Raw genomic sequence first — 70808 nt, 5'->3', positions numbered from 1 at the left:
TGCAGAGTACAAAGGTATGGATATCAAGGGTGAAGGAGGGGTAGGATGAATTGGGAGACTGGGATTGACATATATACACTACTGATACTATTTATAAAATAGATTAACTAATGAGAACCTACTGTATAGCACAGGGTACTCTACTCAATGCTCTGTGGTGACCTAAATGGGAAGGAAATGCAAGAAAGAGAGGTACATATATATATAGCTGATTTACTTTGCTGTACTGTAGAAACTAATACAACATTGTAAAGCAACTATACTCTAATAAAAATTAAAAATAAAATAAAATTACCAGAAAGCTAAAAAAATAAAATAAAAAATAAATAAAAAGAAATAATAAAGAAACCCCCCCAAACCCCAAATAAACAAAAAAAAAAGTGCAGACTGCATTGTGGATTATAATGGCATTCTATTTTCCCCTTAGAATTCCATGGGCCCTGTATTCCCTGCATATGAGAAAATGCAAAATGTTCTTGGCACAAAGAAAGAGTCTCCTTCTGCTTCCTCTGATGTGACAAGTGACAGAGTTGGATAGTCAGAGCTATAGTCATCTCGGGAGGGCACCACCTATGGGGTGCAATAAACGAAAAGTCATACCTGAGGTACTGCTTTGCTTCAGGAATCCTTCATGGCCAGGTGTACTAATGTCTCTGAGCCAAGCTGGCCTCAGCCAAAGTAATTTTCTTCATTGAATATATTTATCATGGCACTTTTAAAAAGTGCCATCATAAATATATAGAAGTTAAAGTCAAATTTAAAAGTTTCTGTGAGAGCTAGTACATAAGATTGGAAGTCAGAGGTGAGGAGTTGGGGATCCAGTATTGCCGCTGACTGGCTCTGTGATGTGGGGCTGGCACTGCAGCCCCCCAGATGACTCTTAAGGTGTCAGTCAGCTCTGGTTCCATTGTACCTTGTTATCCAAGGAAGCACGCAACTACACCAGTGAGATAACACAGGAAAGAGTTCATCATGCTCTCTCCCCAACCAAGTGTTTACGTTTCTAATCTTCACTATCAGAAAATTATTTTTTACATGTGTCAGTTTTCTCATGTTATGAGTTAGGTCAGAGGCGGAAAATATTTTTTTTCTGCATCACCTAACACTTTCTAATATTGTAGTGGATTAAAAAATTAATTGGATGACTGGAATTTTTTAACTGAAAATGGGAAACCAAGGGCCAGATGATCAGCATAGCTCTACCATTATTGACAGATGATGTTACTGAAAGATGAGTTACTAGCATTCCATATTCTGAGGTTTACTGCAGTTTTTTTCTGTACTAGGAAGGTTACATCAAATTAATTTGGTGATTCTAGCATAATGGTTCTCCATTCTTTTTTTAAATTATTTTAATTTTTTAAATTGAGGTATAATTGATATAACACTATGTTAATTTCAAGTGTACAACATAATGACTCAATATTTGTATATAATGCAACATGATCACCACAATAAGTCTAGTTAACATCTACCAATATATATAGTTACACCTTTTTCCTTGTGATGAGCACTTTCAAGATCTGCTCTTAGCAACTTTCAAATATGCAATACAGTATTATTGACTATAGTCATCATGCTGTACATTACATGTTCCATCCACATGACTTATTTATTCTATATCTGGAAGTTTGTACCTTTTGATCTCCTTCACCCTTTTGCCCTCCCCTCACTTCCTGCCTCTGGGAACCACTAATCTGTTCTCTGTACCTGCAAGCTTCTTTTTTTTTCTTTTCTTTTTTCTTTTCTTCTTTCTTCCATTTCCCCTTCCTTCCTTCCTTCCACATAGTTACTAGCATTGCATATTCTGAGGTTTATTGCAGTTTTTAAAAGTGAGATCATACAATATTTGTCTTTCTCTGTGTGACTTATTCACTTAGCATAATGCCTTCAGGTTCCAACCATGTTGTCACAAATGGCAAGATTTTATTCTTTCTTATGGTTGAGTAATATTCCATTATATATATATATATATGAGCCACATATTCTTTATCCATTCACCCATTGATGAACAATTAGGTTGTTTATGTGTCTCCAGGCCTTAGCTATGGGTTTACTCCCTGTGTAGACCATTAACCTATGTACAAAGATCCCAAAGATTTGCTGCCTTGGAAAGCTAGGTTGCTAATCATGGGAGGTACGCTGAATGGATGGAAAGATGGCTTGGTGTAACCTATCACCAAAACTGGAAAAAGCACTATTCTACTTTATAATCATCTTGGAACTAGCATTCACATCCCAGAGTCATGAAAAATTCAAGTTAATCTGTCAGGCAGAAAGCAACAAATCAGGGTGAGAAAGTAAAGGGCAGTGAATTGAATTAAACATATTTAATGTAAGTATGGAAAAAGCTCCTATACTTCTGAAAGGGTTTTGAGATATCATTTAGATTTGAGAGTCACCAAATTAAAGGAGGCTCTCTAGCTCCCAAGCTATATTCATTAGTTCTATAAACATGCAAGTAGTTGCCATGTTTTTGGTGGATCTGTGCCATCAAGGCCAGATATGGATGAAGGAAGCTCCATCACCTGGAAAACAAAGCAGACTGCTACACAAGGCTCTTTTATATAAAACTGTTCACTTTTTACTCCTTTTATTAGGACCAAGCTGGATTTTAAACATTTATAAGGACTTCTCATTGCTTTTATTTCCCTTTTGGGGTTTTGTATTTTATAGAAGGTATGTGAAGATAACTTAATCCAAAAAGCTTGCATTTAATATGGGGAAAAACACATTTACATGGTATCCAGATCCTTTATCCAACTATATTTTGCAGACTCCTCCAGTTTTTTATTGGTAACTTTTTCTTTCCATGTTCCACAGTATTATTTATCTTTCTGGCATTTACAGAGCTCCCCTTCTATTTTCTCCCTCACTAATAAGTATCTTTCAACTTTTGGCTTCTTTTCAGTCAAAATCACCTCTACATAGCTTATCTTCTTTCTTCCATTCATTTGGATCACATTCCCCATAAACTTGCAAATAAACTTCTAATAAACCCTAATTTGGGATCTATTCCTGAAAAATAATTCAAGTTGGTATAAGTGTTTTAGATTCTCTTTTCTAGGAACCTTGAGAAATAAAGTTAAACGTCATTCCTTCAATTTTACATGTAAAGAATATAGTTTTAATGGCATTTGAGAAATATACCTATTTATAGGCTATGGATAATAAAAGATTTAGAAGGAATCTGACCAAAACGACATATAATATAAGCAGCAGAGGGGTCTTCAAGTAACACCGTCTTATCTAAAGCAAGTTCTTTGGTCTGACTCTAATGCCTATTGAGGAACTTTTCTTTATTTGGTTTCCTTTACACTTGGAGTAGAAGAAAAAGGAAAAAAGAAAACTGGAAATGTAAAACAACCCTTCAGTCTGCTTCCAAGAACATCTTGTGCAGCTCACAAGATAACATCTCCACCTAGTGTCATTTTAAGGATCCTACAGCAACTCCCTAAAAATTGATTAAACTTTTCAGACTAATATGTCTAACACAATTTTAGTTAGTTTAACCTTAAACATGTGTTATTTAGAATTAATTAATTGGAATTGGGGAGGCATCAGCATGAAAATTAAGAATGTAAGGAGTCTTTCTTCAGAGAAATAAAAAGAGCAGCCACAAATAGTAATCAATATGATAGAACAATTATCCCTGTAGTTCCTGAAGTGGAGAAATGACATGTTTTTTTTTTAAAAAAAAGCTAAGTAGGTGTATCCCATCAGTCTAGGTTTTCTGGTTGCTGTACTTTGAATGCGTGCAGCCTATATAAATGAGATTGGTATTCATTGACTGAAAGGCAGAGAGTTTAGGGAAGAGTATTTGTTGAGCTTCTAGTATGCACTGGGTATTATGCCACTTGTTTCTGGACACACTTTGAGACAGTATAACATAGTGGTTTTGCCTGCAGGTTTCAGAGACAAACTGGGGCTACTTATTTGCTATATGACCTTGAGTAAACTACTTAAGCTCTGTGTGTCCCAGTTTCCCCAACTGAAACGTGGGGCTACAGGGGGCTAGCATGTTTGCCAAAGTTACTGGGAAAAATAAATGAACTAATACGTGAAAATCCCTTAAAGTTGTTTCTGGCACATAAGTGCTCACTATTAACATCATCATTTAAACCTCATGAACCCCATTTTAAACTAGGGCTCAGAGAAGTTATTTCTCCAGGGTGTCATAATCACAAAATGGTAACATAGGGATTTGAGCCCAGATCTGTATGACTCCAAAGTTCTTGCTCATTCCTTACTGTTGAAGTATGTTAAAAAAAAAAATATATATATGCACACACGACTTGTTAACTAAGCAAATTTAAGACATTCATTAGTGCCTCGAATATACGGAGACAACAAATTGAAATCACAAATTAGTGTAGAAGAAAGCAACACGAGGTTGGGAATTAGGGGGGCCTGTGTTTACTGTGTTAACTCAGTGGATTATTCTGGACATCAAGTTCCTCCTTTGTTAAAGGAGAAGCTACATGATCTAGGTTCTTTCCAGTTCTAATACTCCATGAATCTATGGAATTGGTTCCTAAAGTCATCTTTATCTTTCGTTGTCTGCCATAGAAACCCAAGCTCTATTTTTAAAGGAGGCAAAATTCAGGGTTATGCGTGCAGTATGTGACACAACCGTATCCATGAAAGCTGGCTTTACACGAGTACAACCTGATTCTTCAGCTCCGCCACCGCCAAATCACTCTCCCAACTGATTATAGCTGTACAGTCCGACCTATTACTACTAAGTCTCCGATTCAGCCCAACCTCTTGCGCACTTAAACCACTCAATCTTTACAAGTCTAGTCTATTGCAAATCCTTCTTTTAGGCTTATATCTCCCCACCCCCACCCCCAAGTCCTTATTTAAAGAGGTCCATAGTTAGTATATATGACTGTCTTGGGTCAGACTAGCAGTTTAAGACTTGAAAACGCTGAGAAAAAGAACCTTTACAATGCACCCACATTCCCCCCCAAGTAAGAGAAGTAAAGAAGTTCAAATTACAGCCCTTGTTTTTAAACGCCTCAACAAAACACGCAGGACCCTTTTTTGGTATCAGTCTCTGCCCAACTGCGCAGACAACTGGCTCTTCTCGCTCCAATTGGCTAAAGCGTCTGTCACTCCAAAAGTTTTTTTCTCCCCTTCCAAGAGCCACCTTCAGATTTAAACCTTGGTCCCGCCCACTCCCCCCTCCCCGGGGCTGGTCACTGATTGGTCGAGGCGTCATTCCGCGTGGGCTGCCAAGGCCACCGAGCGCTGTGCCAGCTGGGAGACCAGGCTAGGCGCGAGGACGCCGCGAGCTCCTCCACGTGGGCTCCCCTCCCCCCTGCGGCGACCACCGCGCCGACCGACTGGCCCCGAAACGGTGGCGGCGGTTTGTGGTCGTTGGTCCCAGGGATTTAGGACGAACATTTGAAGATCCGAGGGGTGAGGAAGGGGTGGGGGCCGCAGGGACACTGGAGACCCTGCCTCCTGGCTGCAGAAAGCCCTGTCCGACTCCCTGCCCCGGCAATTGAGCAGCGGGGACCCAAGCCCGGCGGGAGGCGGTGTTTGCGAGTTGCCCCAGCCCCGTCGAGCAGCGGAAGGGCGGGTGCCCTCGGCGTGGCTTCCCGCCCCAGGGGCATCTTTTGAGCAGACTGGGCCCGCCGTCGCTGCTTGCGCCGCGTGGCCTCGCAGGCAGTCCGCCCCCCGCCCCGAGGTCCTGTTGGGGCCCCTCTGCGGCTCCTTCCGTCCGCGGCGCCCTGCCCTCTCTCCGCCTTATTTCCGCTCTCCCCCGCCGCCTTCCGGCCGCTTCCCATCCGCTTCTCTCCATGTTCTTCTCCTAACACTTTTCTTCTGTCGATCGCCGCAGGTCCAGGCCGCCTGCCAGACCTCCCGGCCGTGCAGCCGTTGTCGCACCCGCGTGTCCCCTCTGGAGGCTTTGGGACGACGCCCTGGGCGTCCCACTGCTGGGTGAGATTTGGCAATTACGTCGTTCTTTTCATGGAGTTGTAACGGGAATGAGCCTCGAACTTTCTTCTCAGCCTTGGACTCTCTTCTGTTCCTCCCCAAGGGCTCTCTAGTGTGTCGGGTGTTGACAGTGGCGGGCTGCGGGTGGAGAGGGTGATAGTGACCTCTCTCCCCCGCGACAAGCGGCGTGCAGCCATGGACTACTACACGCGTGAATACCCGCATAGTATCATCTTTGTTTCCTAACGCCACATGGTTTTAATTACTAATTAAATAAAAATATTTTTGGGGGGTACCGGAAAGACCGCTGAACCTGGAGTCAGGAGACGTGAGGTTACATCCTTGCATTGGTTTGAATTCTGAGATCCTTGTGAAGCTGCTTGGTTTATTTGGGCACCGTTGCTTCATATGTGAATTTAGTTTAGCTAATACTGACGTTTCTTTCAGCTGTCTCTTTACATTCTTGATGAATACTCTATAGCCTTTATCGTATATGGTGATTCTAATATAGGCCAATATCATGGAACGTCAGCAGGTGCTTTTAAAGACTTGCCTTCTTTTACACATCTGTACCACTTTGTGTTTGAGGATGATGCCATAGAACCAGGAAGCAGGATATGTTGCATGTATAAGTAGACTAACATATAAATAACATTCGCGTGTTGATAGAATTTTGCTTATTTAAATAATTAGAAGGTATTTTCCTTTCACGAATCACTGCAGTGTATAGTTGAGGAGTTCGACAAACTTCCATTTAGAGCTTTTCAGAATTAAAGTTCATCATGGGCTCTCATGATATATTCCTTTCCAGAGTACACATTAAAAATATTCTATTTTAAGAATAGCTTGATTGCAATTATGTGCCATTATAGGCATAAAGATTAGTATTAGTGCTGCAGTTATTAAATATTAGCAGTGCCATAATTAGCACTGCTTCAATTGCTAATTTTCACTTAAGAAGATGGAGTATTCAACTTGAACATAATTACCTAAGATTATAATACATATCAACACTTGAAATATAAAGTGAAATGTAAAGTGTATCTTTTATTGAAAAAGAAGATGTAGCATTACTAGATATATAATGAGGTAAAAATTATTAGTAACAAGAATATGCCCAATTTATGGACAGAAATTAAGCCTTATATTTTTAAGGGTGTCATTTTTGTTGTTAGGAAACTTAGACATGCTAGTTTAAGGAGGGCTTGGTGTAAAATCTGTCCAGATTTGCATATTAATGCTGGTTGTTGTTTCTCATTTTATTACCTGAGAGTTGGTGAAGCAAGAAAATGAGGGAAGAAAATATCTCTGTGTTCAAATTGTAACAGATTTCAGGTGACAGATTATAGAAAACCTTATGTAAGCAATAGTAATGCATAATTTTGTAGTAGTGTACAAGAATTTTGGTCCTTTTGTGGACAGCTTTATCCGAAGTTCAAAGAGCATATTACACTTTTGTATTCAAAGCACTATTTTAAAAATTTATTTTTAGTTACAATTATTTTTTAAAGTAGTTCAAGTTTTAAGTCTTTTCTGAATTTAAACCTGCCCTCCACAGTACTCCTAGAGGTTGTGAGACACCTAGTACTAAAACTTTTTATACTTTATGTATTTAACTTCTAGGAATAAAAATGTGCTCTCATTCTTTCATAAAAGTAATGGAATTGAACTGATCCATTTATACCCTTTTAATGTTAGACTTACACATCCATACATTTTTGACTAATCCTTCTCATTTTTCCAACCATGTTCCTGTAGTGCAGTCTGTCACTAAAATGAGTTGTTGCTAAAAAAACCTCCATTGACCTGCTAACCATGTACCACACTCAGTAACAACTGAACAAATGAGGAACTTAATGCCATGTAATTTAAAGGATGCCTTAAAGATCTAATGTGCTTTCTATAAATGTATTTTGATATTTTTAAAATTAATACTTTTTCACTATTGCATTCAGTTTTTAAAAATCCAAATAAAATTTATAAAATGTTCATTTTCACAACTTCATAAATTTTTACAGTAATTCAGAAGATGAAGTTTCCATTTAAGTAGTTTGAACACAACTGACAAGTTCCTTTAGATGAATGATTAATTTTCATTTATATTTTGCTAAAATTGTGCTTGTTATTTTTTCATTAATATATTTTCTATTTTGAAAGGGAGTAGGAATTTGAAATTTTATATTTTTGTTAACTTATTAAGATGTTTAATATTAATGAAGATATAGTTAGCATTTCAAGCTAAAGGCTTGATTCAAATTGCTGCTTGAATATCTATCCTGTGATTGGCTATACTATCTCGGACTTCTGCTTTACAGCTTAGTGGATTTTTTGTTTTTCTTTTTCTTCTACTTTTGAAACTGAGATGGAGAGGAATCTTTGAAAGTCCAAAGTTTAGGAAAAAATATTTATCTGTGAAAGCTAGAGTTTATAGAGTACAACAACTTTTAATCTACCCTTCCTACTTTTTTTTTTTTTTTCATAAACCATGTATGCCATTCTCATGCTCAGGACCCTCCTTCCTTTACTCAGATTCCTTGGGTCAGCAGGGTAGGAAGAAAGTTTGTAAAACACTTAGGGCTGTGAATACACAGCTGAAAGTGGCAGAGGACTAACTGAGCCTTGGAGGCTTCAGTTGGTATGTCAGCTTTGTCATAATGTATTGGACTGCTATGCTTCCTTGGAATTTTGGTAATTCTCAGATTGATTCTGGAACATTTTGGAATGAATATAAAGATATTGTATGTCTGTTTTAGATTTGATTTATAATTCTCTAGTTGAGGTTCCTGAATTCTGGCTCTTTTAGAAATGTATTTTGGTTAAATTAAGTATGGCCTTCGTGTTAGATATTTTTAAACTTTCTTAATTGTGACTTAGATATGTGTATATGTTACTTGTGTTTTGGAGACTTTAAGAACATACTCCTTTTTAAAGAGAGGGTAGGATTGGTGACTTTCCAGTGTATCTTATACTTCTGTAATTTCAAGTTTTTATATTTTGATTGAGATTTCTTGAAGTGTACTGAATATAACATACGTTTCTAGTATTTCTTTAGTGAAAAGAGTCTTTAATGTGGAGTCTGGCCTATTGGGGGCTTTAGATAATGTCTTCAAAAATATAACTTCAGTGACATGGATAAACCCAAAATATATGTCTATAAAGTAATTGGAGAGGTGGGGTGAGTTGCAGAAATCAGCCATTTAGAGCAGGCTATGCATTACAGTAAAAAAAAAAAAAAGTCCAAGACTTCTTTGGATAAAATGGAAGCAGAAGCCATATTTATCTATTATGTTTATAGGCAGTAAATTTCATGTGTAAGGTAGCATATTAAACTAGAGTCTTTTTTTCCCCATCCTTTTTCCTGCAGCCTGTTTTAAAAATAGAAATGTTACACTTTGCTTTTCTCTACATTGTATCAATGTGATGTCTTTAGTGTATTGGGCCAGTATGATGTCCTGTGGGATGTTTATTCCGTTAAGGTTCCTCTAGACTAAATGATAGAAGAGAGCCAGAGTTTATAAATCTCTGAGGGCTTGAGCCTCAGGTCTTTTCAGTTACTAGTTTTGTGACCTTAAGCAAATTTCCTTACCTTACTTACTCTTGATTTTCCAATGTATAAAATTGGAGGTGGTTTAGGATCCACTTGCAATTATAATATTTTTCTTACTGTAAGTCTTCAGTGATGGTATAATGGCAAAACCTAGAATAAAAACCATTTTAAACAGAGAAAGGTAGTTATATCATTGAAAATGCTTTTCATTTTAAAGGAATGATAGTAGAAAAAAATTGTGTTTAAAGACAAAAGGTTGGTTAATCTTTCTCTCATTAATGATTTTGATTGTCAAAGAGTAGCATCTCTTTTATAAGAATCTATTAATAATACATTGATTTATTTATTGGGATTTGATGTCACATTAATAAAATATATTCCTGAAGTATAAGGTACACAGTTAGCTGAATATACAGACTTAAGACTTTTCCCTTGATAAGACTTCTTTCCTACTTCTGGCATTTAGTAAATATATGAGGCCAGTAAATTAAAAGAATCTGAAAATTATATAAAGAGAAAGACGTTACTAGCCATGATGAAATGAACATGGAAGGAGGAATTAAGGAAAAGCTGAACAGCTTTTTACCTTTTATGGAGATGGGCCTTTACAATGTAGCTTTAGTATTTAAAACAAAAGTTCTTTAGGATATCACATATACCTGTTTTTCAAGTGTAAATACATGTTTAAAATGAATTATCAGTACGCAAATAATATTGATGGGTGGATATTCTGTTTTATTACAAGGATGACAGACTGTTGACTATTTAAGCCATTGTTGAATTCTGTTACTATTCACTGGTTAGACTGGGGCAGATTTAAGTTGTTTTTTTTTTTATTATATTTGGAAAGATAGCTCTTAATTAAGCTTGCACATATGTAAAAGTTGTGTCTTGGAAGAGGGGGATAAGTTAGGTCATTTCATGTATGGAGCACCAGTTGGATTAGAGAGGAGGGTGGGAAGAACTGGTTGGTTAAACCTAAGAAGATGAAATTCAGTATGACTCTAAAATCTAGTTACTTGATATAGGCTAGGACAGATTTGGGTCTTTTGGTTTTTGTTTGTTTTTTTGACAGTTTGCTTAATTTGAACTGTGAGTGTCATGCAGCTGTGTAAAACATGTAATCTTTCTCTGTACTGGTGGACTTTTCAGTCTTGGCCATCATGCTTTTAAAGGTAAAAGAGGATAGTGAGGGAACATGAAACTATACAAGAAGCAGTTAATACACCCATTTTCCAAATGGCTCTATAGAAAGCTAATAGAGTTACTAAGGAAAATTAGGGTATCATATTGAAATGTTTGGAAAACACTGAGTTAAACAAAGCCGAAAGGTTTGTTTAACTAAAACTTTTTGTGGGCTTAAATATACTGGTTTTCCTTGTGATGCTCTTAAGAGGAAGGTATAGTGATTCTCAGATGTTTTTAGGCATTGAACACAATTTTGAGGCCTGTTAATAGCTCCTGGAATAATCATTTTAGGGACATCAACTTAGAAGATGTTGGGTTAAAGAAACTGATAATGTTTAACCTGGAGAAGAGAAGAATCGTTTTTCAAATGCAGTTATATGAAAGAGACATGTTCAGTTTGGCCAGAAGAATAAAGTCAGAACCTATAGGTGAAAGTTACAAGGAAAGAGATAATGATCCATTAAAAGGAAGAACTTTCTTAAAGAGTTAGCCAAACTTACGTTGCTCTAGTGGATAGTGAGTTTGTTGTAAGAATTCAAGAATAAGATGGATGACTGCTCTGCAGCAGTATTATAAAGAAGATGTAAACATCAGGTGGGTGGTTGAATTAGATGATTTTTAAGGTCTCTGTTAAGTTTGAAATTATTTTATTAGGGGTTTTCCAAAAAGTTTTTGTTGATGGATTTTTTTTCCCTCTAAGTTTGTACAGTGTTGTGGTTTTTTTTTTTTTTTAATTGTGTTGTAGTTTTTCAAAGAAGGCATGAGTAATTGATTAGTTATTTTAACCTTTTTTTTTAAACTATTCTGAAAAAAGTCTGGATTCAGGTACTGGTATTGCAGTTTATAAGTTATATGATCTCCGGCAAATTATATCACTCTTTGGAGATCTCAGATTATTAAATAACTAAAACGAGGGTAATATAAAGTAGGGGTTTAGGAGTCCAGTATTTAGGCAGACGGGTCTCTGATTTGCATATCGACCCTACAAGTGCTATGACTTTTGTCTCTCTTAGTTTATTTATTTTTAAAATGGAAAAGAAAACTTACCTCACAGGGTAAGTACTAAATGAGATAATGTGTATAAAGTGCCTGTCGTCATGCAGAGTATATAATGTGGTAAATAAATGAATGCAGAAATAAGCATAAAATGGAATTTCAGAAATTAGTAAAGGTAAAAGTGTAAAGTGATTTGTCAAAGGTCTGTTGACTGAGAAGTAGAACCCAGGTCCATTACTTTTAGTTAAACCACAATGTCTCTCTCTCCCTGTCTCATTCATTGAGCATTAAACATATGCCAGGGAATGTACATTGTGGTAGAGATCTGGAAATAAAAGACTAGACCCTTCTAAAACTCTGTCGGGGGTTGGAGAGGAGGAGTGGTAGGGGTTGACAGCCCAGCACTCTGAGATGGTAGCAGTACAAAGGAATACAGTACCTAATTTAGCGTTGAGAAGGGAGGGTCGACAAGGGTTTTTTGGGACAATATTAAGAGTGAGAAAGGCAAAGAAAGTGAGGAAGGACTGTGGGAGCAGCCTATGCAAAGGCTGGTATATGAGAACATGGCATATTTGTGAAATTGCAACTAGATAAGTGTTGTTGTTGACATATAGTAAGAAATGAAGTTGGAGAGGGGTAGGTGGGCCAGGTTAGGAAAGGACCTTTATGACTTTTCTAAAAAAGAGTTTAGATTTTATCTTTACGACAGAGTGGGAAATCCCTGAAAGGGCTTTCTGCTTTTAATAAAAGTAGCATACTCTTGATATTCACAGAAAAGTGACAAATTAAGGTCCCTTAACTCCTCATTCCTACTTACCAATGATAACTACTGTTAAAGTTCCTTGTAAATTTTTCCAAAATTGTATGCCTTAATTTTTGTATTCACAAGCATCTGTGAGTGTATACATATATAACTTTAAACAAAACACACAGTTGATATATAGTAAAATGTATTGTTCTCCAACTTACTCTCATGTGATATTTCTTGAATATTTTTCCATATCAGCACACACAAATCTATAACATTCTTTAATAACTACATAACATTCCATTGTGTAGTTATACCATAATTTTTAAATCATTCCTCTATTGGTAGACAACTAGATAGTTTTTAGATTTTTTATTTTGCATACAGTGTTTCGGCGAACATGCTTGTGCATCTATCTTTATATACTTGTGCAACTATACCTGTAGGTTAATTTCTTAGTAATTGAATTACTGAGTATATGTACATTTTAGATTTTTTTTTTTTTTTTTTGCGGTACGCGGGCCTCTCACTGTTGTGGCCTCTCCCGTTGCGGAGCACAGGCTCCAGACGCGCAGGCTCAGTGGCCATGGCTCACGCTCTGCGGCATGTGGGATCTTCCCGGACTGGGGCTCGAACCAGTGTCCCCTGCATCGGCAGGCAGACTCTCAACCACTGCGCCACCAGGGAAGCCCTAGATTTTAATAAATATTAACAAATTTTCCTCAAAAAAATCATTCCAATTTAATGCACACCTGCCCAAAGTGTATGAAGTTATATTAAGGATTTTTCTGAATTTTCTGTTAGATTCTTCATCCAACAAATAATTACTGAGTACCTACTGTATACCAAGCACTGTGGGTAACAGGGAAAGTGTTCAAGGCAGGTGGGATCTCTGCTGTTATGCAGCCCAGAGTTTAAACCACAGAAAGTCTGCAGGTATTTTGTTTGGTCTCTACAGTTTTTATTATTGTTTTTTTAATTGAATTAATTTCCAGTTTTTTTTAAAACCCTGCAACATTTTGTTTTCAAGGAACTATGAATCTCTTGTAGAGATAATGCTCTCTGAAATGCAGGTTTAAAACATAGAAGGCACCTAACTGGATGATGGTGATGATATTGCTCTTTCCTGGATTGTAAGTCCTTTTAAGGCAGGGTCTATGCGTGAACTCTCTTTGTACTAAATTTTGGAAGGAACGTTAAAAGCCACATGGTCCAGCAATGCACCCTTTGTTTGAATTTCTCCAGCATGTCCAACCTGTATTTGAATACTTCAGTTTGGTGGGAAGATACCTTCTGTTCAGCACTTTCCAACTTTGTGCAGTTCTCTCTGCTTAGTAGAACAATACAATAGCCAGGTGTTCCTTTTAAAATGAAAGATCATATTACCCTTGTGCTCAAAATCTCCAGTGGCTCCTCATTTACTCAGAATAAACCGTGAAGTCCTTCGGCACCTGACTTACAAGGTCTGTGTGATGTGGCAGTTTGTTACCTCGCTGACTTCATCTCCCACTGTTCTCCTCTTGGCTTTACCATACTGGTCCCCTTGCTGTACCTTATATGTGCCATGCATACTTCTACTCTTGGGCCTCTGTCCTCATTTTTCCATTTGTGTTGAATGTTCTTCCCAAATAACTGCAATGGCTAGGTTCCTCAGTGTTATAGGGAGGCCTATGCTGCTTATCTGTTTAAAATTACACCCTGTCTTCTACAAACCTCTTCCCCACCCATGTGCCCTATCTCTGTTCTTTTTCCCCCTACTGTTATCTTTTAACATATATTATTTACATATTACTTGTATTATCATTTGTTTTCCTTACTGGAGTATAAGCTATACAAGGGAGGAATTTTGGTCTTTTACTTACTGATGTATCCCAGACATAAGGAGTAGTGCCTGGCACACAGTTGGTTCTTAATAAACATTTCTTGAGTAAATGAATGAATTAGAGTTTGCAGTCCCTGGTCAGCAGTTTGTTTTTTTATTGTTCTATTAATTTATTATACAACAGTATTATTTTATTAGAAATTACTATTAATTATATATTCTATTATATTAATTAGATAGTAAATACATTTATAGTGCTTATATGCAAAATACTATTTTAAGCACTTTATGCTTAATCCTGACAATAACTCAGTGAAGTCGAAACTGTTACTATCTACCTTTTAAAGACAAACTGAGGCCAAACTTGCCCAAAGTCATAGCTAGTAAAGGGAGGAACCAGGGTTCACATTTAAGCAGTCGTTTGGGTACCTGAATTTGCTCTCAATTATGACACCATGCTGCTCTTATTTGAAGGAAATTAGCCTTTTATTATGTTGTGTTGCAGATCATTTTTCCCTGTTTGTAATTTTCCATCTTAGTTTTGTGGTATTTTTTGCCTTCAAAATAGTTAATACTTAGGTAGTAAAAATAATCTAGTAATATTTTTCTTTGAGGCTTTTTGTTTAATTTTTAGCAGGGCCTTCTTGACTATAAGATTTTAAAAATAAATTTACCCATTTTTTCCCTTAGTTCTGATTTGTAAGAGAAGCTTAAAGTAGTCATATACATATTTTATATCATCTTGACAGCATTGTGGAGATTTTGTTTGTAAGAGACAAGGCTAAAACCTGGAACAATGGTTAGGAACCTAGCATAGTTGGCCCTCCGTATCCGCGGTTCCACAGCTGCAGAGTCAACCAATCTTTGATCGAAAACATTTGAAAAAAGAAATTCCAGAAAGTTCCCCAAACTTGAATTTGCCAGGAATGCTGGCAACTATTTATATATCATTTGCATTGTGTTTACAACTGTTCATATACCATTTACATTTTATTAGGTGTTCTAGTAATCTAGAGATGATTTAAAGTATGTGGGAAGAGGTGCATAGGTTATAGGCAACTACTATGCTATTTTATGAGACTTGAGCGTACGTGGGTTTTGGTATCTGTGGGAATCCCCTATGGATACTGAGTAATGAGGAAGGACTATGCTAATTCAAGTAAGAAATAATTGAGAACAGGCTGTGGGGATAGACAGGAAAAGATTGATTTCAAGAAATATTTAGGTGGACACAGAGCACCAAGCTGATCTCCCTGTGCTATGCATCTGCTTCCCACTAGCTAGCTATTTTACATTTGGTAGTGTGTATATGCTTGTAATCTCTATGGCAGTTGCCTCTCAATGAGAACCAGTTCTTTCTGGTACATTTACCAAATGCATTTCATTTTTGAAAAGTAGAAATTAATTATGTGCTCCATGAGCTGAAGGAAGGGAGGTCAATTTATTTCGAAATGGTAGAATTTACATGGAAAAATTCAGCCAAAAGAAGTAAGAAATAGGTATTGTAGGGTTACATTCAAGGTCTACAGTTCTACACAGTGTTCATTTCTTTATTTTTACAGCATTCTTTTTTTTCAGGTTTTAAAAATTTTATGTTGCACATAATAGAGTTATTTCAAAGTTATTGAGAACTGTTAGATGTGGTGATAAAAAATAAAAATTCTTTCCTTCAAAAGAAAAGAAAAAAAGTATTTAGAAGGGAAAATATGCAGGTCTTTGTGACTGATAGCTGTGAGTCAAAGGAAGGACTTCAGGGTTTAGTCCCAAGTTTCTGGTTGTGACAGTTTGGAGAAGGAGTAATACATACTCCTTGTGGTGCCATTTATTGGTTGGATGGATGAATTGATGGAAGTCAGGTAAAACAGGAAGGAACACATTTGGAAGATAAAATGACATTCAGTTCTGGATCTGTTGAATTCAGGATGCCAAATGAAAATCTCATTCTCAGTGCTCGTTAGGCAAACTCAGTAGGCAGTTTGATAAGTGACTTTAATAGTGGTTTAATAAAGTAGTAGTTTATTAAGTTACTTTAATAGTAGTTTAATAAAGAACACTGGGCTGCTAAATTTAAGGCAATGAGGTAGATGGCAGGTAGAAGCTGTATGGGTGCATGAGCTACTCTCCTGCCGTGTTCAGAATTACATCATTGGATGCAATAGGATTGCTTGGAAAGAAATTTAAAGACTGTAAAAAGATTGGGTGTGATGTGTATGATATGGATGTGTTTGTAGCTGTATTCCTCATCACTCAGAAAAACTCAGATATTTTAAAACAAGGAAGGACTTTTGGAGGTCACCTAATTTTAGCTCTATCAGTTTATAATTTCTGAATACTTTGTTACTACTTCTGCTTGCTTTTTTCTCCTCTCCCTTTCAGTTACTTCTGTTTTCCCGCTTTTGTTTTTGTTGTTGCCTTTCTCTTTTTCACTTTTGACTTCCTTTCTTTGTAGCTTAGGCCTTAAAAAGGTACTGCTTAATTGATCAGAGACATTAAAAGAGTTTTCCAGCTTCCACTGTAGGGAAGAACTTTGGGGGCAGGGCTACAGTGATAACCAAATGTAGCAGCCACAACTATCCTTGGTTTTTTGCTACTCAAAGAAATGCTTCATAGATTCCTCCTGGCGCTCCATGTCATAAACACTGCTTTTAAACTTTGCTTTAGGAACTGCAACCATGAATGAAGAAAATACAGATGGAACAAATGGATGCAGTAAAGTCCGAACTGGTACTCAGAATGAAGCAGCATTACTTGCTTTGATGGAAAAGACTGGATACAACATGGTTCAAGAAAATGGGCAAAGGAAGTTTGGTGGTCCACCTCCAGGTGTGAATTTGTTTATGTTCAAAAAATTGAATCTTTAATGTAGTCATTTACATCAGGTATATCTCCACAAGAATCCCAAACAGTAGCTCTTTCCTTGTAACCGCTTTAAGACGTCAGCAATCGTTTTTACGGTTGGGAGGGAAAAGAGGTAGCTTATATGGTTATGCATGTCTTTCCCTTAATTTTTTAACTCTCCTCTTGGTTTAAGAAGCAGTTGAGAAAGAAGTCAGGATTAGGTCAGTCGGGAAAGGGCACTCTAGCTATGAAAGGGGAGATCATTTGGGGAGGAATTTGAGAGTAGTGAGTAGAGGAGTGCTGTTTATACTAGATGCAAACAGGTTATTGGATATAATGTTTTGCCTTTCTACCAGTAGCCAGTACAGTTTCCTTGCTCAAACCCTCCAATTAACTTTCTATCAGACTTAAAAGAAAATCTTGGCCTCTGACTGCATTGATGGCTACCATTTTACTCCTCCCTCAAGTATGCATTTCCTATACAGACCTGCATGCTCTGGTTGTTCTAATATAACTAATATAAAAAGCACTTGCTTTTCTTTTTTCTGATATATCCTCAAGGCTCATTCCCTCATTTCATTCAGGCTTTATTTTTCTCCATAGCACTTATGACTCATTGTCTCCTTTCTCTATTGAATATAAGCTTCATGAGGGAAGGGGGCTTCTAGTTTGTTCACTGTTGTATCCCCGACACCTGTAATAGTGCATAGCATATAGAAGGCTCACAGTAAATTTGTGGCATGAATTACTGAATAGTGAACATAAATATCTTATTAGAATTTATTTGTCTGTTTATTTTTGTCTTTCAGGTTGGGAAGGTCCACCTCCACCTAGAGGCTGTGAAGTTTTTGTAGGAAAAATACCTCGTGATATGTATGAAGATGAGTTAGTTCCTGTATTTGAAAGAGCTGGGAAGATATATGAATTTCGACTTATGATGGAATTTAGTGGTGAAAATCGAGGTTATGCTTTTGTGATGTATACTACAAAAGAAGAAGCCCAGTTAGCCATCAGAATTCTTAATAATTATGAGATTCGACCAGGGAAGTTTATTGGTGTGTGTGTAAGCTTGGATAATTGCAGATTATTTATTGGAGCTATTCCAAAGGAAAAGAAGAAGGAAGAAATCTTGGATGAAATGAAGAAAGTTACAGAAGGAGTTGTAGATGTCATTGTTTACCCAAGCGCAACTGATAAGACCAAAAATCGCGGTTTTGCATTTGTTGAATATGAATCTCATAGAGCTGCTGCTATGGCTAGGAGAAAACTAATTCCAGGTAAACTTATCCTTTTTCAAAGGTTATTTTTCTGTGTTAACCTTACTATACATATGGACAGACGACAGTACCTCATAGGTCAATTTATGAAAATATGTAGTGCCCTTAAAGAGGAATGGAGATTGTTTAAGGAAGTAAAATAAATCAAGTGATTCCAAAAGACATGAAGCTGATCTTATGAGTCATTATTTATAATAATTTACTGATTTACTAAATGTATACATTTTAATTTAGCTGTTCATTGTTGTTTGATAAAAATACAAAGGACAGTACCTAATTCTTCTAATAAAGGTCCATCTTTGAAGTGTTTTTGTTCTTTTGACTCTTAAAATTAATTTCACCATAAGTTCTGGCTAGGTTTGCCTTAGTAAAAACTATTTTGTGAGTAGGAAACTAATGCTGACCAAATATATCGACATGTATTTGAGTTTCTGCTTCTTTGGAGAAACAGTTTTACTTAATTTTGACTTTTGTTTTAATTGTCTTCAAATTAATTTATTCTTTTTTTACAGGAACCTTCCAACTGTGGGGCCATACCATTCAGGTAGATTGGGCTGACCCAGAGAAGGAGGTTGATGAGGAAACCATGCAGAGAGTTAAAGTTCTCTATGTACGAAATTTAATGATCTCAACTGCAGAGGAAACAATTAAAGTAGAATTCAGTAAATTCAAACCTGGTGCAGTTGAACGGGTAAAGAAACTTAGAGATTATGCTTTTGTTCACTTTTTCAACCGAGAAGATGCAGTGGCTGCTATGTCTGTTATGAATGGAAAATGCATTGATGGAGCACGTATTGAGGTAACACTGGCAAAACCTGTAATTAAAGAAAACACTGGAAGACAGCATCTTAATGGTCAGATTAGCCCCAATTCGGAAAACCTGATTGTGTTTGCTAACAAAGAAGAGAGCTACCCCAAAACTCTAGGCAAGCCACCAACTCTTCCAGCTCGTCTCAATGGCCAGCATAGCCCAGGCCCCCCTGAAATTGAAAGATGCACTTACCCACTTTTTCCTGGAACAAAGCTTACTCCAATTAGTATGTATTCTTTAAAATCCAGTCATTTCAATTCTGCAGTAATGCATTTGGATTATTACTGCAACAAAAATAATTGGGCACCACCAGAATATTATTTATATTCAACAACAAGTCAAGATGGGAAAGTACTCTTGATATATAAAATCGTTATTCCTGCTATTGCAAATGGATCCCAGAGTTACTTCATGCCAGACAAACTCTGTACTACTCTGGAAGATGCAAAGGAACTGGCAGCCCAGTTTACATTACTTCATTTGGGTAAGTTTAAAAATACTTTAAACGATATTGTAGAATATGAAATTAGGAAGTATTATAGATTATTTATAAATTCATTTCTTTTGAACTCAACATTAGTGGTGAGTATTTAACATAAATATTACCTCAATTTTTTGAATTCATGGTAAATTTTGTTGAGACTTTTCTTTTGTATAAACTTCCTATATTTAGCTATTTAAACATTACTTACTTGGGGGGGATCATTTAGTTTTGATTTACTTTAGAGTTCATGATCCTGTTTCACCAATTTACTGTTTTTGTAATGACTAATCCTCATTTGAAATGATTTCTATATAAGTTACAAGATTTGTTACTTAAACCAATTTATAAGAGTGTTACTGCATCTTTGGTGAAGTCTACACAATAATCTTTTTTTGAGGGCAGGGATAGGGAGTTGGTAAAATCAGAGGCATTTCAGATGGGTCATGTGTAGACACAACCTTATGCTCACCAATCTGGAAATCTGTCATTATTACTCATGAAAGACAAAAAGCATCATTAAGGGATGTTTATGACCATTCTCTTTAATTTCATGCTTTAAAAAAAGTAAGTTTCTCTAAAGCATTTGAGGGATAATTAAGACAAGCTTTGGGCCATATGCTAACTAAATATTTGGCATTGTGAAGGAGGAGATGTAATATCACTCTGGTATTTTCCTACTGCCTGTTTGTTACTGTGTTAACCTCTACCCTCCCCCCTCCCCCTACACCAGTTTGTCTCATTTTTTAATGCAGCTGTAGATTTCAGTTGGTTATTACTTCATGCTCAAAATAATATTTATTAGAAGAGTATTGGCTTATTGAAAAGTCCAATAGAAAGAAAAGGTCTCCTACTAAGGATTATAATTGTTCTTGATTATAATTGTCAAAGCCATAGCTTAAATTGATATATAGTTGCAGAATCATGCTACTGAAGCTTATATCTATTTAAAATTGATATTCTCAAATTTGGTAAGAAAAGGAAATTGAAAAGGAAAAACATTGTCAAAAGGGAGAGTAATTTTTATACACTGTATAGACTTGCTTATCCATCATGGCCACTCCCATGGTATTATGATGAATATTTTTAGGAGATTCTGATTAGGAGGTGGAGTCAGAATTTTAGACCTGAAGGGAGGGTTCCCTACAAGAAACTTATCAGCAGTATCCTCAATTATTAGTTCGGAATTTGGGAACTTTACAATCATCTAAGTTAATAAAGTCTTAGGTATGATTTCTATTAATTTACAAAATAGAAATACTTCCATTTTTCTTTTAATAAAAACTGAGTTAAAGATAAAATTAGGTGGATAGCAAATGATTAACGTTAGAGTTCTTAGAGCAAATTGGATTAAATTATTCTTTTGGAGTGGAATATTAGGCATTTAGTTGCTGAGCAAGATACTTGCGTCTGTTTTAACATGGTAATGCTGAAACGTTTTATTTCTATATCCACTCATTTCCCTTACAAAGTTAACTTAAATTTCAAGATTCTTAAAACTGTTTTTAGTTTGTCAGATTTTCTATTTAAACATGGTTTACCCATCTGCTTTTTTTTGGCGGTACGCGGGCCTCTCACTGTTGTGGCCTCTCCCGCTGCGGAGCAGAGGCTCCGGACACGCAGGCTCTGCGGCATGTGGGATCCTCCCAGACCGGGGCACGAACCCATGTCGCCTGCATCGACAGGCGGACTCTCAACCACTGCGCCACCAGGGAAGCCCCTACCCATCTGCTTTTAATTCGATTTTTAAGATGTTTTTCACTTGAGTCGTAGGGCCATAGTTAACTTCCTATTCACCTGTAGTTCCCAAAGAAAACCCCTGTTCAGTTATAGCATTTCCAACTTGATTATGTTCATTAGGGATACAGTTAGCTTCAAGAATTGAAATTCTTAGAGGGCACAGACAGTTTGCTTTAGTCATTCTATTTCATATTTTATAAACTTTATATCAAAATTGCTTATAATAAAAAATTGAACAATTTGTGTTTTATATATTTTTTCAGTTTTAGTTCATCATCAGAGGCAAAAGCTAAGATCCAAATATAAGCCAAAAATTTCAATTAAATACTAGGGCTTGTAAACACAAGGCTCGAGGCCTTGTCTACAGACAGTACCACAAAAATCCTTATTGTGATTGACTAGAAATATGAGTGAAGCTTGAGTTAAGAGGCAACTAAGCAGGAAAAGAGAGAATTCAAGGAAGTGGAAGAATCAGAGATCAGGGGTCTAGGAATCTTTGATAAGAAAGCAAATATCAGATCTTCAGAGGTCGTTAAAGTAGGGGCAGGAGCTATAGACAGCCAGGAAGTTACATATTGCCACAGGGCAGGTTAAGAATAGATTGAATATTGTTGGCAGTGTTCGGGCTTACTTTTTCCTTCTGTTAATATTGGATCCTCTGGGCTTTAAAGAGCTGATGCCTTTTTATGTGCAGTTTCCTTTAGATAAAGGTTGTAGGCTTTTGCTGGATAGCTCAGGGTTGAGATCATTTGGTGGTAGTGATGTGTTTTTAGAGGGGAAGGGATACTCTGTTACTGATATATCCTGCATGTTTCAAGCATTGGATTGTTTTGAGATCTTGAGAGGTTACTACTGGTTCCTAGAGTCCCTTAAATGCACTTCCATTAGATCATCCTTTGCCTCTGTTTTCTTGAAGAATTTGAATCTAATTTTCTAGATAGTGAATTTAACTGCTATTTTAAGATGTTTTCTTTGGGTGTAGTATTTTTTTTTTTAATTTGCTTTGACACTCTTCTATTACCCTTTCAGTTTTGATGCTATTTCGAGCATTACTATCAAATCTTACCTTAATGATCTTTTGCTATTATATGTGATATAAACAGTCATTTACATTTTTATTTCAGAGGTCTTTAAGAATGTGCTTTTACTATCCACATTGTTTTGGCATTACCACGCCCATTTTTCAAGTCTGAAAAATAAAAGAGAAAAAAATTAGACTTTATTTAGTTAAATGACGATCATTGGTGTTGAGGAAAATAGAAGTTTTTTCCAAGGGAGAGCAGGCATCTATATAAGTATTAAAGCCACAGTACTTCTGGTGACCATTTAGTGCTCTTACCTAGAATCCCAAATGTTCTCATTGCATAGTACCTTAAAATAAATTTTTTAAATATTTTGGGTTTTTTTTTTTGGTTCCATTTATAGCGAGCTTTATTTTAAGCAAAATATTTTAAGAAAAGCTGAAAACTGGGGTTAATGCCAAAATTAACCCCACACACACACCTTTTTTTACTTCAAAGATAGAGACTGTCTCCATCTCCAAAATGTCAGAGAATAACCTCCCTAACCTCACTGGGAACTCAGCACCCAACCAGCAGGGTAAGAAATTATCTATCACCTGGTTATATTAGGAAGCTGTAATAAATAGGATACTTACTGGGTTTAATGGGTAGAGTACAGACTTGGGGGCTAGGTGATAGGTTCTATACTAAATATTTGATGTATGGAAACATCTTAGGTCATTCAGTATCACATCTTTTTAAATAAGCCTTTTCTATCTCATAATTTTGTATCTGTTTAATAATGGATCAGACTATCGGTGTGAATAATCCTGCTTTTGCTAAAACTTTGCCTCTGTTTTGAATCTGGGCCTTCTAATATTGCCAACTGCTTTCCCCTGGAGGATTCTTCACCATCTAGGAGATCAAAATCAAGGAGATAAAGGAAAGTCTTAGTTTTGAAGAAGAAAGTCTTGGAAAATATTTAGTGGAAGGAGTGAGGTAGCCTCAGTGTGTGTTCATAATTCATTTTATTGAATAATTTATTAACAAATAACTGTAGGCAAGGCATTTCTTGTCTCATTTCTGTGTTTGTGTAATCCTGATGCAAGTGGTAGTTTTTTACTTGAATGACCAGCTAAAACTTTTAAAACAGAGGTGAAGAACCTCTGTCACAAACGAGCTTGTGCCATTGATTTAATTTCATCTGACTTTTGTACTGTTGTTTTGGCCATGACTGATAAAATTTAATTAAAGCACGAATCTGTTTTGAATGCCTCTCATGTGTTAATTGTACTTTCCTAAGTAATGTGGAGCTAAAGATAAAGAAAACATTGTTTTGGCTCCTAAGGAGTCACAGTCTGCTGAAGAAGGCAGAGACACAAACTCTAAGCATAGGTTATTTGGGGAGTACAGAGGAAGGGGACGCCTCCCACCTGATCTTGGTTGTAAATCTTGAGGAGAGTTTATGGGCAGAAAGGGGTACAATATGAGCAAACACCTATTAGAAAAACAGCGTGATGGTGACTTAATGGCACACATTTCTGTATAGCATTTTCTTTGGTGATTTCAGTGAGATTTTAAGAATTAGAAATTGAGAAGATGTGGACTTTTAGTTAACTGAAATTTTATCAGTCCTGCTTTTTGAGACTTTGAAGATTTTTTTTTTTTTTAGTACAACTGTGTTGACTGTGCTTGCTTCTTCTCTAAGTAATTTTTTTCTTAGATGAATCCATTCTGATTTGTGTGGACCATTTTATATGTGAATATTCATCTTTTTTATATCTTCTGTACTTTCTTCAGTATTCATTTTGTGTCTGACTTGTATATTGCTTCTCATATTTTGACTTAGTAATAACAAACATCATCAGAAACTTTAATTTTTTTCTCATCATTGAGTGCTAAAATATTTAATATATATATTAACTAAGCATGATAGCCATTGTGTTTGCTGTCTCTTTAATATCATTTAAAGATTAGGGGATTAGGTTTTGATTTCTGTTATCACTTGTAAGTTGGTTGAAAGTTATTGAAATAGAAGACACAGCAGGATGAAGGTATACTATTCTGAGAAGCTTTAATCTGAAAAATAACTGGTGCTTTTTTCTTATGAGCTATCATTATTTACAGATTGATGGGCAGAAATGAAAAAATAAAATTTTGATTTAAAAAATTTGCCAATAAATTGCTTTGAAACAAAGAGAAACCTTCTCTAGTTTTTTTTAAATTTAAGAAATAATTTTAGAAGACACTTAAGCTAAGTATAATGTAATGGTTATATTATAGTGAAATTTTATTATAAATAATTAGAAGAAAAATAATAATACTTTTAGAAAGTTATTCTTTTCTTTCCAGTTTTAATTATAGATCTAACTTTTATACTATTTCACACTTACATTTTAAAGAACAAAAATAATTTGCTGAATTTGCTTTAAAATTCACCTAGTTATGTAGGATGAACACCAGCATTTTATACACTGATTTGTTTTCATATGACCAAGTGGTGAGATGAAAATTCCATTAACTCAACTATGTTTCTTTGACCCTCTGAGAGGGCCCAGTGTTCATGAAAATGTGTTTCTATTCCTCTTGAAACTTACAGTTTTTTTTCCTGAAAGATCATCATCTGGTATTACTCATAATTCTTATCTTACTAACACTTGTATTAACAGACCATAATTGTTACGGAGTTGCTGCTGTGAGAGGAGAAGCTTAACAGAGTAATGAGTAGTCAAGTAAAAGTAAAAGAAGCTGTAGTCTCAGCTGCCAACAAATTGTGACCTTGAAATGGGCAATGAATCATTTACTCTGTGGACCTCAGTGCCTTCATCTCTAAAGTATCAGGGTTTTACTTGGTGACCTCTAAGGATATTTTTATCCCCCAAATTATGGTTTTGTTTAAAATATGACAAAAATTCTATGAAGTACCAAAAATAATACTTGAGTTTTTTGTGTGTGTGTACTGAGATAGATATTTGAATTAAAAATAGTTTAAAAACAAGAGCTACTTTTGTAGGAATTAACTCTTCTCAGTTTAATATTCCTTTCTTCATATATAATAATTCAAAGCTTATATTTGTCCACTTCATAGCAGAACAACTAGATAAAAAAAATGAGTCAGTTACCTGTTTCATTTTCATGATGACAAGTAATTACTTTTTATTTCTTTCCCTGAATTTGTCAATTAATTATAATCAAAACCAAGATTTTATAAACAACCTAATTACTTAACAGTTTGGAAATTAGTTTTCTTTTTGTAACAGAAAATCTAGGAAAATAATGATGTATATTAAAACATATCATGTGACCAGTATTTGTTCCATAGTTATGTTATTAACTGATGAATGTGATCATGTGATTTCATTTACTTTATACATTTATTTAGTCATGCTTGATCCTCTGTCCTACAGTTTCTTAGTATCTTTGGTTAATACATTCCTAAAATATTTGTTCTAATACACTAGCTTTAATAGTAGCTACAGCTGTTTAATTTATAAATGTAATGTATGATATTTTTATTTAATATTTTAAAAAATCATGGTTTGTAAACTTTCGCCTATTGTATCAAAGGCCACACAATAAATTTTGCATGTGCATTCTTAGATGTCAGCAGCAATTCATAATTTTGCCACATGATGTCCCCTAAAATATTTTTCAGTGTGGCTTTAAAAGGAATTTCAATGTTGTATTGATTTTTCTCTCCTCTAAGGCTTACTTATTTTGGAGGGGTTTAGAATAGTGAAAATCTATGTAGAAGTTGCACTATCATGCCTTTATTTCTGCTTCCTGTTTAATATTTAGTAGACAGTAATTGCTTGTGCTATAGAATGAATGGACTAGTGAATGGAGATGGAAAATGTTTTGGAAAAACGGTTTTACTGTGATGAATTTATTCAAGTGATCATCTGTGCTTTTAACCATTTTAAGATTATTCAATGTGAGTTGCTTCCAGGCCTTTTGGTTAAGATTAAATTAATCTTAACTATTGTTAATCTTAAGTATGGTTAAGTATCTACTTTTATTAGTTAATTCAGATATATTATCTATCCTAGAGCAATTCATCCTCTATCCTAGAAGGATACATCCTCTATCTAAGATCTGATAGTGCGTTACCTCTAAGAGGAGTGCACGTCCCTCTGGAGATTCAAAACAAAAGCAAACAAAATTTAAAAAAAAACTCTAAATAGAATCTCTAAATTGCCAAAATGTTAATAACAACTTGGATTTTCTTGCCCTTAAATTTGTAATATTTGCTTAAAGATCTATTAGTTACATGTGGGCCATTCCTTACAGCAAGTGACATTTGAGCTGTAAAAATGGCCTGTATATTGATTTTTATATATATATAATAATTAACATTTTAAGAAAATGATTTATTTGGCTAGCTGTATACCTTCCTGCATTGCTTTTACTAAATATAATCTTACATACCACCCTGATAATGATTTCTACTATAAATGTATTTATAATTTTATGTTAAAAAGCATATAGGAATGCAGTCATTAGAAAACATGTCTGTTGTAATTGTATTGCCTGATAATTTGATAAGTATATTCTGAACTCCCTCATTTCTTACATGTTTAAACAGTATAGCTTGATTTTTATACACAGATTAATCAAGAATAAATGTGAATAAATAAACATTGTAAACTAGGATGTACAACTCCAGCTTCTTTTATACAGTAGTTATGTTGACCTTCACTTTTTCTTTTGCATATTTGATTTCCTTTCATTATATTTTCTAAGGATGTTATTTCTAGAGATACTTCACGCTTTTTTTTGTAATCCTGTTTTATAGGTGGATTGTTGTAAGACTACAAGCCCATGAAATTAATTTTTTTCTTGTTACCTTTGTTTCAGCATACATGTTCCAGTCTGCTTGTTTACTGGCCAGATTAGGGGGTAAACAGATTTACAGCAGATGTGCCATATGTGTCTGTGGCTTTTTTTTCTTCTGCTGCTATGTCAAATTTTGGTCCAAAGGTGACCAAATATGTAGTTATAGATTTGTGAAAGTACAATTTCCCCCCACTATCCGAGTTAGAGCATTCCTGTGAAACGTTTTGTAGGCTGAAATGGCAATAAAGCGAAGAAGCAGTTACCTTAGGACACATCTTGCTAACAGATGGACAAAGTAAATCAAGGTAAAGCACAAATGCTCACAGACACAGTTCAAAGCTATGATGGCTTGATGCTGAGGCGCTGATGTAGTTGTGGGGGAAGGATCTTGGCCATGGCAGTCTGGATGTTCAGGCTGCACGCTGCCTTTATAACGAAATTGCTACAAAACAAACCCTGAACGCTAGTTTTGCGCTTTGCCTTTTTTCATAGAAGGGAAAATCCTCTTTGGATTTCTTTAAGTTAGCAAAAACAGATACTAATATATGGTGTAAAGTGAACTTTTGAAAAGTGGGGGATACCTGTATTGGATAATTTGGGGCACAGAATTTAAAAGGTTCCAAGTGAGCCATTATGATTCTTTGAAAAACAGGTTTAAAATTGTATTCTGCACTATAAAGTTATAATTTTTACCAAAAGCAAAATAATTCAAACAGAGAAATGTTTACTCATTTAAATGTCTCACTTGTGTGTATTAGGTGTCTACATATATTTCTTTGAGAGATCACAAATCAAGTTTCCTTGAGGGATTCCTAGGTGTAAAATTTAGATATATCAAGTGTAGGAATAATGAAGATATCAAATCATTGGAAAGTTAATTTCTTTTCTCTTAAGAACTAGAGGGAAAGAGGAGATACTGAGCAAAAATAGGATTACTTACCCTGTGAAAGCACTCTTTTGGCTTCTGAGGGGGATTTAATGAGATAGCTGTGTTTGTTTTTCCTTCTTTGTTTCTTTAAGACTATGATTTACTGACTTAAGATTTTTAAGTGCTTGTATTGAAATGCGTCTAGGATATCTGTGACTCTCTAGGATATCTGCTCTTTTTTACAATCATCTATTTCTCATTTATGCACCAGTGTCTTTTTTAAACCTCACTTTTCCTGATTTTTAAAAATATTTGCATTTTATTTACTTGCTTATTTATTTATTGTGGTTTATGCCACAAGCAGGGAGTGGCATGTTACTGAACATGACTTGGGAAGGAGGATGAACAGCCTTTTTCCATCAGTCGTCTTAGGCTTTGGCAAGTAGACTGATGTCAGCCAGTCTTTGATTTAAATTGGTAAATAAGGCAAATTTCATTGCCTTGAGATTTTATCTGAATTTTTAGGCAGTAATGATTATTTTCAGTTCTTTTAGTCTGATGTTCTATTTTTAAAGTTTTTATATGAGAAAATTTTCTATAGTCAACTAGCAAATATTTATGTTTACATATGAGGTATGAATAAATTGAAACTAAATAATTCAAATGTTGCCTCATTTATTTAATTATATTTATCCTGGGATGCTCTTTAAATATGTAGTTCATTAATTCAGGGAATTTACATACATTCTAAAGCCCTATTATAAAATCAAGGTTAGGAGAAAGATTGAAAGATGTTCAACTTCCCCTCAGCTCAGTTTCTTTTTGGGGAGAGATAGCATTGTCTCATATTGATGGGGCAGGCTGACCTAGGCAGAATATTAATCTTACCTTTCTCTTTTTTTTTTTTTTTTTTTACTTGTGATGGGCTATCCACTGTAGTCCCTGCTTCACTCCCTGAAAGATATGAGGTGGCTTATTAAAAATAAATAAAATACGAAAAGATTCAAATCTTACATTGAAGGAATTGAGGCAATGGGAAATTATGAGTAAGAAAATAAAGCCAAGCAAAACTAAACAATATATTGTTTAGGGATGAAGGAATATATGACAAAACTATAAAGGAAAGCAAGAGAATGGTTAACACTTGAAAATTAGGATCATGATTACTTTAAGGACTAAAAGGAGAAGTTGGAAAGGATATAAGAGAGACTTCTGAGGTATTGATAATCTTCTGTTTCTACACCTGAGTGGTGAGTGCATATTTTTAAAATTATGTTGACTGTACATCTATATTTTATACATTCCTCTGTTTGTATAACATACTTTTATAATTAAAAAAATAAGGTGACAAAGAATGAAAGTCAGCCGACCAACCAATAGTAAAAACCTGAATCATTTTGTCAAAACCACAGTGAGTCATTCTACTCTACAGACTGTCAGATTAACATACATACCCTGGAAACAATATGGGTTTGAATTGTGCTGGTCTACTTATATGTGGAGTTTTTTCAGTAGTAAATGCTACAGTACTACGAGATCCAAGGTTGGTTGAATCTGCAGATGCGGTGGGCTGACTATAAGTTATATGCGAATTTTCAACTGCTCAGAGGCTCAGCACCCAACCTCTGCATTGTTCAAGGGTCAACTGTAACTCAAGGCAAAATTGGAAAGTTATGTAGTATTCAGACCAAATAATTTTACTCTGCTCAGCCTATATCTGGAATGTTTTGTTTGCTTTTGGGCACCAGCATTTAATTAAACATTGGCAACTAAGGAAGACTTAGAAACTCTGTAATAAGAAGTTGGGACAGTGAACAACTGAAGTATGTAGATCTGTTTAGTCTGTAAATATTAATGCAGTATTTATGGGGGAATACGATTGCTGTCTTCAACAGCTTGAAGAGCTGTCACGTAGAAGAGAGACTTCAATATGAAGCTCCAGGGGTTGGAATTAAGTCTAATAGAGGAAATTTTCAAGGAGGTAGATTATGATTGAATATAATGCAGAACCATGTAAGCTTTTAAACTACTAAAAGCTCTGTACAAAAGGAAAAAAAACTTTACTTTTTTTAACATTTATTTTAAAATTTTAATTTTTTAATTGAAGTATAGTTGACTTACAATATTAGTTTCAGGTGTACAGCATAGTAATTTGATATTTTTATAGATTATACTCCATGCTAAACTGTTACAAAATGCTACTATATTCCCTGTACTATACATTACACTTTTCTAAACTTGTTTTACACCTAGTAGTTTGCGCCTCTTAAACCTGTTTACATTGTTAAGTAAATGTATGGAGGCAAAGCAAGATTCTTTACTAGACTATTTTAACCCAGAATTATCTACTTTAACACCACGTGGAGTGTATTAGCCTTGCTATTTTGATGCCCTCTGAAAAATTTGCCCTTTTTCACACTTCAATTTAAGAAAGTTTATTTTTAGAATCCTTATTCTTATCATGGTTTTGTTATTATTGTTTTGTTTTTATTCAGTTTTTGTTATTATTCAGTCCTGTAGGCTTAATTATTTTCATTTTCAGTTTATTAGCTGGCTGATGGTTAATCCTTGTTAATATATATGTTCATGCAACAAATATGTATTGAACACTGTGCTTTATATGAAGTCCTGAGGATCACTGTAGTGAATCAGACACAGTTGCTGCCTTCATAGAGTTTACATTGTATTGAAGGAGACAGTTATTCAGTTACAGTTCTGATAAAACACTCTAAAGAAGTATGGGGTGTTATGAGAAAATATAATTGCATGACCTGACCTAATCTGAGATGAGAGGGTCAGGAAATAGTACATTGCATTTTAGAAAGAATTACAGCAAAAGGAAGTTCAGTACTTTAAATTTAGCATAGCATACAGGCCACATTGAATAAAAGAGCATGGCATTCAGAGCCAGATTTCCTGGGTTCACATCCCAGCTTCATTACCTACTTGGAAAAGTTACTTTAACCTGTCAGTACTTCAGTTTCCTCATCTGAATGTTAACAGTATTTATCTCATAGGGTAATTATATATATTAAATGAGTTAAAATTGTAAAGGGCCTACAGCAGTACCTTTTATATTGAAATATGCTATATAAGTATCGAAGAATAATACTCAGAAAACAAATCCAAGACAACAGATTTTTCCAATTATTTATAATAATGAATTTTATTAGTAATAATAATAGTTAAGATTCTTTGAGCACTTACTGTATGTTAGGTACTGTGCTTAATGCCTTTACATGATACTGCATTATTCTGTCAATTCTTTGAGGTACTATAGATATTATTTTAATGTCTTCACTTTCTTTTTTCTAACAAATGAAGAAACCAAGGCTTCAGTAGATTGAATAATTTGCCCAGGATCCCCCAGTTGGCTAAGAGGCTGTGCTCTTAACTGCTATTCTTTGTTAACTTCACATGATCCCAGTGAAAAACTGACCTTGTCTAATGTTAAACTTTTGATAACAGGCTGTGAGCTCATGGAATATTATTGGTAAGTTATTCTTCTAAAACTTAAAATATAGTGTAATGGGCTTTTGTTTCATACTTTGTCTCCTTTTCAGAGACAATTTTATCTCCACTAGTCCAACAAACCCATATACCAGACCACTCCATGTAGTGTGGACCTAGGACATCTGTCTGAATCCTGGAAGAATCATTCTGAGCTACAAAGATCTTGTGAACATAGCTTGTTTACATTGTAGCTTTGAGATTTTTAAGTTTACTCTAGGATGAGCATTGCCAGCTGATGGTATATGTGTCAAGGTGGCAGAAGATATGTGTTTTTTTTCCTCCATTAGATGCTAGACAGAATTTCAAATAGGCAAAGTTTGTCTACGTCTATTTCATGGTCTCTTGTTGCTTGGTATTCTCATTTTGCTTTTTGATTATACTCCAAACGTCTCATTTTGTAATTCAGCAACATAATTTATCACTCCAGTTAGGTCTGATTATTCTTTTTCATCATTATTTCCTTGCTCAGGAACCTACAGTGGCTTGCCATTGTAATGTAATAAAGCCCTCTGAACTCCACATTCTACTGTTCAGGATGCTCTGTTGTTTGGCCCCATCTTACCTAACCATAGATAATACCTCTTGCTTTGATTATCTGAACTTGCCATGCTCATTGGTGTTTCCAAGCTTTTCCTAGTGCTGCTTACTCTGCTTGGAATATTATTCTACTTTTATCTACTTTATCTGTTATACAAAGCTTTTCTTGGACATTGTAACTGAGAATGATTTGTTCTTTATAATATTACTCAACAGTTTAGTAATTTTTATATTACTGTTTATTTACTGTTATAAAGTTTAGATCCATTAGGATTATAAAGCCAGGGGACTTTGTACATATATTTTTTTAAATTGTTGTTATTATGTCCTTCATTTATTATAGGTCAGTACTATCTCCTCCTCTAATACTCAGCACGTGGTGCTTTTCAAATAATTGAAAGTGATCTACATTCTGTAAGATTAAAAGATAAAATTCCGAGGAAAGATAAAGTTTGGCTGTGCTTTGAGCAGAAAGAAGAAAGGATTAAAAAAGAAATATCTGAGATATAGAGTTGGTAGGTGCAGACACACAGTCAGATTATGAATGGTGCTTAACAGGATGATATATATTTATGTTTCACTGAAGTAGAAATGAACAGTAAATAATTTTTAGAAGGCTGATAAAGTGTTTTAAAATAGTGAAACCTTTGAAATATAGACTGAGTCGTGGGTTATTTTATATTGAATATATAGATATGTATTGTGTGTGTCTGTATGTATGTATATGAATGAAATTTGGATATTGGAAGAACAGGAGAGTATGGTTGTAGTAGTTGATTTTAAATTATCTGAGAAAAACTTCATGTTTTTATCTCTGTCAACAAAATGTAGTATAGAATATAATGGATTGTATTACGTACAATATTATTATTTTAATGAACATTATGATAGCTTCTGTAATCTACAGTTCTATTTAGTGTCATTTGTTAGGACTTCACAAGTGGAAAATAATTGGCAATAGCTTATTGTGTATTATTTCTAAACTTAGTTTATATTAGCATTGCATTTCTTCATTCTTCTACACAGGTATAGACCTAGGTGATGGAGTTGTTTCAGTTTAGTTTCCTAAAGGCAGGAAAAGCCCTGAAAATTCAGGATGCTAATATAGCAGTCTTATTTGGGATATACTGGAATCCTGTGCATTTAGTCATTTTCTATTTTCAGAAGAAGAAATAGCAGTATGATACATCCGAGAGTCTGAAAAACATCTTTCCATCTTCATATCACTTACTATAAAATGTATATGGAAATCTTCTTCAAACTGAAACCAGTAAAATCTTCAAAGATACAGAATATACTTGTAACATTTAGTTTTAAGTGACTTTTAAAACTTTTCATCACATCTTTACAGAACAAGTCATAGTTCTACAGTGTCATGTCTTCATGAGTATAATGAAAATTAGAGTCCTAATTAGTGGAAATTATACATAGTTTATCATTCTTTTGGCTCTTATTCCTACATAGCAGAAGAGTAAAATAACATATCCAATGATTTCAGTTTTCAGAAAACAAGATCCTGTCTCTGACCTTTGAAGTTTAATGTATCCTATTCTTATTCTTGACTTTCAATATACCTTTTCTTTTCCTGGCCTCTTTCTGTATCTTGATTACTGAATAATCTCATTCAAAATAATTTATCGGAATATATGTCTTTTTTTTAAAGGAATAACACTAATAAATGGCAGATCAAACTGGACTGTAGCACCAGTAGTAACCTTGTGTTTGATATTAAACTGAGGTTCTGCTGATAGGTTTTCACCATCTCTTCTGTATATTTATTAACAGAAATGTAATTGTCCTATATCAGTAATTGAAATCCCAGCATTTTTTTCCTGTTGAACTTGATTTCATTCAACTTAAAGATTAACAGAAAACTAATTCTTAAAACTCCAGGTCCAGGTGGTAGTCTGTGAAGGCATTTTGGAAGGAAGACTTGTTCCATATTTAATAGTAATTCCATTTAGCATCTCTACTGAAAATCAATCACCATTACAGTTTTTTAAAGTTACTTTGAATCATTTTTCTTTTATATCTTATTCTGTATTGATAGTAACTTTATTAAGTGGTTTAATTTTTTATAATTATAAATGATCAACTTCTCATGTGTATGTTCTAATTCCTCTTTTTTATAACTTATTACATTACATACAAACAGAAAAGTGCACAATTCATAACTGAAAGCTTTGTGAATTGCCACAGAGGGACCACATCAGTGTAACCACTAGGTGAAGACATAAAATATCAATCAATACCCTAGAAGCCTCCTTTGTACCCCCACTCAGATATTACTCTCTCTGTTCCCAAGGAAACCAGTCTTCTGACTACTTCTGTTGTTGAAATTTGTACAAAATTTTGTAAACTTTTGTCTGGCTTATTTTGACATTATGTTTATGAGATTGGTCCATGTTGTTACATGTAGCAGTACTGTTCATTCACTCTCATCAATGTAAGGATTCAGTCGAAATCATAGAATTTATTTGCTGTTTCTGTTGTTAGAAATTTGAGTGCTTTCAGTTTGGGCTGTTTGAGATAATGATGCTGTGAAGATTCTTGTACATGGTGTTCTTGCATGTATTTCTGTTGAATACATAGGAGTGAAAGTGGTAGGTCATAGTTTTAAAGCTTGAGTAGATAATGCCAAACAGTTTTCCAAAGTGATTATACCAATTTACACTTTATTAGCAGCACATGGGTTTCAGTTGTTCCATACATATCCCTGTCAATACCTTGGGTATTATCAGTCTTTTAATATTGAATATTCTGGTTAGTATATATTGCTGTCTCGTTGAGATTATAACTTCTATATCACTATTTAGTAATATTAGTGAGCATCTTTTAATAGGGTTATAGGGCATTAAGATATCCTCTTGATGAAGTGTCTCTTGATTTAAGTCTCTTGTCCCTTTATTGTATTGGGTCATCTGTTTTTTTTCTTTATTACTTAAGATACAAGCCCTTTGTTGGAGATATACTTTAACAGATAACCTTCTTCCACTTGTGGCTTACCTTTTACTCTCTTCATGATACTCTTTGAAAAAAACAGAAGTTCTTAATTTTAGTGTGGTTCAATTTATCAGTCTTTAAAGTTAGTGCTGTTTGTACCCTGCTTAAGAAATCTTTGCTTACCTTGAAGTGATAAAATAGTCTCCTGTATTATCTTCTGGAAAATTTTTTTTTATCTTTCAAATTTAGTGAGGTTGTGAAGTATGTATTGTATGTATGTGTGTATACACACATACACATACTTATATACACATACATATATATATAAGTCTTACTATACATTCTGTATTCTCTTCCACTGATTGATTTTATTACAGTGTGTTAATTATGAAAATCTTAATATTTGGTAGAGAATATCTTCCCAACTTTTTTCTCCATAATTATCCTGACTCATCACAGCCCTTATATTTCCACATGAATTTTAGAATCAGATTGTAAATTTTTACTGAAAAAATCCTACTGGGAATTTGATTGGAATTGAATTGAACCTGTGGCTCAATTTGTGAAGAAATGACATTTTCATAGTATTGGGCCTCCTGATCCATGAAAATTATAGATCTGTCCATTTATTTAGACTTTCTTTAATTTCTCTAAACATAAATATTTGTTTAAGTATCTCCTACATTTTTATTAGATTTATTCCTAGGTATTTAATGTTTTGCAATGCCATTGTAAAAGGTGCCTTTTCTATTTCTGACTGTTCCTGTTTATATAAATACAATTTATTTTTTATGTATTGAATAAAACATTTGAGTATAATGGTTTGTTTTGGCTCTACATTATTTAAAATGTTTCTATATACACAGTCATGTCAATTGCAAATAATGAGAAATTTTGTCTTCCTTTCTATCCTTATACTTTTCTTTTTTCTCTTGCCTTATTGCACTGGCTAGAACCACTTGTCCAGTCTTGAATACAAATAATGATAGAAGGCATCCTTGTATACTTTCAATATTTCTCTATTAAGGTATGATGTTTGCTGTGGTTTTTATTATAGAAGCCCTTTATCACAGTAAGAATAGTCCCTTCAAGTCCCTTCCTAGTTTGTTAAGAGGTTTTATCACAAATGGGTGATGAATTTTTTCTGTATCTATTTAGATAATTATATCATTTTGTCTATTATTCTTTTAATGTGGTGAATTGCATTGATTGATGTTTGAATGTGACATCAGTCTTGCATTTCTGAAATAAACCCAGTTTGGTCATGGTACATTACCCTTTTTATGTATTGATGAATTTGATTTTTGATACTTTCTTTAGGATTTTGTATCTATGTTCATTCATAAGATTGGCCCATACTTTTCCTCATAAAAACATTAGGAAGTTTTTTTCTCTTTTACCATTCTGTGGGAGAGTTTGTTTAAGATTGGTGTTATTTTTTGGATATGTGGAATATCATTTAAGAAGCCATCTTAGTTTAGAGTTTTCAGCCTTTCTTTTATTACATTGTATGCATTTCCAGGCTACAAATTGACCTCTTAAGTGTGGTTATAGCTGCATCACATATGTTTAGATGTACTTTATTTTTATCATCATCTTTTTGAAAATATTTTGATTTCTTTTCACGAGTATAAATTTCTAAACATATGACGATTTTTGTAGTTATATTGTTTTTATTTTACTATGATTGGAAAGTATATTATGTATCATTTCAGTCCTTTGTCTTTTGTTTTTTAATGACCAATTAAAGTAAATATTTCATGCCTGCTTAAAAAGAATGTGTTTCCAGTTGTTAATTGCTGTGTATTAGTTTGCTAGGGTTGCTGTGACAAAGTACCACAATCTGGATGGCTTCAGCAACAGAAAATTATTCTCCCACAGTTCTGGAGGCTAGAAATCAGAAATCAAGGTGTTGTTGGGGCCGTGTTCCCTCTGAAGCTGGTAGGGGAGAATTTCCTTGCCACTTTTAGCTTCCAGTGTTTGCCAGTAGTCCTTTAGTTCATTGGCTTATAGGTGCATTACTCCAATCTCTGCCTGTGTTGGATATGGTTATCTTCTCCCTGTGTGTCCCTGTGTCTTTATGTGGCATTCTCCTCTCTGTGTTTCTCTATTCCTATAAGGTTATCAATCATAGTAGATTAAGGGTCCACCCTACTCCAGTATGACCTCATCTTAACTAATTACATTTGCAGTTACCCAATTTCCAAATAAGGTCACATTCTGAGGTACTATGGGTTAGGACTTCAATATATCTTTTTTGGGCACACAGTTCAACTCGTAATATAAATTAGGCCAAGTTTACTAATTATATGTAAATTTCTTTATCTTTCATGTTTTTTTGGCTGCTTTTTTTTTGGCCTGCTTATTCTATTACTATGAGAGGGTCATGAAAATCACCTACTATGACTACAAATTTATCTTTTCCTCCTTTTGGTTCTGTCAGTTTTTGCTTTTTATATTTTGAGGTTGTGTATTAGGTGCATAGAAATCTAGAATTGTTATATTTTTCTGGTGAAGTGTACCTTTTATTATTATACTGTGTCATTCTGTCTCTATCATGCATTCCTGCCTTAAAGAATACTTTTTCTGATATTAACATAGACTTACAAGCTTTCTTTTGATTAGGGTTGCATGTGTATTTTTTTCTATATTTTAACTTTTACTTTCCCTGAATCTTAGTCTTAAGATGAGCCCAATATATGGTTAGGTTTTGTTGTTGTTGCTGAAGTTTGTTTTTGTTGAAAGTCTGTGTTTTGAGTTTGCTCAGCTTGAACTGAATATACTTATTGAAATGCTTAGAATTAAGTCTGTTGTCTTGCCATTTGCTTTCTATTCCTTGTTCTGTGTCCCTATTCTACTTCCCTTTTCTCCTTTGTTGCCTTCTTTTGATGAATTATTTATTTGCCCTTTTCTCTCTTCTTCTTTTAGCTGTATTAGTCATAGAGTCTTTATTATCCTTTTAGTTATTACCCTGTAGACTCCAACATGTATTCTTAACTCACTGAAATCTAATATTAATTAGTGCTTTTATTCCATTCCAGACAGTGCAAGGACCTTAGTACACTCTTAACTTTTTAAATTTTCTCTTCCAGTTTTGTGTAGTGTCTTGATATTTCTGTATGTCTTTAACTTTTATGTTTTAACTCCCCACATACCTAATTATAATAGTGTTTAGTTAATATAGATTAGTATTCATTTACCATTTATATATCATTTCCTTTGCTCTTTATTTCCTCCTGTGTGTCAACTATGATTATTTCTTTGTTCTGCTCAAAGAACATTCATTTGTGTTTTCTTTGGTATGAATATACCTATGACAGGTTACCTCAGTTTTGTTTGCCTGAATATGTCTTTAATTCACCTGCCTTTTGAAAGGGTATTTTTACTAGATCAGCAGTTACTTTCCTTTAATTCTTTGAGGTTATTAATTCCACTCACTGTCTTCTGGCTTCCGTTGTTTCTGTTGAGAAGTCAGCTATAATTTGCTTATTACTCCTTTAGTGTAAACCTCCCCACCCCCCAGCTACTTATAACATTTTCTCTTGTGATTTTCACAAGTGTTACTGTGGTAGACTTACGTGTAGCTTTCTTAGTTTTTATCTTAATTGGCACTTTCACCACTTCTAAAATCTGTGGATCAGTGTTTTTCACTTGTTTTAGAAAGTTCTAAGTGATTCTGCTTTCATATATTGCTTTTGTCCCATTTTGTCTATCCTTTCTATATGGTACTCCAGTTATACATTTCTTAGACCATTTTACTGTATCCCATTTATCTGCTATGTTCTTTCTGTTCTTTTCCATTCTTTTGTATGTTTAGTTTGCATATTTTCTTCAGACCTATCTTTTGGTTCATGAATTCTTTTTTTCATCTGTGTCTAACATGATAAAACCATTATTTGAATTTATTTCTCAGTTCTAAAATTTCATTTGACATTTTTTTGTGATTTACACTTTCCCTCCAAAATTTTCAGGTTTGTCTTTTATTTCCTTGAGTATATTAGTCATAATTATTTTAATATCTAACTCTGAAAACTTTATCTACATTTCCTATAGATCTTTTACTGTTGACTTTTGTTTCTTGTGCTTTTAGGTCACATTGTATCTCTTTATTTGGTTGGTTCTTTTCAATTGAATTCCAGATATTGTATATGAAAAAATGTGGAGATAATTTGAAAGCGAACATGCTGTTAACTTTATTCAGAGAGGATTTATTTTTGCTTCAGAAAGGTGACCAAAGGACTGGCAATCCCAGATTGTCTTAATCCAGGCAGGGATTGAAAAGATTTGAATTTAGTCATCATTAAAGTTGGTCTACTTCTGGTTCAGTTTTATTCACGGTTCCAGACTTGCCTCATCAGTAGCTCCTCAGTTCCAGTTTTTGTCCTCTTATCCTCAGAAATTTGTCTGTCTCTTGCCATCTTCCCTTGCCTTTCAGATTCTTTAGAATTGGCCAACCCTCCTAGGCAAAACACACCTCCAGAAGACGTGCACACCTCTTTGGGTTTCTTGTCTAAGATCACAGTCCCACAATTCTTCAGTCTTGGCCATTCTCAGTGCTTTCATCTAGGTAGTTTTGCTTTTAATAATTGTCTAGGTGTTATAGTTCTCACTGGGGGGGGGTTGATTAAATTACCTATTTCATTATGTAAAACTCAGAAAATACGGTGACTGTTTTTTCTGCTGAGTTATCTTCAAGATGGGTATTTAAAAATCTGTAGTTTTATGTGGATCATCAAACATTTTTCATTTGTTCATACTCTAATGCAGTTTCTTAGCATAGCTTTGGATATACATTCCTATGAAGAGAGATCCACCAAAATGGATAGATGTCCAGAGTTGTACTATATATGGCTAAACTAGGCTTCTAAAGTTTAGCTGTTAATAACCCAGATATTTTTTATGGTTTGTATTATTTTGATCATTTATTTCTTTTTAAGATGGAAAGAAAGGATATTGATATTTTTCAAATTCACTTAGATTCTTTGGCTTTCTGCTTATCAAAAATTGGGCAATCTCAGTTGTTTTTAAAATCCTTTTCTTATTTTATTGGTAGAGTAGTACTTCTTGGAGAAACCAACTAATAAGGACTTAATTTGTATAGAAAGATATGTTTTTTCTGTTAATGTATTAACTCATAATTTTCATTCCAAAATCAAAATACTTTTCTCTTTGTTCATCTTTGCAGAACTTCAGAAATAACTATCACTTTTTTCTTTTCCTCTAAATTTATTTTCATATTTACTGATCAAATAGTTTTTACCTAAAGTTATCAAGGGTTCCATGCACTTCCAAGATAAGGGATAACATCAATCTAAAGACTCAATTCTTTTCTGTCTTCACTGCTTACAGACAGGGAACACAGTCTCTTCAGCCTGGACTTATGTAGAAGAATTCGGAGAAAATAAACAGGTAAGAAAAAGTCTCTTAGGAATATTAAGTGATATATTTAGTTTCCAGAAAGCCAGTTATAAATTATTATTCTTATGGTTTTAAGAAGAAATAGTTAAAGTTGTTCAATGAAACCTTGTGAAAGTTTTTAATTATTATAGTTTTGTTAATTATAGATGCATTAAGCAAAGTTTTAAAGAGTTAAAATGACTTCTATATTTCAGGTCTACTGAAAACTTTTAACATGCTAGTGTGTACATTGTGAACCACCAGGATGGCAAAGAGTATTAAGGTGGATGTAGTTGGAATGAGTGTATTATAAAGTAGATTACCCAGAATTTCTCAAACTTATTTGAAAATGGAACTCTAGTTTTTTCAAACTTACTAAACCAAAATTATTATTGATACAATTTAGAATAAAAGTTATGTTTATTAGGATTCACTGTTTAGTTTTTCCAACATGGTACTGAGAAGGATAAGTTTTAGTAGGAAGCTAAAGGTAGTTTATAATAAGTTTGAGTAAAGATTATTACTATCCAAACTCCTTTTTACATGTAGAGGCAAAAAGAATGTTGTAGTTCCCTGGGTAGTAATCCGCATGTTCTTGAGTAGGTTACAATCCTAGTTTGCTATAGCTTGGATCATAATTTTCCCTCTCATAGGCTGCTCTTTTATTCCTCTCTTTCCAAAATGGTATAGAAACTAGCATGGAAAGGAATTTGATGTTAATTCAATCTCTTAATACAAAGGTAGCAAACTGGAAGCTCTTGATATGATTTGTTTGGTCTCTTCAGTTTTTTGAAAGGAAAGCAGCTGGGTTTCATTTCAGTACAAATAGCTGGACAGCATTTGTTTTATATTTGTTTCTTTTTGAGTTCTTCTTTTGTTTGTTACATCTTGGACTCTGAAGGCATTTGAGTTTGTAATTGCTGTGTTTAATGTATTTTAAGAATTTTTCTGATTTGTTTTTAATGTTTTCCTATTATATAGTATCCCTATTAAAAGTTCTTCCCAAACTGATTTGCCAAGTTGTTGAGTGAAGTAACTGTTTCTATGGTCAAGTTTGGGAAGAACCATGTACTATATATACTCCCCTTGGAAATCATAATGCATGTTAGCATCCTGAATAATTGCAGTAGCAATTTGTTTAGCTGTTAAACCCATCTTTCCTAAAATTTTCCCAATGTTTTTTGGCCTAAGGGATTCTTGTTTTGACAAGGTACTTGAATTGTGTGGGATGTAGTTTGAGACACATTTAAACTAACCTAGAGAAACACTTGGGATTTCTTTATAACTTTTTTGAGGTATAATTGAAATACAATAAAATGCACATATTTAAAGTGTACACTTTGGTCAGTTCTGCTTTATGTATACGTCTGTGAAATGACACCAAAATCAAGAAAATAAACATTTCTATCACCTCTACTATAATCCATTCCTCCTACTCTCTTTTCTAGGCAACCACTGAACTGATTGCTGTCACTATAGTGACATTAGTTTGCATTTTCTAGGATTTCAAACCCTTGTTTTTAAAGTTTAAATTACAATCTTTAGAGATAATTTAGAATGAAATGGCTGTAATTTCTTAAAAATAAAAGTACTGATATCTGACAAAGTATATGTTTATGATTGTTATACAATATCGAAGTTTCAGAGTAAGAATTTAAAATCCAAATCACTCTTTCAAAATTATATGGGAAAATACGTTGTAAATTAAAAAAATAATTTAGTTGAAAACAGAAATAGATGATTTTTCCCCCAAAATTGAATCTGAAAAATATAATCATCTAGTAAAATCAGAGAACTAATTAACTAGAACCTTATAAGGAAACAGTTACAGACAATAATTTTCTTATCCAGCCACCTGTTGCTAAGATTATCATACTCAAACCCTCCTATAAATCATCTTAAAACAGAAATAGTGGCCTGAGTTACCCTGTGGGCCTAGTCTTAGAAAAAATGTTGGTCATTGCCCATCTACTTTTTGCCCTTTGCTGTCAGTCACCTGATAGGAAAAATTAAGTAGACAATAAAAATACTTTTTAAAAATTGAAGTAGGGAAAGTAAATGAAGTAAAAATGCTAGTAAATTTGATAATACTAGTGTATTCCAGCCAAAAGTATCACTTAAAAATTTATAGTTAATGATTTTTAAATATTTCATAGGTTATAAGTTGCTTAATAATTACCAATACTGAAAATTCTTTCCTCTGCCTTATAGTTAGCTCTTAGTCTTCAGTACTAGGAGAAAGTACAAAATAATAAATGTTAATAATATTCTAATACAGATGATTTTTGTAAATCTCTGTGTTTGAACCCAGCTGTATTTTATATTCTGGGTATGTATAATAAATACTGTTACCAAAAACTTGTTTTGCAGATGAAATTCGGTGGTTCAGTAAAAGAAAGTTATTGAGTTATAGTTATGACTCTTGGAATGTTAGAAATTGAAATAATAAAATGGTAAAATGAAATTTTTTCAAAAATTTTTATAAAGATCTCATAGAAATCTAAAGAAATACTTAAAATGTGTATTAAGGTGGGAAATGTATTTCATAGGTCAAAATATCAGGTGCTCCACCCTTATACATTGCTGTTGGAAGTGTTAAAATGGTATAGCTGCCTTGGAAAATACTTGGCAATACCTCAGAAAGTTAAACGTAGAGTTTACCATATGACCCAGCAATTCCATTCCTAGTTATTTACTCACGAGAATTGAAGACATATGTCCACACAAAATCTTGTGCATATTATTCCTTAGCGGCATTATTCCTAATGGCCAAAAGGTGGAAGCAACCTGGATGTCCATTGGCTAATGAATGGATAAACAAAATGCAGTATCTCCATACAGTGGTTATAAAAAGGAATGAAGTTCTGATACATACTACATGGATGAACCTTGAAAATATTATGCTAAGAAGCCAGTTAAAAAAGACCACATAAATTATATGATTCCATTTATATGAAAAATCCAGAATAGGCAAATCTATAGAAACAGAAAAATTAGTGGTTGCTGGGTCTGGTGGAGAGGGAATGGGGGGCGACTGCTAGTAAGTACAAAGTTTCTGTTGAGGGTGATGAAAATTTCTGGATAGTGGAGTTTGGTTGCACAACTTTGTGAATATACTAAAAACCACTGAATTGTACACTTTAAAAAGGTGCATGGGTGTGGTGTGAAGAGAGGGGGTGGGTGTGAAGGTAGAACTCAGAGCTAACAAGGAAAAGAAAAAAACCAATTATGAAGAATTTACTTTCTAATGGAAAATTAGTTTAAAGAATATCTGGTCAGAAACAAACTAAAAGAAAAAGATTAGTATGAGAAGACACTTTCAACTGAACTCACTTTAAGGTGTCTATTAAGGGTTTCCCCCTCTTCATATGAAACAAAAGCAGCTAGAGAATCTTGATGTTCGGTCAAGAGGTGTAAGAGAATTAGAAACAAAAAAGGGACACACAAGAAGAGAGTAAATCAGTATATATCTATTGCTTAGTTTTCACTGAGGAACATATTGGTGGTATTCATCTCTTGTGCTGGACAGAGAAAGGTAGGAGACCAAATTATAATCACTGCAGAGGCGGGACTGGCAAGCAGGTGATGAATGTGCTGCCAGGCTCTGCTCTTGTGCCCATGTCAGATGTGGCGCTACAGTTACTACTCACTTTCTTGCTCATTCCAGACACAGCTTCAGAATCCCTTGGAATCCAGGGTCCTTTTAGTGATTACTGCTTGATTAGAATTGGCACTTAAGGTTAAGCCTATTTACTAGTCTTAATATAGGTCAAAGTTATTCTGTAAAAATGTATCCATTCAGCATATAAATATGAAATTTTAGAGGATTTGATCAAAATGTTATCTCTAATAATTACATTAAAGCGTTAAAAGGGCCTTTTCTTCAAATGAAGTGTTATATAAAAGTTTAGCATATAAAGCAAGGGAATGCAGAGCTGTGTGAATTTAAGTGGGAAGTGTGGGCGTGGGCAGGCTCAAGCAGAAGCCAGGTAGCTTAGAGCACCCTCTACTTTATTTCTCTCCCTCTACACACAACAACCTTTTGAAACGCTTTCTCTCAACCCAGTTTTGAGAAGATTGCCAGAGTAAAATGCTTGATCAAGTGGAAATAATACTTTCCTAGGAACTGGGAAGCCTAATTTTTAATTTGTTTTTTTCTCCATTTAACTGTGGGAATACGGAACAGTCACTTAATCAACCATCTTTTGTCTGTAATATTCTTCAGTGAAAGAGGTGGTTTGAATTAGAGACTTCCGAGGACTCAACCTATTGCTATTTAATATTTTGATTAAGAGAATCTAATTAGTCAGAAATTTTATTGGTATCAATGGTAAAAAGGCAAAACCAAGAAGAATGATCAAAAGGCTTGAACAGATACTTTACTAAAGAAGATGTTCAAGTGGTCACTGAACACGTTATTAGTCATAAGGGAAATCCAAATTAAAGCCAGAATGAGATACCATTCATATCACTGGAATAGCAATGATTAAAAACACTGGCAGTAACAAATGTTGGTGAGGGTTTGGAGCAATTGGACCTCTCATATTTTATTGACGTGAGTGTAAAAATGATCACAATGCACTGTTCGGCAGTATCTATCTCTAACCTACCACCCAGCAATTCTACTCTTAGTTATTTACCCCAAAGAAATGAAAATATGTATCCACAAAAGGACTTGTATAAGAATGTGCATAACAGCTTTATCCATAATAGTCAAAATTTAGAAGCAACCCAAATCTTTATCAGCAGGTGAGTGTGAGTGGATAAAGAAATTGTAGTATATTCATTCAATGGAATACTACTGAACAATAAAAAGGAAGCTACTGCTACATACAATATGAATGAATCTTAGAAATTATGTTGAGAGAAGACATAAAAAAATACTTTAAGAATACATTTTATATGAAGTCCAAGAACAGTCAAAACTAAGCTATAGTGATAGAAATCAGAAAGTGGTTGCCTCCAAAGAGCTCTTGACTGGAATGGATGATGGGAACTTCTAGACTGATGGACATGTTTTATATCTTGTTTTGGGTGTTGGTTACATAGCTTTATACAGTTATCAGAACTCATTGAAATGAACACATAGGATGTATGCATTTTATTGTATGTAAATTGTACCTCAATTTAAAAAGTGTTAATTAAGACAGTTGAATAATTCTCAGTGTAAAAACTTAAATTCTGAAATTGGCTCTGTATCATTCCCTTAAGAAGAGGGGGGAAGGGGAGTAATATCCCAGTCTGAGGCAGAAACAGTGGGATTGAAGAGCTAAGGATGTTCATTGGGAAGAAAAAGCAGGGGTGGGCAAGTAAGTATATGTTAGGAATTTTAATTCATTTGTTAATTTGTGAATCAGTGATGTTTTCTGATTTTTATTGTCTGTGATATATAAGTTGTATGTTAGGGGAAAACATGGTTCATCTAGGTTTATCTCACAGTTACTGTCTCAAGTTTGACATGTATTATATTTTCTAATCACCCAGATGTTTTCCCAAATATATTTAGATTCTTAACTTGTAAAAAAAATATTTTTGAAATGCTTATAAAACATCTGAAGCTTTTCGTTTCCTAATCTTTGTAGTATTAGGGGGAAATTTTTTTCTTGATTTATCCTCTGTGAATAAAGTCATCAAAGTGAACTTTTAATTTTATACTTTAATTTAGTCTCCTTAAAAATGTGAGAATAAAACAGTCCATTAGGGTATTTGTAAATTGAAGGTTTACATCAGGGGAATATCAGAAGTACAAATTTTCAGACCTGATAAGCACTCTGCTAGTAGCCAGTTGTCTGTCTATCTTCTTTGTGAAATCTCCTGAAGATCTCTTTTTTATCCACATTTCATGAGTAGGCTGCATTAGATCTTGAATGAATATAAACCCAAAGTGAAAGTGATTTCTCTGAAAACTACATTTCCCCACATACAGAAGTGTAAATATTTAAAGATCTGTTCTTCTAAATCATGTTGTCTGTACCACACTGTTAAAATTTGAAAGAGCTAGTTATATATACATGCTTAATAAGGAATTTATTGTATTTGTGTGATAACATTTAGAAGAAGAGAATCAGAACTTTTTTTTTTTAGCAAGTATTTGAATTATCAGGAACACTAAGGTTTTTGTTTATACTCAATGCCATAACGCTTCAGGCAAAGTGGATCCTTGAAGAGAAGAAAAAAAGTTCTCTAATACCTAGAGTTATCCTACTTTTGGATATTAGAAAAGCAAATGGTGTCAAAGTCATTCCTTATCCAGTTTCAAAATACTGAAAATATTTTGAACTGTATGCCTTGAATGTATTTATGTTTTCTTGGAACAAACTGCTTTTATTGATCTTATGGTACCATTAATAAAAAGGTTATAAAATTATTCTAATTAGAGTTTTACAGTGCTAGAAATTAAACCTATATTTAACTGATTTTTATTTTTTCTTAACTAGGTCCTTTCTGATGTTGCTTGAGCTTATTCTCCTGCAGTTGATCTCATTCCTGTTGGCTTAATATTAAGCCCCATGACAATACTAAGTTAATATTCATTTTTAGGCCTCATTTATAGCACCAGGAAAATATAGAAAAAACTTTACCTGTGCATTAGATGACCTAATTTCTTCTGTTCTTAGAAACACCATACCTTTTGTAAATAATCACTTCATAGTCATTTTCACACCCTTGGCTTACTCTACACCAAAGAACATAGTTGAGTTTTTGGAAAGTACAGGATTTGCAAATTTGGTCTTTAGTACTCACACACATCTATAAACATTATAACTAATGAAGCAGGAAATTATTCATACATAAGATGAATGTTTATTGTGGAATAGTAGTATTTCAAATGTTGGTTTCTAAAGAAATAATTTGGTTTAATTTTTGGATTTTTCTGTACTGTAAGTTGATAATGGTTTCTTGAAGTTTATTTTATAAAGATGATTCATTTTACTGTTTTATGGTACCAGTAGGATTCTAATGTTAAATTGGTTTTGGGGGTTATATAAATGTTTACATTAGTATTTAAATAATGAAATATTAGACAGTTTTTGCAGTCCAGGCATAAATGTGTCTGCTGGTTTGATACCTAATACAATTTCAAAAAAGAAGCAAATATGAATTCACTGTTTTATATCTTTTCTTCTTGGACGATCCCTTAGTGTCAGTACCAAATTTAAAAGGAGTTTCCTTGTGTATAGAGCAAGAGAAATCAGAGGTTCTCTTTTTCGGTGATCATAAAGACACAAAACAATTAATAGATATCCAAGAATGCATTCTAGTAAGATCTCTGAAGCATTGTGTCAGTGAAAGTTTACGTAATACTGACTGATGAAACTATCAGGATTTGCAATGCAGTGAATGCTGAAACAGTCTTTACCAGCAATATAAGATTATCAGGATTTTGAATGTTAGAACATTATGTTAAACTGTGATTATAGTTTTAATGCTTTGTCTCTTTGAATTAAATTTGTAACCATAAAGATGTGAAGCATAATTGTTATGTATTTATTTACAGACTACAATTTCCGTCGCAGCTCAATAAATAGTCTTTCCCCTGTTAGTGCTACCCTCTCTTCTTGGCCTCCCAGCCTGCTTCCTTACACTTCAAGGCCTTATTCTTATCCAAGCTATCCCTTGTCACCAACAGTATCACTTGCTAATGGCAGCCATGTTGGACAGCGGCTATATATCTCCAATCAGGCCTCATTCTTCTGAAGAAAATATTATAAATAGGAGTATGAAAGTTTCCTTGTAAAACATGCAAATTAAAATACTGTTTTATTTTAGAATCGGGTTTGTACATTTGGTTTTAAAATGATAATTATATATTTATTTCAACATAGTAAATATCAGTCACAATTCAGAATAACCTACCATTGTAAAACTTTTAAAAATGCTAAGTTTAAAAAGTTACTTAGTGATTTCTCTTGATAAAGTTATAACAAACTGCTGTTCTTTTTAAACTTTTGGGATTTTAAATAACTTCTGATTCCTGAGTGGTCAGTAGAACCCAGAAGTTTACATTAAATTTTTTCATTGTAACTTTGCTAAATAGAGTTTCTCAAGTATTAAAGCACTTGCAGACAATGGTTACACTAGATTTGATTACCAAGGATCACTATCTGTATTAGCGATTAGAACAATTATATAAACAGAAGCATCTAACTATTATGTAGAAAGAAATGAAGGGCAAAAAGATTAAGATGCAGATTTTATGCAGTACTAAAGAAAAAGCAATCTACCATTGTGGTCCTTGAAAATAACTATAAATATTTTAGTTAATTGTTTGTTGTAGAAATACATTATAATTTTGCTGTTAATGTATTTAAGGTTTTTATAGTTATGCTCCATTTGTGTTTTTGATATTCACTGTATAGTTCTTTGAGTAATAAGTGTTATGGTCTTTAATGTTGAAATCATGTGTTAATTTTTGTACTTGAATTCAAATTCTTTGACATTAAATATACGATGCTTCTAATATGCACGTGTTTCACTTTTGTTTATTGGTATGCACAAAAAAATTAGCTCTGACAACCGCTTTGACCTTCTGAGAACAATTTCCCCTACTTGGTATACATAGGCTCAGTGTCTTCATTGGGACCAAAGCAAAGGATACTGCAGAAAGAAAATTAATAGTTTTGTGAAACGTAACAAAAGTCCTTTTCAGGGGCCAATAGAAATACTTTTTTCATGAACCCAGTGACGGTTCCTCCATTTTTTATGAATAATTAATGAATCCAGGTTATTTGGACTGTTTAATAGTTTAGCAGTATACATCTGTAATCAGTTTCTGATGATGGTTTGCATAATTTATAGAGACAAAAATCTTTCCTCTTAGAATACCAGACATTAACTTTGTTGATCAACTCATTGTATGGGGTATATGGTTTTCATTAATAGAATATGAAATAGTTGCATATATTTCTTCTACTAAAGTTTTTTCTAGCAGAAGTTATCGGAGAGTAAATTAGTTTCTTTTTTCATCCTCTAAAGAAAGTTCATTCCATCTAACTATATGTAATACTTTCCAGGTTACTGCCTTAGATCTTCTAATTTAAATGAGCATAGACATTACACTTAACTAGCATTACTTGTTTTCTGACATCTGATTTTACAGTTTTAACTCCCATGACTCACAGGTTCATATCACTCCTTCAGCAAACATAACGAGTATTTATTTCGTTAGCTACTGTGGAAATACCCTTGGGATGCAGAGGTGACTCAGGTTGCAAGCCAGAAGATAAACAGACAATTTAGTTTTTCATAGAAACATTTGGAATGGACCAAATAATAATTACAAGTTCACACATAACTTTTTCACTTAAAATATTACACAGTTGACCCTTGAACAATATGCGTTTGAACTGCACAGGTCCACTTATACGTGGATTATTTTTTCAATAAATATGTACTGCGTAGTACACCATCCATGGTTGGTTGAATCAGCCAGTATGGAACCATGGGTGCTGGAGGGTGGGCACCCCCAACGCCTGCATTCTTCATGGGTCAGTTGTATATCACAAACAATTCAGAGAGCTTACTGACCACATAGTGTATTTGGAGGTCCATGGTTATATGGTGGGAAACGTATAAGCTTTGGCATCAGGTTTGATTACCACTTCTGCCAAGTAACAGGTCTTTGAACTTGTACACATTTTTTAATCTCTCTGAGCCATACTTTCAAATCTGTATAATCATGATATAAATAAACCTTATAATGTTAAAGGTAAAACACTTGCTAAGTAGAAGGCACTCAAATGGTAGACTATATTATTTAGGTATAATTATATGAAGAATATAGTAGTCATTTGTACTGGTTTTTCATTCCTTCTGCCTCCTTCAACCAGAAATATATAAATCAGTGCATTCATATCAAGCACTGTCTCTTTCTGTGATGTTATGGTTGAGCAGTTTTGTTCATACTGCATATGAAATTTCGTTTGACTTGTGAACATTAGCTACTAATTATTTGCTGCATTAATTCTTGTAGCACAGGCTCTATAATAAGCTATCGACCACAAGCCATTATTGGTAAGTTTCTTAGCTATATCATGCAGCTCATTGGGCAGGGAAACACTTCTAAAGACAGTCCTTTATCAAATTCTTTGTACAATTTTGTGCCAGGGGTTGTGGCTGAGATGTTCTACTAAGTAGCCATGATCCCTTGGCTTGCATAAAATCCCTTGTAAGCAGAAAGGTTATGCAGAAAGTTTAACCTTACCTCTCTTCTCTAGTTTTTCTTTTACAATATTGGAGTGGGAGAGTTTTCCCTAACTATGACCCAAAATCTAGAGGCCATAATAGAAAAATTTGGTAAGTCCAATTTAAAAAGGAAAGCCTGTGTGGCAAGAAAGTGGCGTGGGTTGTGTCAAAAGACAAATGATGAACAATAATGGAGAATTGTTTCACAAAGGGCTAATCTCTAGTAATAAAAAGATCATCCACTCAAGAGGAAAATGGACAAAATGTATGAAGGCAGATGACGGATGGCCCTTAAATGTTTGAAAAGGTGCTTTATCTCACTCATAAGAAAAATGCAAACTAAAAATTCAGATTTGCAGAAATTCAAAAGGTTGTTAAACCTTTGGAGGCATTGAAGGAAATGAGCATTCTCATACATTGCTGGTGGGATTATAAACTGGTGTAGAGAACAATTTGGCAGCTATCATCCAAAATTACAAATACTTAAATCTTTTGATCCAGCAATCCTACTTCTGGGATATACTTGCATATGTGTACAAAATGGTATGTGTGAAACACTATTCATTGAAATAGTTTGTAACCCAAATACCCATCATTAGGGGACTGATTAAATAAAATAATAAATTTATTGGTGCACAATAAAAGGTTGTACAAAAGAATAAGAATACTCTTTATTCCTAATACAGAACGAGAGATGTGAAAAAGAGCAAGGTTCCGAAATATGTGTGTAAGATCCTATGATGTATTTTGGGTAAAGAGGGAGAAAACATTTGTATGTGCTTATATTTGCGCACCAAACTGTGGAAGGATTACAAAAAACTAAATGATTATGAGGAAAACATACGAGATCACACTTTAAAAGTTTCCTTTACTTCAGACACAATTCCATGATAAATCAGTCTATCTATCTATTCATCTATATTTTATCTAAATTTCTTTTAGGTAAAAAGACATATAACTGTTCTCAGAAACAAAATGAAGATCTTTAGTGAACCACACCCAAACAAAAGCACATTAGGAAAAACTACACTGATGTATTTACTGAGTGACCAGAAGTTAATGGGTTTTGAGTAGGGATCTAGGGCAAAATAAACACATGTGGTAAAGGCAGCAATGCAATCAGCTATTCACTTCACCAATTTTGACTCAATGGGTTCAACGTACTTCAAATGTGTCACTAATTATTATGTGTTTGTGAAGCATGTATAATCTCTGATAGTAGAAACAAGACCTCTAGGATTTGAAACAAAGTTGTGTTATCTTAGGCAAATCATTCTCCTCCTTCTTAAAAACAGGTCTTAGCTCGTGATTTGGCGTAATAGAGACTGACCCGCATGAATTGGGTGTTACTTTATCACCACGTACAAGTCCAGCAGCACCACCATCAAGTGGAAATGGCATATCACAGTCTAAAGAACTTTGTGCTATACTGCCGTCCTTTGCTCTTTTGTATTATGGGGGATTCCTGAAGTCAGTTGGCTAAGGGGAAAAATTTTGGAAATAATGGAACTCACCAAAACCCAAATCTCTTTACACATTCTCTGTAAACTATACAGAACAACAAAAATCAAATAAAGCCACACATGATCCACACCTTTCGCACAACTAGAGAACACTACAATTTGCAAACTACCCGTAAGTAAAAATAAGTATGGATAACAAATTCCAGAAGTGTTTTATATTATTATTGAGATGTGTTTCACATATAACACTATATTAGTTTCAGGTATATAACATAATGATTCAATATTTGTATATATAAATAAATCTTAGCATCCATCACCACACATACTTACAAGTTTGTCTTGTAATGAGAACTTTTAAGATCTATTCTTTTAGCAATTTTCAATGTACAATACAGTATTATTAACTATAGTCACCATGCTGTACATTACATCTCATGACTTATTTTTTCCTTTTTTAAATTTTTTGTTTTTTACATCTTTAAAGGAGTATAATTGCTTTACAGTGTTGTGTTTCTGCTGTACAACAAAGTGAGTCAGCTATATGTATACATATATCCGTGTATCCCCTCCCTCTTGAGACTCCCTCCCACCCTCCCTACCGCTCTAGGTCATCACAAAGCTTTGAGCTGATCCCCCTGTGCTATGCAGCAGCTTCCCACTAGCCATCCATTTTACATTTGCTAGTGTATATATGTCAATGCTCCTCTCTCACTTCGTCTCAGCTTCCCCTTCCCCACGTGTGTCTTCAAGTCCGTTCTCTACGTCTGCGTCTTTATTCCTGTCCTGCCACTAGGTTCATCAGTACCATTGTTTTTAGATTCCACGTATATGTGTTAGCATATGGTATTTGTTTTTCTTTTTCTGACTTACTTCACTCTGTATGACAGACTCTAGGTCCATCCACCTCACTACAAATAACTCAATTTTGTTCCTTTTTATGGCTGAATAATATTCCATTGTATATATGTGGCACATCTTCTTTACCCATTCATCTGTCGATGGGCATTTAGGTTGCTTCCATGTCCTGGCGATTGTAAATAGTGCTGCAGTGAACATTGTGGTACATGTATATTTTTGAATTATGGTTTTCTCAGGGTTTATGCCCAGCAGTGGCATTGCTGGGTCGTATGGTAGTTCTATTTTTAGTTTTTTACGGAACCTCCATATTGTTCTCCATAGTGGCTGTATCAATTTACATTCCCACCAACAGTGCAGGAGCGTTCCATTTTCTGCACACCCTCTTCAGCATTTATTGTTTCTAGATTAATTGATGATGACCATTCTGACCGGTGTGAGGTGATACCTCATTGTGGTATGATTTGCATTTCTCTAATGATTAGTGATGTTGAGCATCTTTTCATGTGTTGGTTGGAAAACTGTATGTCTTCTTTGGAGAAATGTCTATTGAGGTCTTCTGCCCATTTTTGGATTGGGTTGTTTGTTTTTTTGATATTGAGCTGAATGAACTGCTTGTAAATTTTGGAGATTAATCCTATGTGAGTTGCTTCATTTGCAGATATTTTCTCCCATTCTGAGGGTTGTCTTTTGGTCTTGTTTATGGTTTCCTTTGCTGTGCAAAAGCTTTGAAGTTTCATTAGGTCCCATTTGTTTATTTTTGTTTTTATTTCCATTTCTCTAGGAGGTGGGTCAAAAAAGGATCTTGCTGTGATATATGTAATAGAGTGTTCTGCCTATGTTTTCCTCTAAGAGTTTGATAGTGCCTGGCCTTACATTTACGTCTTTAATCCATTTTGAGTTTATATTTGTGTATGGTGTTAGGGAGTGTTCCAATTTCATTCTTTTAAATGTAGCTGTCCAGTTTTCCCAGAACCACATATTGAAGAAGCTGTCTTTTCTCCACTGTATATTCTTGCCTCCTTTATCAAAGATAAGGTGACGATATGTGTGTGGGTTTATCTCTGCGCTTTCTATCCTGTTCCATTGATCTATATTTCTGTATTGATGCCAGTACCATACTGTCTTGATTACTGTAACTTTGTAGTACAGTCTGAAGTCAGGGAGCCTGATTCCTCCAGCTCCATTTTTCTTTCACAAGATTGCTTTGGCTATTTGGGGTCATTTGTGTTTCCATACAAAGTGTGAAATTTTTGTTCTAGTTCTGTGAAAAATGCCAGTGGTAGTTTGAGAGGGATTGCGTTGAATCTGTAGATTGCTTTGGGTAGTAGAGTCATTTTCACAATGTTTTTTCTTCCAATCCAAGATCATGGTATATCTCTCCATCTACTTGTATCATCTTTAATTTCTTTCATAAGTGTCTTAATTTTCTGCATACAGGTCTTTTGTCTCCTTAGGTAGGTTTATTCCTAGATATTTTATTCTTTTTGTTGCAGTGGTAAATGGGAGTGTTTTCTTAATTTCACTTTTAGATGTTTCATCATTAGTGTATAGGAATGCAATAGATATCTGTGCATTAATTTCGTATCCTGCTACTTTAACAATTCCATTGATTAGCTCTCGTAGTTTTCTGGTAGCATCTTTAGGATTCTCCATGTATAGTATCATGTCATCTGCAAACAGCGACAGCTTTGCTTCCTCGTTTCTGATTTGGATTCCTTTTGTTTTTCTTCTCTGATTGCTGTGGCTAAAACTTCCACAGCTATGTTGAATAATAGTGGTGAGAGTGGGCAACCTGGTCTTTTTCCTGATCTTAGTGGAAATGGTTTCAGTTTTTCACCATTGAGGATGATGTTTGCTGTGGGTTTGTCATATATGGCCTTTATTATGTTGAGGAAAGTTCCCTCTATGCCTACTTTCTGGAGGGTTTTTATCATAACTGGGTGTTGAATTTTGTCAAAAGCTTTCTCTGCATCTATTGAGATGATCATATGGTTTTTCTCCTTCAATTTGTTGACATGGTGTATCACATTGATTGATTTGCATGTATTGAAGAATCCTTGAATTCCTGGGATAAACCCCACTTGATCATAGTGTATGATCCTTTTAATGTGCTGTTGGATTCTGTTTGCTAGTATTTTGTTTAGGATTTTTGCATCTATGTTCATTGGTGATACTGGCCTGTAGTTTTCTTTTTTTGGTGACATTTTTGCCTGGTTTTGGTATCAGGGTGATGGTGACCTCATAGAATGAGTTTGGATATGTTCCTGCCTCTGCTATATTTTGGAAGAGTTTGAGAAGGAAAGGTGTTAGCTCTTCTCTAAATGTTTGATAGAATTCACTCGTGAAGCTATCTGGCTCTGGGCTTTTGTCTGTTGGAAGATTTTTAATCACAGTTTCAATGTTAGGGCTTCTGATTGGTCTTGCATATTTTCTATTTCTTCCTGGTTCAGTCTTGGAAGATTGTGCTTTCCTAAGAATTTGTCCATTTCTTCCAGGTTGTCCTTTTTATGGGCATATAGTTGCTTGTAATAGTGTCTCATGATTCTTTTATTTCTGTGGTGTCAGTTTCTTCTCCTTTTTCATTTCTAATTCTATTGGTTTGAGTCTTCTCCCCATTTCTGCTGATGAGTCTGGCTAATGGTTATCAATTTTATCTTCTCAAAGAACCAGATTTTATTTTTATTGGTCTTTGCTATTGTTTTCTTCACTTCTTTTTTCATTTGTTTCTAATCTGATCTTTATGGTTTCTTTCCTTCTGCTAACTTTGGGTTTTTGTTCTTGTTGTTGTTCCTCTTCTTCCTTCTCTAATGCTTTAGGTGTCAGGTTAGGTTGGTTATTGGAGATTTTTCTTGTTTCTTAAGGTAGGATTTTATTGCTATAAACTTCCCTCTTAGAAGTGCTTTTGCTGCATCCCATAGGTTTTGGGTCGTTGTGTTTTCATTGTCATTCGTTTCTAGGTATTTTTTTACTTCCTCTTGGATTTCTTCAGTGATCTCTTGGTTGTTTAGTGGTGTATTGTTTAGCCTCCATGTGTTTGTATTTTTTACAGTTTTTTTTCCTGTAATTGATATGTAGTCTCAGAGAGTTGTCGTCGGAAAAGATGCTTGATGCTAGTTCAATTTTTTTAATTTACTGAGGCTTGATTTGTGACCGAAGAAAAGATCTATCCTGGAGAATGTTCTGTGTGCACTTGAGAAGAAAGTGTATTCTGTTGTTTTGGATGGAATGTCTATAAATATCAATTAAGTCCATCTGGTCTAATGTGTCATTTAAAGCTTGTGTTTCCTTGTTCATTTTCTGGCTGGATGATCTGTCCGTTGGTGTAAATGGGGTGTTAAAGTCCCCTACTATTATTGTGTTGCTGTCAATTTCCCCTTTTATGTCTGTTAGCATCTGCCTTATGTATTAACCTGCTCCTATGTTGGGTGCATAGATATTTACAATTGTTATATCTTGGATTTATCCCTTGATCATTATGTAGTGTCCTTTCTTGTCTCTTGTAATAGTCTTTATTTTAAAGTCTATTTTGTTTGATATGAGTATTGCTACTCCATCTTTCTTTTGATTTCCATTTGCATGGAATATCTTTTTCCATCCCCTCATTTTCAGTCTGTATGTGTCCCTATGTCCCTGTGTCTGAAGTGGGTCTCTTGTAGACATCATATATACTGGTCTTGTTTTTGCATCCATTCAGCCAGTCTGTGTCTTTTGGTTGGAGCATTCAATCCATTTACATTTAAGGTAACTATTGATATGTATGTTCCTATTACCATTTTCTTAATTGTTTGGGGTTTGTTTTTGTAGGTCTTTTGTTTCCTGCCTAGAGAAGTTCCTTGAGCATTTGTTGTAAAGCTGGTTTGATGGTGCTGAATTCTGTTAACTTTTGCTTGTCTATAAAGCTTTTGATTTCTCCATCGAATCTGAATGAGATCCTTGCTGGGTAGAGTAATCATGGTTGTAGGTTTTTCCCTTTCATCACTTTAAGTATATCTTGCCACTCCCTTGTGGCCTGTAGAGTTTCTGTTGAAAGGTCAGTTTATAACCTTGTGGGGATTCCCTTGTATATTATTTGTTGCTTTTCTCTTGCTGCTTTTAATATTTTTTCTTTGTGTTTAATTTTTGTTAGTTTGATTAATACATGTCTTTGCATGTTTCTCCTTGGGTTTATACTGTATGGGACTCTTTGAGCTTCCTGGACTTGACTATTTTCTTTCCCATGTTAGGGGAAGTTTTCAACTATAATCTCTTCAAATATTTTCTCAGACACTTTCTTTTCTTCTTATCCTTCTGGGATGCCTATAATTCGAGTGTCAGTGTGCTTAATGTTGTCACAGATGTCTCTGATATTGTCCTCCATTCTTCTTATTCTTTTTTCTTTATTCTGCTCTGAAGCAGTTATTTCCACCATTCTATCTTTCAGCTCTCTTATCCATTGTTCTGCCTCAGTTATTCTGCTATTGATTCCTTCTAGAGTATTTTTAATTTCAGTCATTGTGTTGTTCATTACTGTTTGTTTGCTCTTTAGTTCTTCTTGGTCCCTGTTAAACGTTTCTTGTATTTTCTGCATTCTATTTCTGAGATTTTGGATCATCTTTACTATCAATACTCTGAATGCTTTTTCAGGTGGTTTGCCTATTTCCTCTTCATTTATTTTGTCTTGTGTTTTTTATCTTGCTCCTTTGCCTGCAAGATATTTCTCTGTCTTCTCATTTTGTCTAATTTACAGTATTTGAGGTCTCCTTTCCCTAGGCTTTGGGGTCATAGTTCCTCTTGCTTCTGTTCTCTGCCCTCGGTGGTGAGGTTTGTCCAGTGGATTGCACAGGCTTCCTGATGGGAAAGACTGGTGCCTGCGTTCTGTTGGGTGGAGCTGAGTCTCCACTCTGCACTCCACTCCATCAGTCTCCACTCTGATGAGCAGGGCCATTTCAGGTGGTGTGTTTTGGGGTGTCTGTGAGCTTAGTATGACTTTATGTAGTCTGTGTGCTGATGGGTTGTTTTGTGTTCCTGTCTTGTTTGTCATTTGGTGTGAGGCGTCCAGCACTGGGAGTGGCTGGCGGTTGGGTGGAGTCAGGTCTTGGATTCAGAAAGAGGCCTTTGTGAGAGCTCTCAGTGATTAACCTTCCCTTGGGCCGGGAATTCTCTAGTGGTCTAGCATCTTGGACTCGGTGCTCCCACCCCAGAGCCTCAGGCTCGATTTCCTGTCAAGGAACCAAGACCCCAAGAGTTGCTCATCCCAGCAGTAAAGGGGATTAAAAAAAAAAAAAAAGTCTAACAAAACCCCAGAAAAATGGTAAAAAGTAAAATCAAACAAACAAAAACAGAAACAAGGAAACACGCACACACACAGAAGAAACAAAAACAGAACCAAATAAAACAAAAATCAAGAAAACAACCAGACAAAGTAAAGAACCCCAGAACAAAATCAAACAATTAAAAAGAAAACTGACAGAAACACAAAGCCGAAAAACAAAACCAAAGCAGAGTGCCAACTGAAGAATGAAGCAAAGAAACAAAACAAACCAACAAAAATGATTAGAAAAGAAAAAAAGAAAGGGGAAAGAAGACAGATCAACAGAAAAGCAATGTAGAAAGAGAAATATAAAAAAAAAATAGAAAATATACTGAAGAAAAATAAAAGACAAAACCCCAGAGAAATGGTAAAAACAAAATCAAACAAACAAAAACAGAAACAAGGAAACGCACACACATGCAAAAGAAACAAAAACAGAACAAAATAAAACAAAAAACAAGAGAACAACAAGACAAATTGAAGAACTCAAAAATGATATCACATAATTAGGATCAAAACTAACAAATATACAAAACCTAAAAACAAAACCAAAGCAGTGTGCCAACTGAAGAATAAAGCAAGGAAACAGAACAAACCAATAAAAATGATTTAAAAGAATAATAGTAAAATAAAATAAAAAGGGAAAAAACACAGGACAACAGAAGAGCAAAGTAGAAATGGAAATATATATTAAAAAAAAGATATATTAAAGAAAAAGAAGAAAAACAATAAGGAAAAGAACACAGAACAACAGAAAAGCAAAGTAAAAATTGAAAGATATAAAAAAATAAAAAATTTGTTATAAAACACGAAGATCCCAAAAGACTAAAAAAAGACTAAAACAACTACAAACAAACAAAAGAAAGAAAAAAAAAAAACAAGCCAGAACGAATGACATAATGAATCAAAACATAATAAAATTAATAGTAATAATTATGTTTCCCTTGGGGTCTCAGTTGTAAGTGTCCTGGCACATGCTATGAGCCACAGCCCCCCTCCACCTCCCCAAGAGCCCCTCCTCTGCCTCTGGGCTGGTTTCTGGACCTGTTGTGGGCATTGTGGGGACCACTCAGACTCTGATCTGGCCCAATTCCTGCATGTGTTTTCCCCCAAAGTCCACAGCTGCCAGAGCTAGACTGTTTTCATTTGTGGGAACACGAATGAGTACATTGTCTACTCAGATATTCCATAGATGCAGGGTATTGTGAGGATTAAATCTGCAGCTTGTACAGCTTATGGAAAGATTTTTGATCTCCTTCCTTAGTCGCCCCATCCCTGGGGTTCTGCTTGGTTTTATCCCCACCTCTGCATGTGGTCCACCCACAGGAGTCTGGTCCTGAGGCTGCCTTGGAGCTCTTGGGTCTGCCTCAGTGAGGACTGGGTGCAGAGGTGGTATGACTGCTTGGATTGCAGCAGCCTCGCTGGCACCAAATGCGCAGGGAATCTGGCGGCCAGGGGTGCAAGAGATATGGCCTTTATGAGGGCCTTTTCTGGTGCCTGACATATGGTGCATGAGGGCCGGCCCTGGGAGGGCGTTTTTTTTTAATTGCCCTGCAGCCAGCGTGTGAGTGCCAGCCCTGAGGGGGCTTTTTTTTATTGCTCGTCAGCCAGCACACAAGAGCCTGCCCTGAGATGGTTTCTTCTATTGTCTGTCAGCAGGCACCGGCATGTGGAGAAAGAGAGGCTACAATAGTGGTTCCTCCCCCTGCATGTGACTCAGCAATAGTGCCCTGCTTCCATGGCTGTCTGGTCTTCCTCCGTAGGCATTCCCTGCTGCAGGTTTCCTCCCTCTCATCCCCTCAGTCCATCTTCCCACAGCCAACAGCAGTTCTTGCTCCGGGCCTGTTCTCCAATCTCCACACTCCAGCTCCCAGCCCCCTTGCACACCTGTGAACACACATCCCAGTCTGGGGCATGTACAGCCACAGTATGGACCATCTGTCTATTTCTCACTCTGTCCCGTCTGCCATAGATCGGCCACTTAACCCTCTTCCGACAGCCTCAAATCCTTCCCTTCTGTCCCCAGAGAGGGTGTTTCCCCTTCAGAGAGGGGTTTTCCCCAAATTCGGGAATCTCTCCTCTGCTTCAGCTCCCCCACGCCAGGGTTCAGGTCCTGTCCTGCTTCCTCTCCTCCTCCTTATCCCTTCTTTTTTTTTTTTTGCCCTACCCAGTTATGCAGGGATGTTTATAGTCCTTTCTGGTGTCCAAGGTCTTCTGCTAGTTTTCAGCCAGTGTCCTGTAAGAATTGTTGCATCTATAGATGTACTCCTGATGCATCCATGGAGAGAGATGACCTCCACGTCCTCCTACTCCTCCACCATCTTAACTCCTCTGACTGACTTATTTTATAGCTGGAATTTTGTATTCGTTTACCCCCTTTACCCATTTTGTCAGCTCCCAGCCCCTTGGATTTGCACTCTGTACCTATGATTTCAGAATTTTTGTTTTTTGCTCTTAGGTTACACACATGAGATCATATGGTATTTGTCTTTCTCTGTTTAACTTACTTCACTTAGCATAATGCCCTCCATGTCCATCCATGTGGTCACAAATGGCAAAATTTCCTTTTTCATGGCTGAATAACTTTCCATTGTATATGTATACCACATTTCTTGTCCATTCATCTATCGTAGGACACTTAGGGTATTTTTCTGTCTTGGCTTTTTAAATAATGCTACAGTGAACATAGGGTGCAGATATCTTTTTCAGATAGTGATTTTATTTCCTTCAGATAAATACCCAGAAGTGGAATTGCTGGATCATATGGTAGTGCTATTTTTAATTTTTTGAGGAACCTCCATACTGTGTTGCATAGTGGCTGCATCAATCTGCACTCCCACCAGCAATGCACAAGTGTTTCCTTTTCTCCACATCCTTACCAACACTTGTTATTTCTTGTCTTTTTGATAATAGCCATTTTAACAGGAATGAGGTGATACTTCATTGTGCTTTTCATTTGTGCTTCCCTGATGGTTGGTTATATTAAGCATCGTTTCATGTGCTTGTTGAAAATATGTATGTGTTCCTTGGGAAAAATGGCTATTTTGCCCATTTTTAATTGGATTGTTTCTTTGCAGTTATGTGAGTTCTTTATATATTTTGGATATTAACCACTTATCAGATATATGATCTGCAAATATTTTCTCCCATTTTGTAGGTTGCTTTTTCAGTTTGTTGATGATTTCCTTTGCTGTGCAGATGCTTTTTAGTTTGATGTAATCCCACTGTTTATTTTGCTTTTGTTGCCTTTGCTTTTTAAACAGTTATCACCAAGACTGATATCAAGAAGCTTACTGCCTATAATTCCTTCTAGGGGTTTTAGAGTTTCAGGTCCTACATTCAAGTCTTTAATTCATTTTGATTTAATTTTTTTGTATGGTGTAAGATAGGCTCCAGTTTTATTCTTTTGCATGTAGCTCTCCAGTTTTCCCAACAACACTTATTGAAGACACTGTCCTTCCCGCATTGTATATTCTTGGCTCTTCTGTTGTAAATTGATTGTCCATGTATTTGTGAGTTTATTTCCAGGCTCTCTATTCTGTTCCGTTGGTCTACGTGTCTTTTATGCCAGTGCCATATTGTTTTGATCATTATAGTTTTGTAATACAGTTTGAAATCAGGAAGCCTGATGCCTCCAGCTTTGTTCTTCCAGTAGAGTTATTTTTTGAGTTCTTGATGCAAACCTTTGTGGAGGACAAGGGATGTGTTAAGGGGTCTAGAAAACTGTAGAAAAGGAAATGGGATTAGAAAACTTAATGTAAGCTAACAGTCCACCTCAACTGTGAAAATAGTGGGGAAAAAGTCCTGGTATATACAAGCAGTCTCTTCTTGGAGAAGAAGGTCAAAAGGTACTGGGACATGCCCTTTGGATTCTGGATAGTGAAGGGGAAAAAATGCAAAAGGTGAAATTCAGGATTCTTCAAGACAAATGAGAACCACAAGAGAAAAGGGAGCATACAACCCCTATCACCCACAAAAAAAATCCATTTAAAAAATTGTACTTTACTACACTGAGAGCAGAGGACATTTTTGAACATGGAACCTTATGAACCATTCCAAATTGCCAGGCCTATCTGGTGAAATGAGTAGACAAAATCAGTCTACTTCTTTACAAAGCCACTATAAAAAGAAGACAGTAATGAGAACACACCTCAACTGATGAAAATTTCCTGAAAAAAAAAAAACCCACTAAATAGCAGAAAACAATGACACAATATACTAAACCAAAATATCCTCAAACAAGAATTTGGCAATGTGAGAAAAAACAAAACCAAAAAGCACCTTAGGCACTCGTGAAATATCCTTCTGAGACTTCTTGAGGAATCTACTAAAGAGTGATCTTTCAACAAAGATATGACTAGGGAAACTTTAGGAAAAGAAATGATGGTGAGCATTTCACTAATTGTAGATCTAAGACTAAAAGGTGGGGCTAAGGGTGGGAATATACATAAATGTTGTTATAACAAAGTAGAAATAATGCAACTAAAAATGGGAGAAGGGAAAGATGAAGGTGGAATAAGCTCTTTGTTTTGGAATTGGTCGGTAGCACTAGGAGGATTCCTTTAATGACTGACAAACCAGATTGTAAAATGTCAAATAAGAAAACAGGGACTAAAAATCTTTATAAAAGATATAAGTAAAAAGGTTACCACCAAGGGACTGGCCAAGATAGAAGCTCAACTCCCTGAGCTCAACTCCCCTCATAAGCACACCAAAATCACAACTATTTGCAGGACAACCATAGATGAAAAAGACAAGAACCTAACAGAAAAGATCTTCTACAACTAAAGACATAAAGAAGGAACCACAATGAGACCAGTAGGCAGGGTGGACTCGTGATATAGTCAAGTCTCATAACCCTGGGTGGGTGACCCAAAAACTAGAGAACAATTATATTGTAGAGGCTCTCCCACAGGAGTGAGAGTTCTGGATCCCATGTCAAGCTTTCCAGACTGGGGATCCAGCACTGAGTAGATGAGCCCTCAGACATTTGGCTTTGAAGGCCAGTGGGGCTTAATTTCAAGAGTTCCACAGGACTGGAGGAAATAGCGACTTCACTCTTAAAGGTGCACACAAAATCTCACATGCTCTGGGACCCAGGTCAAAAGCAATAATTTGATACGAGGCTGGGCCAGACCTACCTGCTTGTCTTGGAGAGTCTCCAAGAGAGGTGGGGGGTGACTGCAGCTCACTCCAAGGACACAGACATTGACAGCAGCCATTCACAGGAGTTCCTTCTACTGTGTGGATGATGGTGCAGGTGGGTGTCATTGCAGAATCCTCCCTCTAGCTCATTAACTCCATCCAATAGCCTGTAGGCACCAGTGCTGGGACACCTCAGGCCAAGCAACTAACTGGGTGAGGACACAGCCCCACCCATCAGCACACAGGCTGTCTTAAGACCACATGAGCCCACAGCTGCCTCTGGACGTGGCCCTACCAGCCAGAGAGCCCAGGACCTAGCTCCACCCATCAGGGGGCAGACACCAGATACAAGGAAACCAAAAGCCCACAGCAGGTGAGACCCTGCCCTGGGGCCAACTGGGCCCCAGCCCTGCCCACTAGCAGGCCAACACAAGCTTCAGGACACCCTGGACCCTTTACCCAATGGTGTCAGGAATGGTCCCCCAACCAACCAGTGATCTGACACCAGGTCTGGGATTCCTAGGCCCTGGAGCCAGACTCCATGATCCTGTTCTGCCTGCCAGTAGTCCAGCACTAATCCTGGGGTTCTGCATTCTGCTGCCTTGTGACCCAGCCCCACCAAAAAGCACCTGACAGCTTCTGCACAAAGCAGGGTTTGGCAGTCAACCAGACCAGGGACCAGTCAAGCCTACAAGACTGCCCACATAGTCAGCCTGCCAAAGCAGAAAAACCCACTTAGCCCTCATAAGGGAAACTCCTAAAGCATATAGCTTCGGTGACAAGAGGGGAGTGTGCTGCTGGGATGCATAAGATGTCTCCTACAGAAGACCACTTTTCTGGAGTTGGGAAACATAACTAACCTACCAGATACATAAAACTACAAACACCAACTTAGGCAAAATGAGGCAACAGAGGAATATGTTCCAGGTGAAGGAACAAGATAAAACCTCAGAAGAAGAACTAAGTGAAGTGGAAATAGGCAATCTACCTGAGTAGGGTTCAGGGTAGTGATCATAAAGATGATCAAAGGACTCATGAGAAGAGTGGATGCACAGAGCAAGAAGTTAGTAGTTTTTAACAAAGAATTAGAAAATATAAAGAACAACCAAACAGAGACGAAGAATACAATTAGTGAAATGAAAAATACACAAGAAGGAATCAACAGTAGACTAAATGATGATAGAGGAATGGATCAGCAAACTGGAAGACTGAGTAGTGGAAATCACTGATGCTGGACAGAAAAAAAAGGAAAAAGAATGAGAACAGTTTAAGAGACCTCTGGGACAACGTCAAGCTCACTGATATTCACATTATAGGGGTCCCAGGAGCAGAGAGAGAGAAAGGGCCTGATCAAAAGAAAGAAAGGGCCTGATCAAAATCAAAAGAAAACTGGAGTAGCAATACTTATATCAGACAAAACAGACTTTAAAATAAAGACTGTTACAAGAGACAAAGAAGGATACTACATAATGATCAAGGGGTCAATCCAAGAAGATATAGCAATTGCAAATATATATGCACCCAACATAGGAGCACCAAAATACATAAATAATATATTAACAGATATAAGGGGAGAAACCAACAGTAACACAATAATAGTAGGAGAATTTAACACCCCACTTAAATCAATGGACAGATCATCCAGAGAGAAAATTAATAAGGAAACACTGACCTTCAATGACACATTAGACTAGATGGACTTGATATTTGTAGAGCATTCCATCTGAAAGCAGCAGAATAAGCATTCTTTTCAAGTGCACATGGAACATTCTCCACGTGAGATCACATACTGGGCCACAAAACAAGCCTCAGTCAATTTAAGAAAACTGAAATCATATCAAGCATCTTTCTTGACCACAATACCATGAGGCTAGAAATCAACTATTAAAAAAAAAACAACCTGCAAAAAACACAAACATGTGGAGGCTAAACAATATGCTACTAAACAACCAATGGCTCATTGAAGAAATCAAAGAGCAAATCAAAAAATACCTAGAGACAAATGAAACCAAAAACACTATGATTTAAAACCTATGGGATTTATTCTCTATCCCCTTAACCCCTAATATTTCTTCATAGCCGTTATCACCACCTGACATTTTATTTATTTGTTTGTTCAACTGCCTTTCTGTCTCCATGAAAATGTGAGCTTCATGATAGCATCATTTTTTTCTATTTTGTTCCCTATGTATCTGAAGTATCTAAAATAGTTCCTGGCATATGTTCACTCTCAACATATCTTTTAATGGATTTAATGATTAAATTCATAAAAGTAGGAAACACTGAAAGAAAAAACACAAAAGTGGTCTAAGAAAACCCACACTTGCTTCTATTTCTAACACTTTAGTTCAGATGCTCCTTTGTTTTTCAGTCAATGAAAATATAAGACATACAGAAAGGTGCACAAATCAGACATGTATAACTCAATGAATTATAACAAAATGAATATACCATGTTACCAGCACTCAGGGCAAGAAATAGAACATCATCAGAATCCCCAACATGGCCCTCCCAATCGCTCACCCCCTTCTTCCTCCCCAAAGGTAACCAGGAAACTGACTTCTAACCCCATCAGTAGTTTTACCGGTTCTTGAACTATGCATAAATGGAATAATTTCATTTGTATTCTTTGTGTCTTGCCCCTTTCACTTAATATTAGATTTGTGAGATTCATCCATGTTGTTATATGGAGCAACACTTCCTTCTTTTTTGTAGCTGTATGGGATTCCACTTTATGAATGGTCTACAACTTACTTTCTACTGTTGATGAACATCTGGGTGTTTCCAATTTGGAGCCATTACTACTGGCACTGTTATGAACATTCCAGTATATACCTTTAGGTGAACATATGTATTTGGGAGGGTGGGCTATATATCTAGGAAAATAATTGCTGAGTCATAGAGTATGTATATGTTCAATTTTAATAAATACTACCACAAAGTTTTCAAAAACCAAAACCTATGGGATGCAGCAAAAGCAGTTCTAACAGGGAAATTTATAGCAATACAATCTTACCTCAGGAAACAAGAAAAATCTTAAATAAACAACATAACCTTACACCTAAAGCAACTAGAGAAAGAAGAACAAACAAAACACGAAGTTAGTAAAAGGTAAGAAATCATAAAGATCAGAGAAGAAGTAAAAGAGAGACTAAAAAAAAAAGAGAGAAAAGTTCAGTGAAACCGAAGGCTGGTTCTTTGAAAAGATAAACAGAATTAATAAACCTTTAGTCAGACTCATCAAAAGAAAAAAACAGGAGAGGGCCTAAATCAGAAATGAAAAAGAAGTTACAACCAACACCACAGAAATAGAAAAGCTCATAAGAGACCACTACAAACAATAATATGCCAATACAATAGACTACCTAGAAAAAAAGGGCAAATTATTAGAAATGTACAATCTACCAAGACTGAACTGGAAAGAAATAGAAAATATGAACAGACCAATTACCAGTACTGAAATTGAATCTGTGATTAAACAACTTCCAACAAACAAAAGTCCAGGACCAGATGGCTTCACAGATGAATTCCACCAAACATTTAGAGAAGAGTTAATGCATATACTTCTCAAATTATTCCAAAAAAACTGCAGATAAAGGAATCCTTCTGAACTCATTCTATGAGGCCACCATCACCGTGATATCAAAACCAGACAAATATATCACAAAAAAGAACATTACAGGCCAATATCACTGATGAACATAGACACAAAAATCCTCAACAAAATACTAGCAAACCGAATTCAACAATACATTAAAGGATCATACACAATGATCAGATGTGATTTATCTCAGGGATGCAAGCATTTTTCAATATCTGCAAATCAGTCAATTAACAAATCAAAGAATAAAAACTATATGATCATCTCAACAGATGCAGAAAAATCTGACAAAATTCAACATCCATTTATGATAAAAAAAATCCTCCAGAAAATGGGCATAGAGGAAACATAACTCAGCATAATAAAGGCCGTATATGACAAACCCACGGCTAACATCACACTCAATGGTGTAAAGCTGAAAGCCTTTACTCTAAGATCAGGAATAAGATAAGGATGCCCACTCTTTCCACTTTTATTCAGCATAGTATTGCTGATAGCCACAGCAATCAGACAAAATAAATAAATAAATAAATAAATGGAATCCAAATTGGGAAGGAAGAAGAAAAACTGTCATTGTTTTCAGGTGACATAATACTATACATAGAAAATCCTAAAGGAGCCACCAGAAAACTACTAGAGCTTATCAATCAATTTAGTAAAGTTGCAGGGTACAAAATTAATATGCAGAAATCAGATGAATTTCTATACAACAACAACAAATTTTCAGAAAAAAAAATTAAGGCAACAATCCCATTTATCATTGTATCAAAAAGAATAAAATACGTAGAAATAGGCCTACCTAAGGAGGTAAAAATCTGTATTCAGAAAAATATAAGACACTGATGAAAGAAATCGAAGACAACACAAACAGATGGAAAAATAGATCATATTCTTGGACTGGAAGAATTAATATTGTTAAAATAACCATACTACCCAAGGCAATCTACAGATTCAATGCAATACCTGTCAAAATACCAATGGCATTTTTCACAGAACTAAAACAAATAATTTTAAAATTTGTATAGAAACACAAAAGACCCTGAATAGCCAAAACAATCTTGAGAAAGAAGAACAGAACTGGATGAATCATGCGCCCTGACTTCAGACTATATTACAAAGCTACAGTAATCAAAACAGTATGGTACTGGCACAAAAACAACACCAACATCAATGGAACAGAATAAAGCAGCCAAAAATATACTCACACACTAAAGGTCAGTTAATCTATGGCAAAGGAGGGAAGATTATACAATGGAGAAAAGACAGTCTCTTCGGTAAGTGGTGCTGTGAAAACTGTACAACTACATGTCAAAGAATGCAATTAGAACATTCTCTAACATCATATACAAAAATAAACTCAAAATGGATTAAAGACCAAAATGTAAGACAGGATTTCATAAAACTCTTAGAAGAAAATTCAGGCAGCATATTCTTTGACATAAATCATAACAATATTTTTTTGAATCCCCTAAAGCAAAGGAAATAAAAGTAAAAATAAACAAATGAGACCTAACTAAGCTTAAAAGCTTTTGCATAGCAAAGGAAACCATTGACAAATCAAAAAGACAACCTACTGAATGGCAGAAAATATTTGCAAATGATATAACCAATAAGGAGTTAATATCCAAAATATAAAAACAGCTCATACAACTCGACATCAAATAAACAAACAATCCAATCAAAAAATGGGCAGAAGACTTGAATAGATGTTTCTCCAAAGAGGATACGCAGATGGCGAACAGGCACTGAAAATATGCGCAACATTGCTAATCATTAGGGAAATGCAAATAAAACCACAATGAGATATCACCTCACATCTGTCAGAATGGCTATCATCAAAAAGAACACAAATGACAAATGTCAGCGAGGATGTGGCGAAAAGGGAATCCTTGTACACTGTTGGTTGAATGTAAGTTGGTGCCGCCATTGTTGAAAACAGTATGCAAGTTTCTCAAAAAACTAAAAATAGAACTACTATATGACCCAACCATTCTACTCCTGGGTATATATCAATAAAAACCCCACTAATTAGAAAAGATATATGCACCCCAATGTTCATAGCAGCATTATTTACAGTAGACAAGCTGTGGAAGCAACCTAAGTGTCCATCAACAGAAGAATGTGTAAAAAAAGATGTGTATATGGATATATATACCAATAAAATACACAGCTATAAAAAATGAAATTTTGCCATTTGCAACAACATGGATGCAACTGGAGGGCATTATGCTAAGTGAAATAAGTCAGACTGGGAAAGACAAATACTGTATGATACCATTTATATGTGGAATCTAAAAAATACAACAAACTAGTGAATATAACAAAAAAGAGCAGACTCACAGATATAGAGATCAAACTAATGGGTACCAGTGGGGAGAGGCAAGAGGGGAGGTGCCAAACAGGGGTAGGGGATTAAGAGGTACAAACTAGTATGTATAAAATAAGCTACAAAGATATGTTGCACAACACAGGGAATATGGCCTATATTTTATAATATATATAAATGAAGTATAACCTTTAAAAATTGTGAATCACTATATTATATACCTGTAACATATAACATTGTACATCAGCTGTACTTCAATAAAAAAATGTGACTGCCAGAGCACAAATGCAAGCCTTCTACAATACTAAAAGAATCAAAAAAGAAGGAAAAGCTACCTGTAGAGAAAAAAATATATATAACTTAATACACATAGTAATTATATCATAAAATAATAAGGTAGTTGTGAATGGGTCTGCTTCAGATTGGCTCACAAAACAGGTTTCAACTCTATGATCTATATAAGAGATAGACATAAAACAAAGCAATTACAAAGGCAGAATACAAAGGGATGGCAAGTGTATACCAGGCAAATGGAAATAAAAGTACATATGTACAACTCTATTCATTGCAGCACAATTTGTAATCGCAAAATGTGGCAAACAACTTAAATAGTCATAATGAGAAATTGGTTGAATACATTGACACTTCCACACCATGGAGTACTATGCAACTATAAAGAAAGAAAAAATTCTATGAACTGATATGGAGTGATTTCCAGGATCTACTGTAGGTGAAATAAACAAATTATAAGAGTATAACATGTGCTACATTTTGAGGATGATGAAAGAAATGACCCCTATGTGAACCAGTGATTCATATCCACACCTGAATTCACTTTCTGTAAGCATTTCAGCCCCAGCTTCTGCTTAGCCAAGACATGGTGTTACATAAGGTTGGAGAGAATTATACCAAGGTCAAAGCCAAGCCAAGTAATCACCAGCTGTGTCAAGTCCTTAGGCCAAAAAAGGCTGTTATAGATAAAACACAAATTTCAGTTGCTTCATTATTTCAGTAATATAGAGGTCTCATGACTAGCTGGAAAGAGGATCACCAGGGATAATAACCCAGAGAGAATTATTTATATTCAATTAAACAAACATTTATGGAACACATCCTGTGTGCTGAATTCTAGAAAGATGCACATGAATATTGTCCCTGACCTGAAGGCAATCACAATATTGTAGGGGAGATAAACATATAAAGAAATAAAATATGACATGGTGTGGCCAGATAATTTTAAGAAGCATCTGGATAGATGTTACTGGAACTGAATTCTAGGGTCATGTAGTAAAAACACAAGGTTAGTCTGGTGTCCAGAATCTTAGGAAACTTTATGGGTCTTCTGTTGTCTAATATGTCATAGGTGTAGGTGATAAGGTATTTCAGATCAACATAAAGTTTAAAAAATGTTTATATAGCTGAGTCTCTCCACATTTAAACATTTTTCA

General features: G+C 35.1%; 1 protein-coding gene across 2 annotated transcripts; it reads left to right on the top strand.

Moving 5' to 3' along the window:
- Nucleotides 1-13296: 13296 nt before the first annotated feature.
- On the top strand, nt 13297-50312 carry RBM46 (RNA binding motif protein 46). 2 transcript variants are annotated; one of them, XM_022599668.3, is made up of 5 exons: nt 13298-17070; nt 17895-18362; nt 18875-19657; nt 40442-40501; nt 46927-48080. In XM_022599668.3, the coding sequence occupies exons 1-4, from the start codon at nt 16920-16922 to the stop codon at nt 40495-40497; spliced, it is 1458 nt and encodes a 485-aa protein (XP_022455376.1). In that variant the 5' UTR covers nt 13298-16919; the 3' UTR covers nt 40498-40501; nt 46927-48080. The 2 variants fall into 2 exon arrangements, with proteins under 2 accessions (XP_022455375.1, XP_022455376.1); XM_022599667.2 differs by lacking the exon at nt 40442-40501 and having other exon boundaries at nt 13297-17070; nt 47988-50312.
- The last annotated feature ends 20496 nt before the right edge of the window (nt 50313-70808 follow it).

Source organism: Delphinapterus leucas, chromosome 5 (assembly GCF_059928025.1).
Source record: "Delphinapterus leucas isolate spDelLeu-1000000601 "Yukka" chromosome 5, BTC_Dleu_Yukka2, whole genome shotgun sequence".
NCBI lineage: Eukaryota > Metazoa > Chordata > Mammalia > Artiodactyla > Monodontidae > Delphinapterus > Delphinapterus leucas.
The sequence above is the reverse complement of the archived record's forward strand: the minus strand, read 5'-3'. Positions and strand labels throughout refer to the sequence as shown.

Bases quoted from the DNA above. Each gene is read 5' to 3' on its own strand.
- RBM46 (XM_022599667.2), top strand. From the start codon at position 16,920: ATGAATGAAGAAAATACAGATGGAACAAATGGATGCAGTAAAGTCCGA. The intron at 18,363-18,874 runs GTAAACTTATCC...CTTTTTTTACAG, and splicing joins TAGGAGAAAACTAATTCCAG to GAACCTTCCAACTGTGGGGC. The intron at 19,658-47,987 runs GTAAGTTTAAAA...ATTTATTTACAG, and splicing joins GTTTACATTACTTCATTTGG to ACTACAATTTCCGTCGCAGC.